Below are 72,089 nucleotides of genomic sequence, written 5' to 3' on the forward strand. Positions count from 1 at the left end.
TGCTCTCAATTTAAGTCTTCCCGCAGAACACCAGCGGGATTGCTCCAACCACTACCTATCCCTACCAAACCTTGGACCCACATAAGTATGGACTTTGTCACCGAACTTCCTCTTAGCAAGAGATGTAATACCATCTGGGTAGTGGTGGATAGATTCTCCAAGATGGTTCACTTCGTCCCTCTCACCGGATTACCATCTTCTTCTACCTTGGCTGACCATTTTATTAAAGAGATTTTTCGAATTCACGGCTGTCCGTCCGAGATTGTGTCCGATAGAGGAGTGCAGTTCGTCTCCAGATTCTGGCAAGCCCTTTGTAAGAACTTGGGTATCCGACTGTCTCTATCATCGTCTTACCATCCCCAATCAAACGGCCAGACCGAAAGGGTCAATCAAGATCTCGAGACCTTCATAAGAATCTTTTCCTCAGCCAATCAAGATAATTGGGTAGATTTACTCCCGTGGGCTGAGTTTGCCCACAATAACATGTACCATAAGTCTTCAACAAAAACTTCTTTTTTCGTGGTTTACGGTCACCATCCGTCTCTCCCAGAGTTTCCTGCCCTCCCTCCCACCCAAGTCCCTGCGGTGGAGAGACTTTGTCAAAACTTTAAAACCATCTGGACTCAGGTGAGATCATCCCTGAGGAAAGCATCAGCCAGATATAAATTCTTCGCAGATAAAAAAAGAGGCGAGCCATTCCACCACTCAAGCTTGGAGACCGTGTATGGATTTCTACAAAAAACATCCGCTTGAAGTTTCCGTCCATGAAGTTTGCTCCACGCTTCATCGGACCATACAAGATCACTCAAGTCATAAATCCAGTATGCTTCAAGCTACTATTACCAAAGAACCTCCGGATCTCCAATGCCTTCCATGTCTCTCTGCTCAAACCTCTTGTTATCAATCATTTTACTGCTCCTCCTTCTGTACCTAAACCAGTACAGATTCATCAAGAAGAGGAGTTCGAGATCTCTCAGATCCTGGATGCTGAAATTTCGCGAGGAACTCTCCGATTCCTCGTTCATTGGAAGGGCTTCGGTCCAGAAGAACGCTCCTGGATTTGCGCTTAGGACCTCAACGCTCCAGCCCTGCTTAAAAAATTCTACCAAAAATTTCCGGGAAAACCCGGTTCCAAGTGTTCTGTGCCCACCTTTAAAAGAGGGGGTACTGTCACTCACCGGAGTGTGAGTGCCTCCACTCTGGTACGTGGTTCTCCATCTTTCCCGCTCACACCTGTGTAGAACCGCGGCCGTCCGCCATCCTGTCGCACTGGGCATGCGCAGGTCCCTTTAACAGCTACACCTGACCACTAATGTGATTGATGGATCAATCACCCCTCCCTACTTAAGGCAACTGCAGCCTTAGGTAGTGGCCTGATCTTGAAGTCTCACTCCCTGTGAACTTCTATAGGTGTGTGCAGTTTCCAAACTGCTTCCAGCTCTACTCCTGTGTGCAGTTTCCAAACTGCTTCCAGCTCTACTCCTGTGTGCAGTTTCCAAACTGCTTCCAGCTTTACTCCTGTGTGCAGTTTCCAAACTGCTTCCAGCTCTACCCCTGTGTGCAGTTTCCAAACTGCTTCCAGCTCTACTCCTGTGTGCAGTTTCCAAACTGCTTCCAGCTCTACTCCTGTGTGCAGTTTCCAAACTGCTTCCAGCTCTACTCCTGTGTGCAGTTTCCAAACTGCTTCCAGCTCTACACCTGTGTGCAGTTTCCAAACTGCTTCCAGCTCTACTCCTGTGTGCAGTTTCAAAACTGCTTCCAGCTCTACTCGTGTGTACAGTTTCCAAACTGCTTCCAGCTCTAATCGTACTTCAGCTTCCACGCTGCTCCCTGCTCAACTCAGCGGCGGTTCCCATACCGCTACAACGCTTCACTTCTCAGCTGATTTCGGATCTACACAACTGGGTATGCTCTACTATTGACTATTGCCTATTGCTCGCATACCAGTTGTATCCATTGTTGTTTGCTGCACAGGGTACAAGTACCCATATAGACTGTGTTACTGCATTGCTTCATTTAGGAAAAGCTTTCACTCAAGCTACGATATCTCCTCACGCTACTACTTAGCGTTATTGTGCATATCTGCTGTGACCAGCTTCTCCTCCCTGCAAGGCATCTACTCCATACAGACTATTCATTGTGCCTTCCATCTCTGCCCCACAAGACATTGCTCTACTCGCGCTGTTTCCATACAGCCACAGTTTGCATTTCAACTTCACTCTCCTGCACCTGGACAAGTACTCATTCCTTCTCACAGCAGTGGTACAACTTGCTGCACGCAGACCACTGACTTCCCTGCTACCTACCCGCACCTGGACAAGTCCTCCTATCACAGCGGTGGTACAACTTGCTATACGCAGACCACTGACTCTCCTATTACCTACCTACACTTGGACCAGACTCCTCACCATAGCGGTGGTACAACTTGCTGAACGCAGACCACCGACTACCCTGCTACCTACCTGCACCAGTACTATTCTTCCCATCACTACAGTGGTACAACTTGCTGTACGCAGACCACTGACTCCTCCTCTACCTACCATCACCTATCCACGTCCACTCCTCGTGTCTACATTATCTTCAGCCTCCAGTTTACTGCTCCGAGTCGCTGACTTTCCTCTAACCATAGCTGCAAGTCGCTGACTTCCTCAGACTATCTCTACTATCCTGCTGTTGTGTCGCTCCAATCATTCACCTGCCTGCTTTGAGGTGCGTGCCATAACCCCGCCTCTCTAGCAGAGTTCCATCTGGTGAAACTCGGGTAAGCAACTCCTAGTGCCCGTGACAGAAATGAATAGAATGTGTAGTCCCTAGAAGAGGGATAAAGTGCTCGCCAAATGTCCGGTCGTTTGCTTAAGCAAGTTTTTGGTGTGCGAAGTTAGGGAAAAGGGGCGCCTAGGAGTTGATCTGTCCATTGAGGGGGACATAACTGTGTTGAAGTCACCCCCCAGGAGGACCAAACCTTTGTGTGAGCGATGTAGTTCTGTAAAGAAGTGTGTAAAAAAGGAGCGTAGATATTAGCAAGGGTGATGTCTAAATGCCCAATCCTTCCCGTTAAGACCAGAAATCGTCCCTCAGGGTCGTCCTTGATCTCTGACTTAACGAAGGGAACAGAGTTGAGGAGTAGAATGGCCACTCCATTTTTCTTTGTATTATGAGATGAGTAGTAAGCCGTGGAGTGTCTTCTGGAGGACAAGGAGGGATGGCCGCTGGCCCTGAAGTGGGTCTCCTGTAGGAAAATAATATCACCTTTTAGTTTATGCATAGTGTGGTGCAACATAGAACGTTTTTGTGTTGTATTCAGCCCTTTTACATTAAGAGAGAGAGTAGTGAAAGACATAGCTGTTTTGTAGGGGGCTAGATTGTTTTGGGGGCAATATACTCAGCAAGTGGAGGGAGAAGGTGGAACACCAAGGAGAAAAGAGGGCAGAGTATGCGCATGGAAAGAAGGGCGCAGGAAGAAAAGAAAAGTAGATAGAAAAAGGTGATGACGTTTTAGGGTGGGAGAGGGTAAGGGGAGTGGACTCAGGCCTCAAAGGCAGAGGAGGAGTGCCTGAATACCAAAATAAACTAAAGATAGGTAGAATGAACCTATCAAATGTTACAAATTAAGGCACTAGCTGCGGGAGTGCAGCAAAGTTTCGTATATCCAAATGTAAATTTAGAACTAGAAATGTGTAATTCCCAATATGTGTGGGTGCGTGGCCAGGGGAGTAGAAGGAGTGTCCCCCATCTGTCTTGCAAATTATCCAAGTACAATAGATTATTGGCGAGACGGCCTACCAGAAATGAATTATACTGCAGTACAGCAAAAGTTATCTTAACAAGAACAAACCTGAGTGAACGAATGCAAAAAATGCAAAAGAAGAGAAAACATAGTGTGCAAGACAATGCAGAACATAACGTTACATGAATTTAGAGATAAGATTAAGCATTAACATCCACTCTAGTGAGGAAGTCAGAGAGTTAAATCAAGGAGATTGTTGGCTAGATGAGGTTTGCAGGTCCTCTCCAGAGGGTCTGTCAGAGCAGGAAAGATTAAGTTTGTGAATCAAGTCTTTCCCTTCATTGTGTGTGCGGATCGTTACTTGATGACCTTTCACTTCAACTATCAGACAGAAAGGGAATCCCCAACGATACTTGTAGCCGTTCTCCCTGAGGGTACGTGTCACATCCTTAAGGTCACGACGTTTAGCAATAGTTGATGGGGCAAGATCCTGGAACACTTAAATGCGGTTACCATCAAAGAGTATGTAGGGAGAGTTCCTGACTGCACTGGAAATAATGTCCTTAGTCTTGAAGGAGAGGAGGCGTAGGATCACGTCACGGGGGGGTTAGAGTCCTTTGGACGTGGTCTTAGAGCTCTGTGGACCCGTTCTATCTGTATTGGTTGATTGGAAAGCATGGGGTCTAAAGTGGAAAAGAACTTGCATACGTAATCTTCAAGGTCCTTGGGTTCGATTTTCTTCAGGGACGTTGCGCACTCGTAGGTTGTTGCGACGATCCCTGTTTTCCATATCTTCCAGTTTGTCTCTGAAGAAATCATTTTCTTTCAGTAGGAAGTCCAAGTCCTGTGAAGCGTCGTTCTGGAATTTGAGTGAGGACTCCATCTTGTTTTCTAGAACTGATGTTCTTTTAGCAATTATGACCATTTCCGGTTTGAGGTCCCCTATTGCTTTTTGCAAATCTACTGAGAAGGCGTTGGTACGGTCAACAATTAGGTTCCTCAGTTCAGCAAAGTCGGCCTTAGTGGATGGATTTGACGTGCCTGATGAATCTCCATCGTTGTGGGGTTCTTGAGGGGAAGAGGGAGAAGAAGAGGATGTGCCCGGTTTGTCTTGATGAGAAAAATGCTGCGTAATTTCGCCAGCCGTGCCCCGGCGACCTCTACCTGCAGATCTATTCATGTTGGAGATTTTATCTCCGGTGGACCGTTCGTCTCAATAATGAGAGTATAACAGACAGGTGGAGGACAAGTCCAATTGGGTTAGGTGGACATTAGCTGTGTTGAGCTGTTAGAATAATAGGAAAGAGAGATCCACCTCAGGATGCCCGGGATCTATCCTTACAATAGGTGGAATACAGTATATTTGTAATTAGTGCTGGCCTCTGCTTTTTTGGGGGGAATCTTCTCTCTGATGGCGTGCAGCTTTGAATGAGCCTAGGGTGAGATTCTATAGTAATGTGCAACTAGTGGAGTTGCTGTTGGAGATTACAACAGGGGACCCCCCAGCTTATACGTGGGGCCACTATTTCTTCAGTTCTGAAGAATCTCACTGTGTCAGAGGGGTCCTTGCCAAAACTGCGCTGGCCACCCGAATCCAGTGATGGAGAGAGGGAATGTCTCAGTGGGACAAACTTGAGTCTTACTTGGTGTGGGCTGCGGGTTCAGGTTACGTCGGATGAATCACAGTATGCAGGGGCAGGTGTACAGCCACTCTGTGCCCTGAGGTGTGGGGAGTGCAGAGGGTATCGTCCCCTTAATTAGTATGTCCGGAGATTACCTCGACGCTGGAGAGACTATGGCTTCCGGGACCTCCAGGCTTCCCAGCAGGCACCGCGACTGGTAACCCGCCGGAAGAGAAGGGGATGATGGCGGCTGCCACTTCCGGTTCGGGGGCAGAGATTATTCAGTCGAGCCCGGCTCAGCGGGGGGACCTCCAGTTGGGCCGGACACTTCCCGACCCGCTCGGGTAAAAAGTGAAAGGGGTGGAAGTGTGGCGAACAGGAGGGCGCTCGGTCGGGGCTTCAGTATAGGCTGCCGGGCAGAGGGATTCGTGCTGTTTCACCCAGGGCCACTAATTGTCCCGGAACTTAATCCCCGCAGATCCACAGAGATACTGGACGGGTTCTGTGAGGTTATCTCTGGGAAAAGGGCGGAATAGAGGGCGCTTTTCCTGTGATTTTTGAGGAGCTCAGGAACCACACGACTTCTCCTGATGGCTGCCAGGCTACGCCCCCAAACATGCACTCTCTTAATACAGTTCTGACACTGGTGCAAATAAAGTAGAAATAATTACCATTAGAACTAAAAATGCACTTTCTTAATACAGTTCTGACACTGGTGCAAAATAAGGTAGAAGTAATTACCACTAGAAATAAAAATGCACTTTCTTAATACAGTTCTGAAACAGGTGCAAATAAATTACTTACCTGTTGATGAAAGAGAAAAAGCAGAGATTAGTCTCATAGTCTGGTATAGAGGTAACTGATAACTCATAACTAATAAGAAGTCCGGTATAACTCCGAATTATGCTATTTAAATTTTTTACACTTGTAAGTATACACTTAGAAATATTCACACCTGCTATGCAGCCATTACTGAAACAAATTACCTACAATGACATAAAACAGAAGGTAAAGATGGGCCTACCGAAACAAGCATATATTCAAAGAAGTGTGGGGTACACTTATACATACGGTAGCAGAGTAACAATTGTAGCTGGTGGAGAAGATACATGATCATGAATACAGCATGTGCTAGTTCCTGGCTCTGGACACTTTTTGATTACAGGCACTGTATTAGATCCTGGCTCCAGGCAGTTGATTACAGGTACAGCGCTAGTTTCTGACTCTGAGCAGTTGGTGATTACAGGCAATGTGTTGGGGCCTGATTCATTACGGATCTTATATAAAGAGGTATCTTTTTTAAGTCTCCTGGACAAAACCATGTTACAATGCAAGGGGTGCAAACTAGTTTTCTGTTTTGCACATAAGTTAAATACTGACTGTTTTTTCATGTAGCACACAAATACTTGATAGCTTATTTGTACACTGAAATTTAAAGTTGATATTTGTGTGGTACATGAAAAAACAATTAATAGATATTAGTAATATCATAAAAAAAAAAACACTGGTTAACTTGGTTTGCGAATCATCCATTATCAAAGTGAGCTGTGCAGCATACCAGAGAGTTTTTATACAACCATACTCTTCTCAAATCTTACACACACCATACTGAAATGAATAGTTAATGTTTTGACTGTAATGCTGACCACAATGCAAGACTCCAAATGGCCTATCAGCCACCATTGCAGTGGGCCAAATTGCTCAAACAAAGTAGAGCTGCAGTTGGGGTAGCCAGAATCACAGGATAATAACAGGATCACAGGGTAACAACAGGGTTACAGGATCACAGGATAACACCAAGCAGTGCAGTCTACAAAAGACTACATGCTTGTTGAAGCAGTCACCTGCCAACTGTATTTAGGAATGCAAACCAATCTAGTTAAGTCTCAATTCAAAATATTTTTCGCCAGTGTAACAATCATTTTGTCTAGAGTCGGATGCAAAGTCCGTTTTAGGCGCATCAAACAAAAGAACAAGAAAACACTATCGCGCATGTGCAGCAAGCACCATATCCGCCTGCATCTTGGACGCAATTTACACTTGCGACAGCTTGTGGCTCACAACGAGAGAAAGGTCAGAACGCGGAATTGTGAAGGCGTGACCATGTAAGTAAATCCTAGGCGCAGTGAGGCACAGACGCAAACACATCAGCAGAAATTTGGTGGCGCAAGCGGTTAGCTAGCTGCAGGAACTGCTCGCAGCTCGGTAGGGTATTATGAGCTGGACGCAACTGGGGTTGCTTGCCACTCGTAATACCCTACCAAGCTGCAGCACACCCCCACTCCTACACTTCTTAGACGAACTTTGCGTCCGACTCTAATTGAGGTCCATAATCTATAAACCTGAAGCCACCATAAAGCTTGAGTCCTTATAGTCGCAGAGGAACATTGACAAATACAATGGAAATAAGGTATCAGTGGGACAATATCTTAATGGAGAATTATTGTGGAAGTAAATAAAATAGTAGTAGGTTAATTACAGAAAGTAATAAATTATAACCAAAAATGTACTGCATATTACTACATAGTCTTGCCCTGCTGAAATATTACCCTTTTGAACTAAGTACACAAATACATTTTACAACAACATGTGTTCAGTAAATCCTTGAACATAATATTTACTAAGTGATATTCTATATTATCCCTTCTTTAATATTTTATACCTTCTCATATATCTATTTAAATATGCAACCTAAAGTAATAAAATACTTGATTTTTGTCATTTAAAATCGAAAATTGAAATAATATATAAATCAAGCCTTGCTGCAAACTCCAGTTTTTCCCAGCACTCCCTCCCTATGCTGGTCTTGTGCGGCACCACTGGGTATTATTCCTGATTATTCCAACTTACTAAGTTCTGTTTTCAGGTTTCTGATATAATTAGAGATGGTCACTGACCCCCGTGTTTTGGTTTTGGATTCGGTTTTGGATCTGGATTACCGTCGTGTTTTGGTTTTGCAAAACCGCCATTGCGTGTTTTGGTTTTGGTTTTGGTTTTGTTTGGTTTTGTTTTGCTATTTTGTTGGAAAATACATGTTTTTGTGCCTAAAATAACCAAATTTAGTGCTCCAACTGTTTTAGAGATAAGTAATCTAATTGTTGAGGTAATAAATCATCCAAAAAAACTGTTTAATTCTTCGTTGGTAGGCCTTCATTTATTCTACACACAAAACAGATTGTCTTCCTCTCCATCTATGCATATTGGCAATGCAGCCATCGTCTTTGGATGTATATTACACCCTACACTTATAGTTAAATATGTAAAGAAATGGAAAAAGACAGTTTGCTTTCTGTCTCTATAGGCCCCCCTCCACTTTTTTAAAAAAACAAAAAATTCAGCCATTATAGACTGTACAATATTAATTGACATGGAGAAAGCCAGTTTGGTTTCTGTCTCTCTAGGCCCCCCTCCACTTGTATAAAATACCAAAAAATCCAGCCGTTATAGACTGTACAATATTAATTGACATGGAGAAAGCCAGTTTGGTTTCTGTCTCTCTAGGCCCCCCTCCACTTGTATAATATACTAATAAATTCAGCCGTTATATACTGTACAATATAAATTGAAATGGACAAAGGCAGTTTGGTATCTGTCTGCATCAGATCCTCTCTCCACTAGGAGTAAAATAGAAAACTATTCAGCCGTTATATAATCTAGAATATAAATAGAAATTGAGAAAGGCAATTTGGTATCTGTCTGCATCATAATCATCAACATCATCATTAGCGCCCTCGTCGCCTACACAAAACTCCCCCTTATCCTCTTCTAATTCCAAAGTGGCATCCTCAATTTGGGTATCACCGGCTACACTCGGGCTATTAAGGCACACATCAGCAGAATGCTCACGATTAGACATCCCACTGTTGGATGGACTCTCCACAGGGATTGTTGTCATTTGTGAATCAGAGCAAATATTCTCCTGTAATGCCTCACTGTTATCTTGCAGCTCGGCTTTGACGCGTAACAGTAGTTGTGCACCAATTGTAGGCTGGGTAACTTTTTGGGATCTGCCACTAATAGCCAAAGGTGAAGGCCTCATTCTCTCTTTGCCACTGCGTGTGTAAAATGGCATGCTTGCAATTTTTTTTTTATCGTCACTTAACTTTTGCTCAGTTACACTTCTTTTTCGCTTCAATACAGTAAATTTTTTTTGGGTTTTTGTTTTTTGCACTAATTTGAAAACACTCTGTTGTTTGACATCGCCTTGGCCAGATGACGTACTGGGAACACTAACATCAGGACTGGTGACAGAACCTGGTTGCTCATTCAGATCATATGTGGACTGCTTTGAATCCATTCTGAGTGCAAACCACTGGGGAGTGCTAAAAATTATTTGGTAGATACTGCTGACAGATATGACTTTTGACAGCCAGAAATATTAATGCACAATAAGGGAGGACACCCCAAAAGCACTGAGGAGTGCTAAAAATTATTTAGTAGATACTGCTGACAGATATGACTTTTGACAGCCAGAAATATTAATGCACAATTAGGGGGGACACCACAAAAGCACTGAGGAGTGCTAAAAAATTTTTGGTAGATACTGCTGACAGATATGACTTTTGACAGCCAGAAATATTTATGCACAATTAGCGCTGGGGAGTGCCAAATATTAAGAAAAAATAATAAACCTCTATCCTCCTCTCTGCACTAGCGATTTTGGTTAGAGCAATTGCAAGAACAATATTGTATTCTCTGTCCCTGCTCTAATCAGCCTATGACTACACCCTGCTCTCTCCCTCTGTCAAATGGCGATGGATTGCTGTGGAGGCGTGTATTTATAAAGTTGAAGTATCGCGAGAACCGAGCCCCGAGATCCGACGACGTCACGATGACGTTCGGCCTCGATTTGGATTCGGAACGGGCGGGAGAGTACCGAGCTGCTCAGTTCGATACTCGGATACCCAAAGTTCGGGTGGGTTCGGTTCTCGAAGAACCGGACCCGCCCATCTCTAGATATAATGCACATAAAACGTTCAAATGCAACTGCTTCATTTAAACTACAATTTATTTTACATCTGTATGCAATTGCAGATACAAGTGGCTTGAAAACAGATGCGCACAGAAGAAAACATGTCATAAATGGAAACATTGAGGTGACATATTTACAAATATGTTAAAATATACGTTTTTGTAGTTCAAAACTTAGTTACTGGGGGGGGGGAGAGCTCTGGTAAATAGATCTTTAATAAGCAATATCCTATCTTGAATTACAACGATAGAGAATACAAACTCCACTGTTTTCTTAAAACATTCGTAAACAATAATTGTAGAAAATATTTGGTCAAACAATAGAAAGATTTGTTGCGCAATAGAGTTTGTTAGAGATATGGGAAATTGTATTGGCATCGTCGTATCACATAGACTTTTAATATAGCTGACATGCTATGACCTAGACCAAAGGTACTGGGTGGGCTTGCTGAGACTTATAGTTCCGCAACAGCTGAAAACCATCAGGTTAACCAAGTAGACAAACATAGCTATTCATTTACAAACACAGGTATCAAGTTATCGTATGTCGTTCTACTCAGATATGGATATGGTATATGTTTTCGTCATGACAATCACAGAAACATATGCCAGAAAAGGTGTGTTATATTTCTCTTTCAGGTTATTTTATGAATGGAATGACCAAGAGACTGGAGAGCCAGCTTCAACTGTAACAGGCGCATATATCTAACTATGTCTTATTTAACACATATTTAATATCTAAATAAAATAAAATAGGTGTCAGCATAATTAACAATACTTTTGAAATATTAATCAATTAATAGTAAGTGTGGCTATACAGTGAGGAAAGTCGAACATTTTCAGAGGGGGAAGGCTGAAATCTTAAAAACAAAGTTGTCAATGGCAAACTAGGTGGCTACATGCACAGGAGATTGCAAAATTCTGCTAATATATTTCCCTCAACAGCAAAAAAACACAGAAAGGAAATGCATACATTAAAATACAACCGGTAGTGCAAATAAGCAATTGCACAAATGCTATTAGTTATGCCATGACGCCAGCGAGTCACTTGTCATAGGAGATATCTCAGCCCCTTTATAAGAAAAAAAGGAGGGGTGACTGTATAAATATTGTCAGTCATCTCTCTCCTAGACGCGTTTCTGTCTGAACGTTTCTGGTCTGCTTGCGTTTATTGGAGAGAAGGAATAGGAAAGAAGAACAGTGTTTCCTACTGCAGAACTCCGCTACTTATTTCTTCTGCACAGTACACGGTCTACAGAACCGCATTACCATCAGAGTGGGCAGATAAAGTGCTATTAAGCAGCAGGATGCGTTCCTATGCGGACGGAAACTCTGAGAAAGAATTAAGTTTTGGGAATGAGAGCACAAGGAGATATGTCGACTCTGTCACCCCCTCTCTGTTCCCTTCTATCTCGCCTAATAGCAGCACCCCAACTGCCAACACTTCGGACCTGCTGTACCGGGACGAGAACCTGGCTAAGATTGAGGTAGCCGTGCTTGCTGTCATATTTGTGGCGGCTGTGCTGGGTAACTGTAGCGTCTTGCTGGGTCTCTACAAATCCAAGAAGAAAATGTCACGAATGCACCTATTTATAAAGCACTTGAGCCTGGCAGATCTGGTGGTGGCTTTTTTCCAGGTACTTCCACAGCTGTGTTGGGATGTCACCTACCGTTTCCATGGTCCGGATTTCTTGTGCCGTATTGTTAAACACCTCCAAGTGTTTGGAATGTTTGTCTCATCTTACATGCTGGTAGTAATGACCGCGGATCGGTACATTGCTATTTGTCACCCTCTGAAGACTCTCCAGCAGCCTACAAAGAGGTCCTACCTAATGATCGGAGGTGCCTGGATCATCAGCCTTATCCTCAGCACTCCTCAGTATGGCATTTTCTCCCTGCATGACCTGGGGGACGGAGTGTACGACTGCTGGGCTGTATTTATTTCGGGAACGGCACAAAGAGCCTATATCACATGGATTACTATCAGTATATTCGTGGTGCCAGTGACCATCCTGTTAACCTGCTATGGGTTTATTTGCTACAACATCTGGAAAAACATTAAGTGCAAGACCAAGAAAGAGGAGACCGATGGCAAAAATACATACGGGTTACTTTCCACATCGGTCAGCAGCGTGAGGACCATCTCAAGAGCCAAGATTAGGACGGTGAAAATGACCTTCGTGATCGTGTCAGCCTACATCATCTGCTGGACACCATTCTTCACAACCCAGATGTGGTCGGTCTATGCAGAGGACGTCAACTGGGTTGGTAAGTGTAATTCTCTTGGTGTCTTCTGGCTACTTTTACTGTACTCTTACTGCCAAACAACTAAATATGTATTGCACATGTTTATAGAAGATCTAATAAACTAGGATCAGGGAACCTCAGACTTTTACTGTTTTGGCTCGTTGATTTGTGTAGTTCTACATCAGCTTGAGACTTATGGTTGCCTTCATTTGTCATTAGCAGAAATTCCCTATCAGTTATCTTGGTGACCTTATTTGTCAATGTATTGAACTTTTACTTGCCCTGACACACTGCATTTTTAATGTCCACAAGATGTAACGTCTCATTTGGACAATCCAAACAACACAGCATGCTGTAAATACATAATAATGTTGTTGTTAGCATGTTTATAGTCCAGCCAATGTATTTAGCAAGCTGGAATAACTGTTAAACTGCTTCAGCAAACTAAACGTTTCTTTTATAAGTCATATGTAGTGCGCTACATAATTTGCATGCATTCTACATACCATATATAAAGTTATTGTTTGTTCATGTTTACCTTAACATGCTAATGCTAAAGCAGTGCAAGAGAAATCCAAATTCCTTAAAGGGGACTGAAAGCCTGGCCGCTTGCAGAATGAATGGCAGTTGGCTAGAGATCACATGTCAGCAGGGCTTACCTGCCTGAAGTAGTAGAGTAGTATATCATTATCATCATCATTAGCTATTTATATAGTGCCACTAATTCCGCAGCGCTATACAGAGAACTCACTCACATCAGTTCCTGCCCCATTGGAGCTCACAGTCTAAGGGGCACATTTATCAATATTCACATAAAGTGAAAAGTAGTTTTCAATCCTTATCCCAATGATAAGGATTGAACTATTTCTCACATTTATGTACAGCCCTGCACAAAAACAGCAGTTCCGAAAAACTGCTGTTTCTGCGATGTAAAAAATCATACTTACCCCCCTCTTTGGAAGCGCTGTCTCCAGGTCTTCTCCTCGTTCTTTTCATTCTTCAATTGCACATGTCCAGTTCCAAGAACTGCACATGCGCACACAGATCCCCTCTCTGTCTCTGCAACAATAGTTGCAGAGAGAGCGCGCTGAGTGACAGGGAGGGATCATGTGATCCCTCCACACATGTGCTGTCCATCTCTGCTCTTCAGGGCAGAGCTGACAGCATTAGATTTCTTCCATTCCGATGATGTACGCCAGCTTCAGCTGTACATTAACATGACAAGTTCCCGAAATATTTTTTTTCGGGACTTGTTAGATTGCGGCCAGAGCAGTCACCATTCTGTTGAATTTTACCCTTAATAAATTTGCGGAGGACAGGAGGCACCTTAATGACCCGTTAAAAGCACTATCGTGCTTTCTTAAATATGCCCCTAAATTCCCTAACATACACACACACAGACAGAAAGAAAGAGAGAGAGAGAGACTAGGGTCAATTAGTATATGAGCCAAGTAGGTGCCCTCACATCCAATCGTGATCCAAGTCATCCGGGTTATCGCAATAAATATGAAGCAGCCAGGGATTTCCATCACTTTAAATGGCCAAATATCAATAAAATATGGTACTTACTCAGTCGCTATTGTCCTGCTTTTACTCACCAAATAAATATTCAATACTGGGCAAATAAAGATCATTTTGCTTCATGCAAAAGCGTAATGGAAATACTATTAAATGATCAGTTATTAGCCATAAAGAAGAAGTGTGTGTGTTTACAATGTAAATCTGTTTTCTTTTTTCTAGAAAATGAAAACACTGCACTTACTGTGTCTTCCTTGCTAGCCAGCCTGAACAGTTGCTGCAACCCTTGGATATACATGTTTTTCAGTGGGCACTTGCTGCAAGATTTCATCTTTAGCTTTCTGTGCTGCAAAAAATTCAAGCGGACCACAAACAAAGAAGATTCTGATAGCAGTACAAGGAGACACACCACATTAACCAGGATCCAGACAAAAAGTCCAACCAACAGTATGGACACCTGGAAAGAGTCCCCAAGATCCACAAAATCCATCCAATTCTTACCCACACAAAGCTGAAATTAGAAAAATGGTGGTTGTCATTATTATGCTGTTTGGCTTCATACTCATGCAGTTGGAATATACAAAAAAAACTGTAAATATCACAATACATTGAGAACAATATGATGAAAAAGGACAAAAACACCTCTTAATAATTTAACATATAGCTATTATTACACTGTAAGACCATTAATGTGTATACTCCTTGTATAAACATTTGTATCTGGCTACTAATAAATGTTAATTGTAATGCACCGTACACAATTATGTTAAAAGTTCATTTTATTAGAACAATTACAATTGTTTACATTGGTGTGGTGTAAATATTACAAAAATACACACTAGATAAAGTACTTTTTTAAATGCTAATATATGACAACTTGGAATCAACACAATTAACATATCTCATAAGTCAATGCTAAAGAAATATAGAGAATAACTATTTACTGCTGACCACTGAATGTTAACCAATAGAGTAGAATTAATGCATTTCACTGGATTTAGCAGTTAAGCCATACATATCCAATGGTGCTTATATACAACCACTGACAGTTTGCTAGTTGATCATAACCTGTGATTCATATTTATTCTTATTTATTTCTTCTTATTCAGTTTACTGACATTTCACATCAGGGCTAGATGCCAATTACTATTCAGCGGTTTTGCCAGAACCCAATAAACTATAAGTGCACAAACAATACTATAATGCTAGCCTTAGTCCATATGTTTTACTACTGCTATTAATGCTTTATAGCAAGGTGTTCATTAAATTGGTAGTGGGCATCTAGCAGTCCGGGAGCCACATCAGGGCCGTAACAAGGGCTGTGCGACAGGGGCGACCGCCCAGGGCGCAGCGCTGAAGGGGGGCGCAATTTAGGAATATTTTAGGTTTATTTGGTTAAAATTGAGGGCTAGGGGGCGGCATTTGTCTTTCTCGCCCCAGGCGTTAGAATTCTAAGTTACTGCTCTGAGCCACATACTGCCATCCGAGGGGTCACTTACTGCCCCACTGAACATGTTAATGTCTTTTGTTTCATCTTCTCTCTAGTGATGTTGATATCACAGTATGAGCACAGTGCAGTTACAAAGTTTATTTACCAGGTTAATTTTTGACTGGATATTGATGTCTTCTCACCAGTTAAATACGAAACCATAGGTTATGCTACTACTACTTGAGCTGTTTGATAAATTCATGCTGCTGCTCTGATCTCATAATGTGCACTGTTGCTGCTTCACAGAGGGTATATGCAGCCCCCGAATAGGAGTAAGTGCTCCTCGAGAGACACCTGAAAGTTATCATGTTACCCTCCACTGCATTAATGAATATTTTGCTCTCAAGACAGTTTTTGATATTTTTAGAGCATGGTATAAAGTACCAGAAATCAGTGACCTGAAACCAAATACAGCGCTATCTACATACATTGTTGTAAATTACATTATGCTATATCTACTCCTTAAGGATAATTAATAAAGAGCAAAGTAAATAGTGGCCCCTAGCCTTATTGTACCACTGACAGATACACTGTGCGTGGTTGTTGCATTTTTAATCTCAACAGGAAGTGTAGTTGACGTTTGAGACATACGTTTACTGTGACAGCTAAATGTCCAGACACTCAATTACATATCTAATATATATAAGCCTAGCGGCGTGTGTTAGTGTGTGTGTGTGTGTGTGTGTGTGTGTGTGGAAAAAAACATTTTCTCAGAAAGGGCTCATCCAATTGACCTGAAATTTGGTATACTGACATTATTTGACAAAAAAATTATAATAGTGAAGTCAGTTAACTTCCATCATCCCCCCTTCCCCCTGTGGGAGGGGTAGTAAAGGCTAAATTTACGAGTTGAGGGCTCAAACTCTTGACCGTGTGGGTATTTATTTACCAGAGCCTGTGTTTGGTCATGGAAAATTGTATGTCGCATTTTCACGAGTACGGAGAAGCAGTGATGTGAAAGTGCAGGTTATGAATACTGCCCTTCAAGGAAGACTGATTGAGCACAGCGATAAGGTGTTTAGCAGAAACGTTGTGTATCGAGAGGTTTTAGAACAGTAAGATGATGGAGATTAAGGATGTGGCGATGAAGATGAAGGATGAGGTGATGGAGAAGAATGATGAGGTGGTGACATGTGGACAAAACCACGTTAAAAAAGGGCGCTTACGTCGGGAAGTAACGCTCTTCCCCTGAGGAGGCCTGGCCTAGCCCCAAATGCATGACAAGAACCTTTTTAACACCTTAAGTAGCTTGACTTGACTAGAATGCATGAGTATCATGCACGGGTTGACTTGTATATATATATATATATATATATATATAATGCATATAGGTATATTTCATTTTAATGTATATGATAATATATTATCAATATATGCAGAATATTTGTAACATCAAATTTCACATGATTTATTCAAACACTGCTTTGAGCTATATGTTTTATAAACATAAGGATTAATGTTTCTGTGTGTGTGTGTGTGTGTGTGTGTGTGTGTGTGTGTGTGTGTGTGTATGTATAACACGCATTACAAGGCTTGTTTGTATTATTCAAAAAATAGTTTATGAATGATGTGAATGTGTTTGATCCTACTAAATACACCCTTTTCTCAGCCAAGATGCAACCAAAACTCTTATGTGCTATCTCAGCATCTCCCATCTCAACTAATACTACCTCCTCCTATATGGCATTCCCTTTGTCTATCCTTCCCTACTTTAATACATCATAAAGGCCGCAGCAGTATTGAACTTTACCTCTAGTTGTTCCACATCTACTCACCATTCTGCAAATCCCTATTCTCGATCCCCATATCTTCCAGAATCCATATCATTACTTACCCGGGGACATCTGGCAAATTTTAGCCCCGGGGGCAAGAATCAACTCAGCAGCCTATTATGAACATTTTAAGGAGAAAAAAATGCAGGTGGCCCAGTGACCCAGCCCAAGGTAGCCTACTATGGAGCGGGCCCATCGGGCAGATGCCCCACTGCTCCGCCCAGCATGCCCCTGTTATTCACCCTCATCTACAAAGTCCTCAACACCCCTCCTTCATATATCCCAAACTTCATCTCAAAATACAATACCTTACACACTCTTAGATCTGCCTCGAACCTTCTGTCTGATTATCACCTATCACTCTCTCATACAAGACTTTTTGTGGGCCGCTACTCACCTTTGAATTTCCCTACCATGCCCAATCTGACTCTTTCACAGCCTTCTAATCTTTACATTTTCTATGAAAACCACACTCTTTACTAGAGCCTACCTTACTCTCATCTTTACTAAACAAGCTGGTACACCCTAGCCTAGCTACTGAACAAACCACCTTTTTACAGCTCTGCCCTCTCACACTAGGCTTTAAGCCTGCACATCCTAGTGGCCCTCCCTATTCTTTGTTTTCATGTCTGCATTTACTTTTTCTATATGTATCTGTTTTATGTATTCTGTTTTCCCCAGTGTCCATCGTGGCACGGCACTTTAGCGCTATATCAATCAATGACAATATTAAAAATAATAATAATATTTTAATTTTTAATACATTTACTTTTGTATATATTATTTTTTTATATTACCAAAACTCATGGACTCATTTAGAATCATACAGTGCAGCACTAACAAACACATAAGATATTTTGGCCTGGTCCACATGTCAAAATTGCCAAAAACAACATTGCAATGCATATAAATATTGAAATGAGCTTAAAAAGCAGTTCAGACTACACTATTTTGCTTTGTTTAACCTGTTACCATGAAAAACACATCAGTGCTAACCATTACTCTCAGGGGCATATATATTATTAACTGCATTTTCAACATGATTCATTTCAGTCCTTATAGGAAAGACAAGGATTGAAACATTGTGACTATTTATTAAAAATCTTCACTAGGAACAGCAGTAACAAAAAACTGCTGTTCCTGCGAAGACCTGTCTCCTATGTCCTCTATGGACACTAATGCAAAGTGGCCACCTTTGCAATAGTGACTGGAAGGTAGAGCAGGTAAGTTGTGGTGAGGGATCCGAAGATGTCTCTACTGCAATGCTCTCCCCATAGTCTTCAATGTGGATTTTTGGAACTTGTTAAATTGTGCAAAATAGACATCTATGGGGATTGCTTTGGAGGATAAAGAAAAAGGCAAAGCAGCAGTTATCTATGATATCTGCTGCGATGTCTTATTAATAAATTTGAAATTTACTTAAAGATGTGGCTGTCCCCTGAAAACTACCATTTTCAGGGGATTTTAATGTAAAAGCAGACTGATAAATAGGCCCAGTAGTGAGGTGCCACTCACACATTCTATGTGTAAAAGACCCAAGCACACAGTTGAGCACAAGTTAAAAGTTTATTTAAAATATAATAAGACATGTTACAAACCTGGGCCTTACATCGGAATATTGTGCCAACCCGGTCTGTCATCAGTGGGACAATTGAACAACCGCAGCACACTCTATATTAAATGCCTCCCTTAGCCAGATCTGTTTTTGCTGTGGTGTCCAGGACTCTGCTTGTTTGCTAACTATTGTTTAAGCACCTCTTCAACTCAGACTGGATGGCACGGACATAGCAGGTGGGAGACCACTGATGTCATGCGCTACCTCCACCCCTTTTACCACCCAAACTCTTCACACTAACAATCACAAGGGGACAATGAACGGGCGGTTGACCCAGGGAGGGGGCCAGAATCAGGTGTCTTTTGATAAGGGACAAAAAGGGATGCCTGGGGAGGTGAGAGGGTTGTCTGAGAATCTTGAGAGAGCAAGGACTGATTGAGAGTAACCATATTCTCTCAGGGCCAGAAAGTATTGCTGTAACACGAGCTTCTTCAGACAGTGTGGAGTGACCTCTAGGACCGATTCTGTCACCACTTTATCGGGAGACATTTGTAGATTCTGGGGAATTAGTGAGCCTGCATTGGCAGGGAGACTAATACTCAGGGTCCCACCAAGCTGGTGGAGAGTTGGCCGAATGGCCGGGATCCTCAAGGTACATGGACCTACCTACAGACCAGAACCCCTGGCCCACTTGGACTATCTTCTGTGGATTATTATTGTTGGGACTTTGTGCCTACTAGGACTCTGTGCTGGGGAGTTAACCTGCTGGGGACTTTGTTGGGGAATTTATTTCTACTGGTGATTGCCTGACACTTGTTAATTTTGGTGGGGGAAAATGTTTCTCCTTGGGGAGCACTGTTGTATTTTACTAAGTGTGTGCACTTTGTTTAAATAAAAGTGGTTATTATCTCTTTCTTGTCTCCTTACCTGTGTGACCTGTGAACCTTGAGTACCAGGTATCTAGTGAGCTTCTGTTCCAACCCTGGTGTCCTCACAATACATTATGACAATTAATAAAGGCAGCTCCAATGCCAATTTCTTCCCTGATTAATAGTGTCACGAACACGCTCCCAGCTGCCGTGACATTGGGGTGTTTGCTGTATGAGGTCACACATGATTTCAGCCCGCAGCCTCTCTCTACCTATCACACAGGTTATAGACATACGGAATCGCCCCCAACACAGCGCTCTCACACCCCCAGACACTTCAGGTTTTGTCACCACCTATTGAGTACGGGCAATAGGACCCCAATATACTGTCCCACACTCGCACACAGGCTTCTAGTTCCACAAACTAGCAAGACCCACACTAGCACACACAGGGTTAAATCTTCACACCTCCTGACTGTTACACAAATGTAAATCAAGCACACACAGCTTGTTAATCAAATGTATCAACAAATCACACACTGGCATTCCAAGGGTTAACTTGGTCGAGCAATCTGTCTCTTCTAATAGGCTAATGGATTCGTTAGAGTATCAAAGACGCAACTTATTAAATTATAGATTTAATATACAAAAATACAGGGCATACAGATAAAAAATAATGAATAACAATTAATACATTGACATAACAAGCACAAACAGTTTAAAATAAAAAGGGTTTAAGCAAACTCAAATGGGCTGGTCTTTACAGGGGCAGTGTTTAATGCTAATAGGGAAACAGGCACAACCCTGGTGTGATTTCTGCTCCTCAGTATGGAGTGACTCCCAGATTTCCCAAAATATAAACTATGACAACATTTTCCTTTGAAGGTCATATTTCTGTATACCTGTATAGGCTTTCACATGCTGCCTACCAGGATCTCCAGCTGTGATCGGCCCCACAAAGTCTATTCAAGTGTCTAAAACTAACAGTAAGAGATCCTTGAAGCTGCTAAAGGTGGCAGGCTTATCTTCTCACACTGGGATGTGCAAAGCCATCAAACACATTTACATCAGACTCTCTGGGGCATATTCAATTGTTGGCATTATAGCCCAAAAACTCGCGGCGCGCGCACTATTACCGTCATTACAGTAATAGTGCGCGTAAATACCGGTATTACAGTACTTTTCTCGCTGGATTTTAGCTGAAATCCGGCTTACTATTACCGTAATACCGGTAATAGTTTTTCCGCGGCTGAAAACGCTGAGAATTGAATATGCCCCTCTGTCTTTAAATTTTACACTTTAAACTTATCAATGGATTCATTTGATATAGCCTATTTATACTGCAGTTATGAATTATCCCTTATAAATAACTGCAAGCTCTCTATGTTCACGGCAAATAGTGAAAGGAGAGTCCACAACAGTACATTTAAAGAGAACATGAAAAGTTAAATGATACAGTGAGGAGTATTCAGAAATATGTAGAGCTTTCACTTTATTTTTGCACCTTTGCACTCCATTCCCAGGGAAAGTACAGCACATAAGGTACTCAGGGCCTCATTTAGAGTTAATGTCAGTTAGAAATTACAATTTTCAATTGGCAAAACCATGTTACGGTGTGTGAGGCAATATCTGTTTTTACAAGACCTGAGTCCTCATGACAGTCTTTAAAGTAAGTATCTGCCGATTTTGAGCACATTGTATGTAAAATCACTCTGCACATGCCTGGGCACTACATTTGCGGATGCAATAGACACTTACTACAGCCTACGATTTCGGGGAGTAAACAGTGTTTGGCCATAGTCAGTTTACAGTGATAGTATGCTTAGCTCAAGCGCACGCAGCCACATCCCAATCAAGCACTGGCCGTCTCAAAGTTACTTGTTTTTCTGCCGTGTCTCTTGCATCTCTATAGGGCTAGTCTAAGTCCTAGTGATGTCAGTATTGTATGCATGCTATAACATGTGTCTGCGAACAGGATAAACTGTAAATATGTCTGTTATGTACAGTAGACATTAAGGACGGCCTAATATATATATATGTTTTCAAGGGGGTGGAAATATAAGAAGAAACCTCTTTTTCTTAAATTTGATTTATAATCATAAATGACTATATTATTGAAAGGTAACATTAAGTGCTTAATATTTTTTTTTTGTGCGTACTTTTGAGATTTTATATTCCACATAGGTATTGCACATATCCTACAGTGTCTGGGCTAGTAAAACTACACCCGTAGTCAACACCACACGAAACTTTAGATCTATTCCTTTTTTACTTTGGGAGAATGGAGAGCCTATTTACATGTGGTTTATAACAAATGCACGATGCACTCAATATGTGTGCCTTTATGACTCAGGCCCACATTGCTAAAATATATGGCCATTATTTGCGTGTTACATGCAAAATCAGACAGTGGTGTGTGCCACAGCAGTAACGCCACAGGGCAGCACCTGCCCTGGTTCCGGACAGAGCTCCTCGACAATTAAAATTCTCTGCTTCCTTCTGTATATATCCACGTGTTGCCAAAATTACAAACCATATGTAACAATGCAAGACTAGCTCCACTTAGAACTCCCATTGCAAATTTGGTCTTAGCGGTCATATTTATAATCAGGTATTTGCACCACAGAAAAAGGAAATCATTTAGAGTCACACGCAAAGTCCGTTTTAGGCGCATCCAACAAAAAAACACTACCACGCATGTGCAGCAAGCTCCAAATCCGCCTGCATCTGGGACGTAGTTAACACTTGCGACAGCTTGCGACTCACTACGAGAGAATGGGAGGAACGCGGAATTGTGAAGGTATGACCAGGTAAATACATCCTAGTCGCAGTGAGGCGCAGACGCAACACACGTCAAAACAGGGCTAAAGCTGTGCGGCAGGAATTAGGTGGCACAAGCAGTTAGCTAGCTGCAGGAACTGCTCGCAGCTCGATAGGGTATTAAGACTGGGACACAACTGGGGATGCTTATCACTCGTAATACCCTACCAAGCTGCGGCACACTCCCACTTATACACTTCTTAAATGGACTTTACGTCCGACTTTAAATGCGGCCCAAAATGGTCAATTAATTTTATTTTTTAAGAAATTAACCCACACCCACCTCCCAGGGGTGTGGGAATAGTCTTAGTGCTAACCAGCAAGGGGCTGTTAAACCTAGAAGGAGAAGCACATTTTCTCATACTTGCCAACTCCCGGAAACAAGTTTCCGGGAGGGGGGCGTGACTGGAGGGGGCAGGAGGGGGCGGGGCGAGGCCAACCGCGTCATTTTGGCCCGTGGGGCGGGGCAAAAATGACACGATTGGCCGCGCCCCGCCCCCTCCCACCCTCCAAAATGGCGTGAATCACATTTGACGCGATTCTCTGTGAAACCTGGGATGCGGGAGAAATGCCAACTCGCCCGGGAGCCCGGGAGACTGACCCGAATTTCGGGAGTCTCCCGGACTTTCCGGGAGAGTTGGCAAGTATGCATTTTCTTTGCATTCCCAATATCCCTTTGGAATCCAGCTCTGTGCTAGCAGCCTAGGGCTGGATTGGCACTATGGCAGAGGGACCCCACGCTATAGGTTTCCCTGCTATAGTGCAACTAGCCCTGGTTGGTATAGCCTAGTGCTGCTGATACTTGTAAATTTGGGAGGACCCTATGCTCTTCATTTGCCAGTACCAGTCTAGGCTGGCAACCACTAGCGCTGGTTATGCTTTTTTGGGGGAACACGTTTTTTAAATGTGTTTTTCATGTTATGCTTCAAGGATATTGTACAAAAATATATGCATTTTGATACAATACCAAGTCAACAAGTATCTTAAGGCACGTGCAGCTCAGAATACATAGTAAACTATGGGACACAAGTTACACTTACATTGTAAGTGTAACTTGTGCACAATTGTACATAAAGACCTAAATGAGGGAGCTCTGATGCCACCTGCCAGCAGCAACTGTTTTATTGTTTTATATCCCATCAGGTTACGTTAACATTGATTTGTTTTTGCTACTATCCATTAAATACAATAAAATCACATGTTGATAGATGATGTATTTCATGTTCGTTTAAACATTTAACATTAGATGCAAGTAGACAGCAAAATAAATAAAACATTTAATTTAGACAATATGTCCAATTTTATTTTCTTTGCTTTGTCCTTAAAACCATCTTACACAGCAAGTAGACACATGATTTTGGTTTACACATAACGGGCCTCATGAAGAGTTGGATGTATGCATGTGTTTTTTTGTGTGTGTGCATAAAACACATTTTTCCTTACTGCAAATGAGTACTAAAGATGCATATGCATAAATTCATAGATTCAGTGACTCGCTCAGATGTCATGTGAAGGTCCCTCTGGTGGCCTCGTCTGCAACCACATGCAGTCCTTCTTGGCCTTGCTAGCTATTAGGTATGGGCAAATGAGACCAGAGGGCCCCCCTTGAATACACCTGTATACAACACAGTTCAGTACATGGATAAGGATGCAAGTGTACTGCATGATGCGGTGCATATAGTGCTGGGTGCCAGGCCATCTCAATTCAAATGCAGAAAAATCAACTTTATTGCAATTTGTCTTCCCCAGCACAATTATCATAATGGTTGCAATGATATATAAATTCTCAAACACCAACATTTCTCACTGCCTTTTCCCTGTGGAGCCAATAGCAGCCTACTTTGGTAAATGTTACTTTTGGGGTACCCATGAAGGTGGGATCCCCCTTGCTTATTCCTTACTCTGAGTCTTCAACTGTTCGGACTCTCCCATCCTCTCACAAGCAACTGGCCCTCGTGACAGTCACCACATACTCACTCCCAAAACATTGTGCACCCCAAGCTCTGGTGAGTACCCTTCTGCTGACTCCTGATAATTAGTCTGAACAATAAACTCATGCCCTTGTGGCTTCCACCACATTACTTTTGCTAAGCAACTAGGACCACCCTCCTACTGCCCAGGTCTTGGCTTCCAAAATAGTTACTCCACTCCCAAATGTGGAGAAACCAGTCTCATGGGGTCACTTCTCTGTTGACGCAACTGCATGTGTCCCCAGCGCCATCCAATATTTATGATGCACTAGCCTCTCTACTCTAAAACATCTCACCAGCTGTCACCAGGGTGCTAAAGGCGTTACACTTACTACTCCTAACTCTTGACGTAGAATGGGGAGAGGGAAGAGGCATATAAGCATAAGCCAAGCGCAGTAATGGCATGGTAACATAATGGCAATTAGAGGTGTACGAATTTGCAGATACGCCAGCCATGATGTCATCTGAAAGTTTACATGTGCATGTTTATCTGCATGTTTAGATGTATGGTAGTATTAAAAGAAGAATAAAATAAATAATATTACCTGGTTCATTGATACATTCTATGAACAAATCTCATTAATACAATAAAGTTCATTGGGTCCCCATGTGGGCTCTACATGCAAATCAGAGCAGCTTTCTCACTTCCTAACCAATCAGGATAAGTACTGATCATCTGACATGATTTTTTATCTTTTACCATTGTTTTAACACAGAAGAAGAAAGTTGATGGAAAGAAGAAGAAATAAGAACATGCCTTCTGATATAGCAGTATAATAAAGGGGAGAACAAGGGATTGGAAAAGTTTTCATTTAAATTAAAGGACTTTACTACAGTGTAAGCGTTTTTTTTTGTTAATATTTTACTATGTGGCACTACAGGTCCCAGCAGGCCCTTGATGTCAATGCATACTGGAGTTTGTAGTTCTACAAGAGTCAATATGCTCTGGCAACCATGGGTATGCAGGCACTTGTAGTTCTTCCTGAGCAGTTTAAGGTTGCCAGTGCTTGCTGGGACCACTAATTCCCCATACTAAAATACTACTGTATTGTTATACACTAGTTCACCAACACCCACCATTCAGGTGTGTAGAAGGGATCGCCAGATACATGGGGCTGGTTTGTCATATCTGGGGTCCAATTTCCCTATGGAATTCAGGCCAGTGCGGAACAGGCTGGGGCTGTCTCCCACTATGACTGGGGGACCACACTCTTTGGTCATCACACTGGGAAATTTTTGTATTGTTTTTTCTTCATTTCGTTTCTATTTTTTCTATTATTTAAAATATTCATTAAAATGCCAGTCTTCATTATCAAGTTGATATTATGGTAAGTTGCATTGATCTTATGATACGTGCAACTCTACATAACTAAATAGCTGCACCATTTTTGTGGTATATATTTTTGATGTACTTTTTGGACAAAAATGCATCAAATTCTAAATGAGAGCCCAAATGCTTGAATTGTGTATAGTAAGCTAAGTATAGAAAGGTAAGTATTCTCTGTTCTTTGTATATATAATAGGTCTGATCTAAAGTAGGCTTCAATTTTGTGTCCCGAACATAGACATAAAATTACAGCCACAAAATAAATGGGCAAACCAAAATACCGTGTAAATATGCAGCTGACGTCATCAGTATCAACTTGATCATGACACTTTATTAAAAATGTAATCATTAATAACATAATGAAATAATTTGTGTTCTGTTGACTGGGCTGGCAACCACTAAAATATTGGGACAATGAGAAAAAGTAAGTAGCAAAAATAGCAACCAGAAACAGACTATGCCAGGCTGGACATGGGCTTGTCAGACTGCATTAGGGAGAGCAGCAGTGTGGGGCTTCCCCTCTCATATTGTGACACCAGCCAAGCCAGCATAGGGCTGAATCCCGGGTGGAACAGGGATAATAAAAAGGGATACCACAATTCACTCTATTTAGAAGGTTCTGGTACTAGCATAGAGCTACAAGATCTTGCAATCGTCTTGGCGAGTAAAAATAAAGGATAGGAGATGATGGATTCATATTATGTAACCTAACTATGCTCATTAATAATATGAAGCTTACCACTAACAGCTTTGGCTTCTGGCTTATTCAATAGACGATCATAGCTTCAAATAGAGACCTATATATAGGTAGGGGACCTGTCAGTACTTGATAGCGCTGATATTTCGGCAGGGTATTGAGAATTATTTGCCATCGACCAGCGCTACTCATACCATTTAATTTGTTACTTGATGATTAACACTAGCAGAACCAGACCGATATCCCCACATTAATCTCGTTCAGCTAAACGCTATTGGAACAGAGCTATTATATCATCTAGTTACATCTATGCTATTTGCCGCACATTATTGGGAAATTGTAATATAGTAGACAATATATAATATTACTGGCAGCACGGAGTAGAAACATATTACTCTGGACTCTTGCGAATTATCATATCAAACTATCAACTTTAACATAGTATGGAATTCAAATCCAAGATGTGGATTAGGGCTAATATATAATACAAATAAGGGGTGTTTATTTAGAAGTGAGATAACATATACAGCTTCTCTATAAATAGGAGAACTGACTCACTATCTAATCATCTAATCCCCATTAATATGTGATATTACAATAATAAATAGAGACTTTTGGGTGCATCCAGTTATTTTACATACACTTTTTTAATTATCACCTATATATTTGTTCGTCATATTCCGCTGAGATTTTATATTATTTGATGTCTTAATTTTATAAAAATAAAGGTTAAGTTTAACAACCTGTAGCAACTCACAATTACATCTTAATTAATCATTTATTGTGGAGTGAGTAGTGCGTCATTTCAAAATAACCCTCTCCCTTTTTTTTCTTTTTTCTTTAATCAATCGTCTTGGCGACACAGATGCTGTAATGCTTTCAAATAGAGCCACTACTTTGGATCTCTTCTCCAATCAGAGCTGACCAGTGCCAAAGGTAAGCGAATGGTGTGGGTTCCAGGGCCGGGACATCCACTGAAGTATTGGCGCCATTTGAGAGAGAAAAGTAATATTCACTTAAAAATAGCTAATATTATGGAAATAATGGATTTAATTAGTAAATTCATTAAAGAAAATGTGTGCATTTATATTAATATGTTACAAATTGCCTTGTACACTATGCATTAATAGCAATTGCTCAACTGGGATCTGAGTCAAGCTGAATACTGTGCTATGATCTCCAAGCCTGGCCCCCTTCATATAGCCTTTCACCTCGACAGCACTGGTGAGGTAGTGAAGCTGTATGTATGCTTATTAAATAAAAAAAAAGAATACAGTGAAACTGACTCTGTAGCAACAAGTATTAAGAAGAGTGAGCCATCATTATCTCAAGCAGCATGAACATCATACCTTTTTTTGTGTCCTCTATTTTTGTGAATATAATGTTGTAACTTTAACAACAATTAGCAAATTAGTGCTGGTTGTACATAGGTATGTTGTTGCGAAGAAAACCAGATTTGTGAATTAAATTAGCTGCACACTGACTTCATAAGTGTACCTCTGCGACAAACTGTGCATGTTAATTATTTTTATATGTTGTTAAATAATGTACGAATCCTGCAAGTAGTCTTGTTTTTCCAGAATCCAGAATTGTAATATAAGTAGAGATGCTTGGTTTTCTGAAAACCGAACCCACCCGAACTTAGGGGATCCGAGTAGGCTTGCGACCCGGCTCTGTACTTTCGCGCGTCCTCGGATCTGAATTGAGGCAAAACGTCATTGTTGCGTTGTCGAATCTCACGTGTTTTGGATTCCATAAGTACAGGAGATCGCAATTGGCCCCTTTTTCCACAGCTGTTTTGTACATTTCAATTCAATACAGCCAAAGGCAGGATTTTCCTTTTTCTTTCCATCTCTAAATATAAGTAGCTTACAATGTACACAGATTAATTTGTTTGCAGCACTCGAAGGACAGACCATGAATTCTGCTTGTTGTATTTCTGTTGAAATAGAGGGAGCAAAGGTGAGCAAATGTGTATCATGGGGATCTATTGATCACTATATTCACATGCAGAGACGGTAAAGCCTTCCCAGAGTAAAAACACTGTGAGGACACTGGGGTAAAGCTTAGCCGATGACCCTGGTCTCCTCGTACTTAGATGTGGGTTAAATAAATCATAAGTCAAATGGTGGGTAAAGAAAACACCATTATATATATATATATATATATATATATATATATTTATATATATATCACACAGCACAGCACACCTGGACAGTCCTCATGTTGCAGAGACCTATTTATGAAACAGCCAGGATGGTGCAGAGACCTAGAAGATACAGAGACCATGACGGTGTCTGGGCCTTGGTAGTGTAGAAGACAGGATGGCAACAAGTGAGGTATTGCAGTGGTTATGTAATCAAAGTGGTAAAACAACGACAAGGCAGTACTATGGCAAAGCAATATTTTGGCAGAGCAATGTTATGCGAGAGCATTACAATGGCAAAAACAATGCAGGACAGTAAATGGTGCAGTTAAGAGCAATAAATACAAATGCAATGGGAAAAGAGTGTGGATTAGTGGCAGGAGAGCAGTGAAGAGACAGGGGCAGGTGTGATGTGTTAATAAAGTAGAGGTGAGAAAGTTTGTGGAAAGCAGACATAGTTAGTGAAAGGGTAGGGGTCAGAGAGAGAGAGCAACTGGATGGTGAGAGTGAGGCAGGGAAATAAAAAAAGAAAAATAATGTTTTGCCAAGTTACAACGTCAAGGACAGTGATATAAGAAGTGCAGGGTCAGGTAGCAGCAGGCGAAGCTTGTAACTGGCAGGCATTAGAGGTTGTTCCCTGTTTGTTTAACTGTGTATTGCCTAACAGTTAGTGTAGAAATACCCCAACCCATCTCCCCTTAGAGTTAATGGTTTGGAATATAGTTTGGAAGAATACAGACTAGCTACATGTGTGCTAATTGTTCAGCTGATCATTATTGGTCTTAGTCAGGATAAATGAGAACCAGGCCAGAATGATGTCATAGACTATGCTTCACTGATTAGACACCTAACTCAGGTTATAATAATGGATAGCAAATTCCTGTTATGTACTTTTAAAAAACACAGTTTGATATGAAGCACAAGTTATAATGAGGTAAGGTGAGGCTCAGCTTAGGAGAGGATGAAAATAATAGCATATATGTGACAATACCGCACTGTGAATTACACACTACCATATCTCACCAGCAACTTTTTATCTCATTCACTTCGATGTACAATCCGATGTACAAGCATAGTGTGCAAAGGCTTTTATGTACACTCAGGAATGATCCTAGACCAGTCTGACAGGAGAAGTGACTCTAGTGAGCACTGTCCTGAAGAGAGAACCCCCCATCTCCTTGTGTCTGCATTTTTTTAAACTCCTTTGGTGGTGTGTGTTCAGATGGGCATTCCTTGCCCACATACGCATTTCAACTTTGCAATGGCTACACAGGAACCTATCCCAGACCTCATCTCACATGCAGGCACCCAGCGGTGTTTGCTTCCAGCACATCTGCTAAAGCAGGATGCCACTCAATGGGATACCTGTTGCCGGCTTATAAATGCAATGGCCAGGAGGCATATTGCACAATAGCAATACACAAACCAAACACGTTTACATAATAACAGCAGTGTTTTCAGCCTCAACTGGCAACACTTAAGAATTGTATACTGGACACAAAATATATACATACAGGGTTAATACAGCTAAACTCAAAGAACCTAGAACATAGTTTTAATGAGAAGGAGTGTTTAGCAGCCTCAACCCCTAGTGGTAAATACTTCTATCAGACAAAGGTACAGTTGGATTGGAAGTGATTGCCACCACAGGTTTTGATTCTCTACTATTACTACAATATTTCATTTATTTTCAACTTATGAATGCTCTTTCTTTGTATTGAGGTACAGAATAAGAAGAAAATTAGTGCGCTATAATAACAAAATGAAAAGTAATGCTGTAGATAATTTACCAAATAATAAATTACTGAAAGCCACATCAATAGACTATTTGAACCATGTACTCCATTCACAACATGGTCTATGCACAATATATATTAAAAGTTCTGCTGCTAATGTCTTGGTGTCAGATACCACAGGACGCCTTGACGGGTCAGAGATATTTTGGCGGCACGAGGGGGACCACACAATATTATGCATGTGGCATCGGTGCATATACTCCAATCAGCAACAACATTAATACCACTTGCCTAATATTGCGCAATGCCAATGTCTTTAAATTTAAATAAGAGGTTTAAAATTGTTAAACATTACATCCAAAAAGGATACCACTGGACGCTGACTGGTAGTATAACATTTTTTATTTCAATCAATATAATATATGTAATAGAAAAGGTTTACTAAAGTAAATAAACATAACCACTACATATACACATAGGAGAGGCTCATTGCTGCTACTTGAAGGAAATTGTTGTGTGTCAATTCATGAAAAGAGGCCTAGGGGTAAATGTATGAAGCTCCAATTTTTTCAACTCGCCGGAAATCGGCGACTTTGCAGGTAAAATTTAAAGCGGCGATGGCTTGTAAAGGCAAGCGGAGCTTCATACATTTACCCCCTAGTGTTTATAAAGGTTCTTGGACTTATTGGAAAAATGTCCCTAATTTTCCCTAAATGTGCACTATAGGAGATTTGAGACTACAAAGCTAAAACTGAACTGGGTCTGATTATTAGTACATGGAGTGATCTTAGCTACTGATTATTGTATTTATTGGAATTAAGGTTTCTTTTTTCTATAAATATATTTATACAGTCATGGCCAAAAGTTTTGAGGATGACACAAGTATTGGTTTTCACAAAGTTTGCTGCTTCATTGTTTTTAGACCTTTTTGTCAGACGCTGCTATGGTATACTGAAGTAAAATTACAAGCATTTCGTAAGTGTCAAATGTCTTTATTGACAATTACATTAAGTTTATGCAAAAAGTCAATATTTGCAGTGTTGACACTTGTTTTTGAAGATTTCTGCAATTCGTCCTGGCATGCTGCTAATTAACTTCTGGGCCACATACTGACTGATTGTCACCCATTCATGCCTAATCAATGCTTGGAGTTTATCAGAATTTGTGGGTTTTTGTTTGTCCACCTGCCTCTTGAGGATTGACAACAAGTTCTCAATGGGATTAAGGTCTGGGGAGTTATCTGGCCATGGACCCAAAGTTTCCATGTTTTGATCCCCGAGCCACTTAGTTATCAATTTTGCCTAATGGTAATTGTGCTCCATCATGCTGGAAAAGGCATTGTTTGTCACCAAACTGTTCTTGGATGGTTGGGAAAAGTTGCTCTTGGAGGATGTCTTGGAACCATTCTTTATTCATGGCTGTGTTCTTAGGCAAAATTGTGAGTAATCCCACTCCTTTGGCTGAGAAGCAACCCCACGCATGAATGGTCTCAAGAAGCTTTACTGTTGGCATGACATAGGACTGATGGTAGCACTCACCTTTCCTTCTCCAGACAAGCATTTTTCCAGATGCCCCAAACAATCTGAAAGGGGATTCATCAAAGAAAATGACTTTATCCCAGTCCTCAGCCGTCCAATCCCTGTACCTTTTGCAGAATATCAGTCTGTCCCTGATGTTAATTCCGTAAAGATGTGGCTTCTTTGCTGGCCTTCTTGATACCAGGCTACCCTCCAAAAGTCTTTGCCTCACTGTGCATGCATATGCACTCACACCTGCCTGCTGCCATTCCTGAGCAAGCTCTGCACTGGTGGTGCCCCGATCCCACAGCTTAATCAACTTTAGGAGATAATCCTGGCGCTTGCTGGATGTTCTTGGGCACCCTGAAGCCTCCCTCACAACTATTGAACCTCTCTCCTTGAAGTTCTTGATGATCCGATAAATAGTTGAATTAGGTGCAATCTGACTAGCAGCAATATCGTTACCTGTAGAGCATTTTATGTGCAAAGCAATGATGACAGTATGAGTGTCTTTGCAGTTAATCATGGTTAACAGAGGAAGAACAATGATTTCAAGCACCACTCTCCTTTTAAAGCTTCCAGTCTATTATTATCATTATTATTATTAATTTTTATTTATAGGGCGCCACAAAGTATCCGTAGCGCCGTACAAGGACAAACAATGGCACAGTACAAGGTGAAACAGCACAGTACAAGTAACAGTAAGCACTATAACTCTGGGGGCTCAGGCACAGCATGAAAGAGAGGGAGAGAGGGGAAAGTGAGTACAGGCAGGTAACTATGGCCCAAGAGGGTGGGCACGGATGACAGTTTGAGAGTCACTGAGGGGAGCGGAGAGAAGCGAGAGGAGACAGAGGGCAGAGGGACTGAGAGGAGGTGAGCTGAGTAGCTGGATAGCGCAGTTAAAAGTGATGGAAACAGAAGGTAGGAGAGCCCTGCTCAAAGGAGCGAACAATCTAAAGGGAGGGGAAGACAGACAGACACATGGATGAGACGGAGAGACGGGAGGAAGGGGGAGAAGGGAAGAAGGGATGAGAAAGAGAGGTAGCCGACCGGTGGGAGTTTAGGCATGAGACTGGAAGGCTTTAAGGAAAAGGTGGGTTTTTAATGTTCGTTTGAAAGAGGACAGATTAGGGGAAGTTCTGATGGAGCGGGGGAGCTTGTTCCAATGGAGTTGAGCGGCGCGGGAGAAGTCTTGGATACGTGCGTGAGAGGAGGTAATCAGAGGGGAAGAGAGGCGACGATCGTTGGACGATCGCAGTGAGCGGGAGGGAGTGTGAATAGAGATAAGGTTAGAGATGTAGGGAGCAGTGGAGTTGGCGAGGGCCTTGTAAGTCAGAGTGAGGAGCTTGAAAAGGATTCTGTAGGGGAAGGGGAGCCAGTGAAGGGCTTGGTAGAGTGGGGATACAGAGGTGGAACGGCGAGAGAGGAAAATAAGCCTAGCAGCGGCGTTAAGTACAGATCTAAGGGGAGCGAGATGAGAGAGGGGGAGGCCGATAAGGAGAAGGTTGCAGTAGTCCAAGCGGGAGATAATCAGAGAGTGGACGAGAGATTTGGTGGCATCCTGGGAGAGGAAGGGCCGAATGCGGGCAATGTTGCGAAGCTGGAAACGGCAGGATTTGGCGAGAGAGTGAATGTGAGGAGCAAAGGAGAGAGAGGAGTCGAGGATGACACCTAGGCAGCGGAGTTGGGGAACAGGGGAGATAGATGAGTTGTCAACAGTGATGGAGAGTTCAGAGGGGAAGGAGGTACGAGAGGGAGGAAAGACAATGAGTTCAGTTTTAGCAAGATTTTATTATTCTAACTCAATCAGCATGACAGAGTGATTTCCAGTCTTTGTCCTGATCAACACTCTCACCTGTGTTAACAATAATCACTGACCTGATGTCAGCTGGCCCTTTTGTGGCAGGGCTAAAATGCAGTGGAAATGTTTTGGGGATAAAGTTCATTGTCATGGCAAAGATGGACTTTGAAATTAATTGCAATTCATGTGGTAACTCTTCATGACATTCTGGAGTATATGCAAATAGCCATCATAAAAACTGAGGCAGCAGACTTGAAAATGAATATTTGTGTCATTCTCAAAACTTTTGGCCATGACTGTATATGTTATTGCATATCTTTTTAGCTATTTTGTTTTAAGTGAATTTTTTTAAAGGAATTCCTATATGGTGATATCTTTACTTTGCAGAAGGTTTCCTGCGCTTCTTATTTCTCTCTTTCTTACCTTAAAATGATTATTGAACTTACAATAGGCGGTCTACAACAGTGAGACATTAGGTATGATATGATAGATCGCTTATAACGCTACATTTCCTATTACCCTACAACTTACAGAATAGATGCGAAAATTTCACAAGGCACAAAGCTAAACTAGAAGTCTATGCAAAGTAAGGAATATATCTTTGAAATACCCTCATAATGAGCCTGTATGTATGTTAACACACAGGAGTATCAACACATCAATGTTAACAAGAGAAAAACTATATATATATATATATATATATATATATATATATATATTTATATATATGTATATATATATATATATATATATATATATATATATATATATATATATAGTGTTAATGTGAAATGATTAGTTAAAGTCGTTTCAAATTAATAAACATCAATATAATTGGCTTTATGTGAAAATATGCGAATAGCACGCTATGGTGTGGAAAGGCTTATTACGCAACAGCGCTGGCGAACACTTCTAAATGCATTAACACTCACGCATACATTTGTAAATAGTTTATCTTAATAAAGTTCCGGCTCATAGTCTTTTATATTCAAATGTAATAGATGTAGTAAGGTTCAGAATATAGGAAATGTGTCATGTTTCGTGTCATACTAATCCACTTTTTACCATCAGACATCCGCTACAATCAGCTAAGCAATGGCACCCTGCATATGCTAGTTATGGATGATAAAGGATTAATGCTCAAAATGATATTGTGTTTGGAATGCTAATAGGCTGGTTTGAACCAGTATTTCAGCGGTCTCCTGAGACAAGACACGTAGGAAACAGTTGGAGAGTTGCCCCCCACCCTTGGAGAGCATCGTTTGAACTGACCTATGACCTGCATTGTACTGGACTGTATTAAATCCTGAACCAATGGAAAATGCTATGACATCCCCACTGTTTTGTTTGTATACATGTATACAATATCCATGCTGTGGGTGCAGGCATTGCCGCTTTAAAATCGCAGTTTCCATTCGGACCATTACAAATGACGTCATTTGTTACCATCAAGGTTATGCAAGGTTGTTTTTTCGAGGTGGAGAGAATTCAAGCTGCTGCAAATAGCACTTGTTAGTCTCAATGTAAGTCGCAATTTGGCCATTACCGGGGTTGTAATCATCACTATTTTTTCATCGGGCTGTACAGTGTCGGATTTATTTCAACCGGAAAAATGACTACCACCGAAACCAGGCACTGTGACCATCAGTGTTCCCTCTAAGCTGAGCAATCTGGAAGTGATAGAGTTAAACCTGTATCTTAGTAGGAAACATCCTGCAGATTGTGAATGCAAACCTTTCGGGTGGAGCCCTCATTAGAGTGACATTTTAACTCTTTCCTTTCCAGATTGCTCAGCTTAGAGGGAACACTGGTGACCATCATTCAGTCTACTTTGATCACAGGCTTCAGGACTGAATGACTGTTTACTGGATCCAGTGCGCTGCATATATATATCAACTGTACTTTATTTTATTTTATTGTTATTTGTTACATCTTGCTATTAAATCTTGGAACCACATTAGTTTGCAGCGGACAATATTTATTGATAAAGAAACATAATGATTTGGGGGCTTGTGAGCAGAGAACACGCTACCGGAAGATTCACAAAACCTACAGATTTCGGTTTCTCAACAAAGGGTGGAAGACGCGTCATAATTGGGTAAGAGCGCATATAGTTCTGTGCCTTTTTATCATTCAGTGCTGCAAAAAAGAATATCTGCTTTGTGTAATCCAAACAGCACTGGTTAAAACAGGGGTGGGCAAACCTGTCCTCAATAGCCATATCCAGTTCATGTTTTTAGGATTTCTGTCTGTAGAAACAGGTGGGATAATTACTGACCCAGCCAAATAGATTAACTCAGCTGTACATGATTAAAGAAATCCTAAAAACATGAACTGGATATGGCCCTTGAGGACAGGTTTGCCCACCCCTGGGTTAAAACCTAGGGACAAAAAAGAAAGAAAAACCTGTTTCTTTTTATTGTCATTTTGTGATTTAAATGTGATTTGTTGACATAGCACATATATATATATATATATATATATATATATATATATATATATATATATATCAGAGAAAAAACAAATACCACAACAATAGGCGCTTGAACAAATTATCAGTGAAAGGTTATAGAAGTAGTTTCAGTACAAAAGTCTTAAATACACTTCCCCTGTACAGGCGGCTGCCGGTCCTCAATAAACCAAACGGTGAGGTGTGGAATAAATCTAAAATAAAGAGAGAGAGGACAGGGCGCACAATAGTGTAGTATTTTAGTAATAAGCAGACCAAGAAAGGTCTGATAGTAAAAATCCCTTGCACCAAGAGATAAACTAGTGGTTGCTAAATGTGAGGATATATATTAGAAATCACACCAGCCACTCTTATGTGAATATGCGTACTTATGTGAATATGTGTGAATATGTGTACCGCCTGCTCCCTGCGCTCGTCAATGACCGCCGCCTCTCCTCCACTCTGATCACCTCTTTCCATTCCAGAATCCAGGACTTTTCCCGTGCAGCCCGCCTTCACTGGAATGACCTCCCTCGCTCCATCTGCCTCTCTCCTACTCTGTGCTCCTTCAAACGTGCACTCAAAACTCACCTCTTTCTCAAAGCCTACCAACCATCCACTTAACCCCCATCTCCTCCACTCTTTCTCCCCTCTCTCCCATTGCCTCAACTGGCTCCTCTTGTGCCTGGTCTGTCTTACCCTCCCTTAGGATGTAAGCTCGCATGAGCAGGGCCCTCTTCCCTCCTGTCTCCTCACCTGTTCTTCTGCTCCGTGTTTTTTGCATCAGCCTGCCTGGAGTTTCTGAAGTATTGGTACTTTTTGTTTATTGTTCTGTACTGTTATACCCTGTATAGTCTACTGTTTGTACTGTGTACAGCGCTGCGGAAGCCTTGTGGCGCCTAACAAATAAATGATAATAATAATAATAATAATAATAATACCAGAGATATAGTCTTTAAGGCTTATCTGGTTATATAACCAAAGGAGACAGGTCACACGCCCTCCACGTTCAATAGATAGCAGGTGCTTCAGGAAGGAAGCAAAATCACAGATGTAATATCAGAATAATAAAATTTAATATTTGTACATAAGCCACTCACATGTTAGGTTGCGAATACACCTTTGTTTTCTGTACAGAACAATACTTTCCCCAACTGGTTGTAATAACTTCTCAGAGGTTTTAACAATTCATTTCACTATAAAATACAACAGGACTATCTATCAATATAACCGTTTAAACATGTGGGTAGTAAACAAACGTCTGAGATGGGCAATGAAGTACTGGTTAAGGAAGGGCCAATAGGCTTGGCAAGGTATATTATGAGTGTGAAATATGGTGCGTACGCAACAATGTACTGTGATAAGTGGGTCAAGATGACCAATGAGTGTGTGAAACCCTTTCCCATGGTTGGTAGTTTCGATTCATTTTTTTTTACTACTGTTAGAGATAAAATTTATTTGGTTAAGTCACTAAAACTGAGAATTAAACAGAGCGACTGTTTAAAACTGTGGCAACAGGAAGAGAACATGTGGCAGGATAGCGCATGCATAGTGGAAGGGAGCAGGCCCGGCGCTCCCATTAGGCAAGGTTCTGGTGGGCGCCACAGAATTAAAAAGCATTTATTAGTGTAGTTTAAAACTGTGCAGAGACCGCTGAGCATACCTTCCACAGGGAGGGGGAGGGGCTATGGATCACCACCGCCGCCCTCCCGTTCAACAGCTGATGCAGCGCTCTGTCTCCTCCCCTCCACTCACTGACTGTCGGGCGTGACATCATCATCACGGCCCGACAGTGTCAGTGAGGGACAGGACCCGGCAGAGAGGACCAGCTTTATGGAGCCAAGGTAAGGAAAGACGGATTTTTTTACATTGTGCCTAGGGCGCCGATTACCCTAGCACCAGCCCTGGAAGGGAGCTGTGCAAGGCAAAGAGAAGGGAGCGCAAGCCGTCGTCATATGTGTACAAGGAGAAAAGTACAGCCGATACCAAAAATGATAAAAATAACTTAAGTCATTTATACCCTAAATTGAGTAATTTGAAAGGTAATGTTTCTGAAGACAATGATGAACCCACTGTTATTTCAGCCATTGCCCATGCAGTTAACATGCAAGAGGTGCCATGCAGACGAGGAAAGGAAGCGTTCCCACCAGCAGGGGCAGCAGCTGAAATTGGTGAGAGTAGTGTAGAAACCAACATATGGGTACATTAATTGTACTGAAACAGACATTCCAGCAATTAGTCCAGAATGTAGAGATTTGGTAGGCTTACATCCTGTCCGTACAATAGCAGTTCCCAAAGGGAAAACGGACAAAGATGTAGTTCTCATAAAACATGAAGTAATGCATTGTCCATGGACTAGATCTGTGCTGCATTCAATTATGTCTGATTTCCCAGACCCAAGGAAATATTTGTGCAAATGTCAGAAATTTGTCAAAGATTTGGGCAATGCTTATGAGAAACTAATAAAGCTTGTTGAGTGGTGTTGAGGACCTGCATACCTCCCAATACTGATATACAAAAGTTTATTAAGGATTGTATGTTGGAGGAAGATAAGTCCTTAACAGATGATGATAACCAGGAAAATATTAAACGTATAACTGCACAATTGGGCATATACTTTCCAGTAGTACTGAACTGGAGCAAAATTTTCACTATTAAACAAAAGAATAGTGAAAATGAATCAGATTATTTTGCCGGAGCCCTGACAGCAATGATCCACTACACTGGTTGCACGTGAGGAACAAAACATATTAGACACCCCACAAAAGTTAATGCTGCACTCTACCGTTCTAGAACAAAGTCCATCTCAGGTAGACGAAATGTTATCACAAATATCGGGTTCCTTATAGACCATAGATGGAGAGGACACTGGATTGATGGCAAATGTAGCCCATGTAATGGTTCATCTGAAAAGTGTTAGGCAAGCTACAAAAATCCCACAGTACCCATTAAAATCGGAGGTGGAATTAGGGGTGTATCCTGTAATTTATAGCCTGCTACAACAAGGGATCTTAATTGATACATCCAGCACAGTCAGTAGTCCAATTTTCCCAGTGAAGAAGAATGGGGAGGGGGGAGTACAGATTAGTCCAAGACCTAAGGGGAATTAATAAAGTAGTTGAGAGCCAATTCCCTGTAGTGCCCAATCCAGCTGTCATCCTTATACATCCTACCCCCATCTGCCAGTCAGTTTACTGTGATTAATCTTTGTTCTGCCTTCTTTTCTGTCCCTCTTCATCCTGAATGTCAATATCTCTTTGCATTCTCCTATAGGGGGGTGCAATACACATTAAGTAGATTCTCAGGGGTTCATTGACAGCCCCAGTATCTTCTCCTAGGCCTTACATGACTGCTTGCAATTCTTCCAACCAAGCAATGGGTCTGTTCTAATTCAATATGTAGATGATTTTCTGCTGTGCTCTAACTCGTTTATATCCTCTATGCATGATACTAAACTGTTGCAGCAACATCTCTCACAGACAGGACACAAGGTTTCGAAGGATAAATTGCAGCCATGTGAGACCAAGGTTAGATACTTGGGACACAGTCTCACCCAGGGGCTAAGACACCTAACAACGGACAGAATTCAAGCAATACAAAACATGACCCTGCCGCAGAATCAACAGCAGATCCATACCTTCTTAAGGATGTGTGAGTATTGTAGCTCATGGATTCCAGGTTTTTCTATTTTGATATTACTACTGCAGGAGTTAGTCTCATCCTCCAATCCTGAACTTGTTACACACAAAGAGGAGTCAGAGCAGGCATTATTTAACCTTAAAGAGAGTCTGATTAAAGCACCTGCTTTGGGAATACCGGATTATGAAAAGCCTTTTGAGTTATATTGTTGATTGTGCAGCAGGGGTCTTGACACAGAAACATGGTGACACTAGCAGACCGGTAGCTTACTACAGTGCACAAATGGACACTGGGGCAAGATCACTTCTTACATGTTTAGGAAGTGTAGCAGCAACTGCTCTTCTGGTAAATAAGAGCAAAGATGTAGTATTAAGACACTATTCAACTGTCTATACACCACATGCAGTATGTGCTCTGTTAAATTCTGCTCAAACTAGACATGTCTCCTCAACAAAGTTCACAAAGTGAGAACTAACTCTAATGGCACCTATCAATATCACGATCAAACGGTGCAATACTTTTAATTCAGCTACATACCTACTATATGTGCCTTGAGATGCACAAAGGGTGGAAGTAGAGGAGACTCTAGCTGAAGGTGAATTTTGCAGGTATACTGATACACATGATTGTATGAAATATTTGAAACAGACTTATACTGCGAGACCTGAGTAAAGTGACACCCCCTTAGAAAACGTCGATTTTTACGTTTTACACGGATGGGAGTTGTCATAGACAGGCAGACACAGTAGAACTATGTACCAGTGCTGCTGTCGTAGTTGATGAGGATGTTATACAAGCTGAACCCCTTCACCCAACTCACTCAGCCAAAGTGGCCGAACTCGTGGGACTGAGAAGCGCATGTGAGTTGGCAAAGGGTAAATCAGCTAATATATACACTGACTCTATGTACGCTTTCGGGGTAGTGCATGATTTCGAGGCCCTTTGGCATCTTAGAAACTTTATGACAGTGGCAGGTACACCAGTATTACACTCACAGCACATAAAAGAACTCTTGACAGCGATACAATTACTTAAGGTGGTGGCCGTTATCAAGTGCAAAGCCCACACATACAAAAAAGGCCTGGTATCAGTGGGCAATAGCAGGGCAGACAAAGCTGCCAAGTGGGCAACAGGGTTATCTGTAAACATGTCAACTGAGAAGATGATGGTTTTCCAAACTACAAACACACAAAAATTAATTGAAATGCAAGATTTTGTTTCCTACAGGAAAAGGCGAAGGGATGTGGTCAAGAGTCCTCTGGAGAGATGGACAAGGTAGGCCTGTGGCTCCCAGAGCATATTTCTCAGGCCAAATTGAGTCAGCACATGGTCTGACTCACCTGGGTAAAGAAGGTATGTGTAAGCTGGTTAGAGCATACTGGTGTGCACCAGGCTTTTCTTATCAAGCCAGTAAGAAGGGAATGTCTTGTCTTACCTGTTTGAGGAAAAATGTCGGGAAGACAATACCAAAGGAGCCATCCCATATCTTTCCTACAGACAGACCTTTCCAGGTAATACAAATTGACTTCATCCAATTACCACCTTGCAGGAATCTCAAATATGTATTAGTATGTACTGATGTATTTTCTAACTGGGTAGAGGCATTTCCAGCTGCCACTAATACTGCTGTTTTTACTGCTAAAAAATTGTTCAGGAATTTGTATGCAGATATGGTATACCTAAAATTATAGAGAGTGATAGGGGTACTCATTTTACTGGTGATATTTTTAAAAACATGTGTAAACTTATGGGAATTGATAGCAAACTTCATACTCCTTACCGAACACAAGCCAGTGGTAAAGTGGAAAGGGTAAATGATACCATTAAGAACAAACTGAGTAAGGTAATGTGTGAAACTGGATTGGTGTGGCCAGAAGCTTTGCCACTAGTCCTCCATAGCATCAGAACCACTCCCAGACCTCCACTTAATCTGTCCTCCTTTGAGATACTTTTTGGCAGACAACTTCATTTGATCATAGGTCCACAGAATGATTTACAATGAAGTGACTGTTCAATATCTCATAAAAATGAGCAAATAAGTAAGACAATAGCAACAGATACTCAAAATGCTGTCACCTGGTATGCCAGAAACAAACTGTCACAGCGCTGAATCTGGGGAATATGTCATGATCCGCAGCTTCTTATGCTCAGTTTGTTTAACAGACTGTTGGGAAGGGCCGTACCAAGTGCTGATGACCAGCACCCCATCTCTGAAAGTAGCAGAAAGAGACACTTGGGTCCATTCTACTCACTGCAGGAAAGTCAACAATCCGGAGAAGGTACAAGACAAAGCTGAGACTGACATCACAGATCTGTCACTCGTAAACCTGTTTCCGGAGACCTAAAGACTGCAGCTACTGACACATGACCCAAGGACGTTATACAGTCTATCATCCCAGCATGGAGTGGTGGTTCTTCTACTCTTCTTTATTCAGGATTTTTCAAATTTTTATTATTTTTAGGAGAATCTACTCTTGTGATTGTGGACAGATGATGGAGAATGGGTCCGGTGGTGATACTGATGAAATGGAGTTGGAGGAGAAGTTGTTAGAACAATCAATACAGCTTGTTGCCAAACTCAGTTCAGGGGTAATGAAAAGGTCTGCTAACTCTGGAACTAGGAGACAGTGTGAGGGGCTATTGTCTGAGGAATATTGTATCTGTAAGTACTGTGACTCGCTAATTGAAGAGAGGTGCATCCAGCGATGTCAGTCCTGTAGTAATTTTGATTTGGGCGGGCATCCCCTAGATGATTATTACTCCCTAGTGGGTAAGGTCTTAAACCAAATTGAGTGCTGGGTGTGCTTTCATGTGCCTGAGGGGCAACATCATTTAGGATTAGTACCATTCCCACTAAACATCTCTGAGGTCCTCAAATTACAGGGAGGGAGGCCCATAGTCGGGAGATAGAATATCACTAGGTCCCCTAGTCTGAAGCTTCGCCAATACTCTACAGGTCGGATATAGCTGTCTGAATTTTTCACATGTAAAGAGAATGGAGAATTGGGAAGCTGACCTACCTGATCAGACAATAGCTTGCCACACCAGTATTGATGGGAGACTCTCTAGAATACCAATTACCAGAAATGCTGACGGACATCATAGATGGGGGCATGTCAACAAACATAAGAGAATCATCATTGAGAAAGTTCCTTTAGGTTATTGTCAGAATGTTATACATGCCAAAACTTGTCTTGAACTAATGGAGACACTAGACATGGGGAGTTTTGTCAAAACTTTATGCAATATTACCAATGATCGTACTGTCTGTTATGTCCTCCCAGATGATGTGTATTATATTTGTGAAAGACGGGCTTACTCTTGGTTAACTCCGAGTTCCAAGGGTTTATGTTTTCTAGGTAAATTGGATCCTGAGGTTATGACCATTACACATGATGAAATGATTGATGTCCATAGAAAAACATCACCCCCATATGTTCACACACAGTATGAACATCTTTGCAAGAGAAATATGATTCCAGGTGAAGAACCTGTAGCTACAAAGTTAATTAGTGAAACTACAGGATTTCAAATTATAGTTGCATTAAACCCCACCAGGATTGCTCGGGGAACCCTAAATTTTAAGCACATACAAGACCTGGCTAAATTAATAGACAATATCACTTAGATGTATGACAACACTTTCAGGATTTAGTTCAACATAGGTTGGTGTTAAATTATCTCACATCTATTACTGGTGGATACTGTGTGATGTTAGCCACCCAATTTGGTGTCAAATATTGCACATACATTACCAATAATAGAGCTGACTCCAAATAGGTAATTGACTGGAAGATAGACGAAATCTTACAATTAAAATGAGAATTTGAGAAGAACCATAATTCTTTGCTTTATGGAATAGGAGAATAGGTAGGTTTATATGGCTGAGCCATGCAAAATGGTTCTCAGGTCTGGTGGAATGGGTACAAGAAATAACTAGTATAAGTAAGCTCCTTATTTTTATGTTTGGTGTCATTATAATGATTGGCTTGTGTGTCAGATGTGTTCCTACCGTGTTGAGGTGTGGAAAGCGTTCTCCTGAGGTAAATACCGAAAATGAGACTGTAAGGTTGATGAGAAGTACAGGTACCACGGTTAACGAAGAACTGCATAACAATCCTGAGATAGAGAGTATAATTAGGTGATAGATTTGTGAACTATCAAAGGGTGACTTCTAAAAGTCAAATAATTGGATGAAGTTGTTTCAAATTAATAAACATCGATTTAACTGGCTTTATGCGAAAATATGCGAATAGCACGCTATAGTGGAAGGGCTTGTTAGGCAAAAACACTTGCGAACACTTGCATTTACACTCACACATATATTTGTAAATAGTTTACCTTAATAAATTTCCGGCTCATAGTCTTCTATATTCAAATGTAATAGATTTAATAGTTTAATGTAATAATATAAAAAACACTTTATTGACATCTAAGGTTCAGGATATTAGAAATGTATCATGTCTAGTGTCATACTAATCCACTTTTTACCATCAGACATCCGCTACAATCAGCTAAGCGATCACACACTGTCAGAGTAAAACAAAGTGTTAAGAAGACACTCCATAGAAAGTTCTGGGAATATCGTAAACCATCAAGATAGACCAGCGGGCACTGCCAAATGGTCTACGAAGAAGTCGATAATGCAGAGAAACAGCCCCTCGAACAACCAAAGTCTGTAGCAATACGTCATTGAGTTCATTAGACCAAGTGAGTTATGCTAATTGCACAGCTATTGTGAATACATAGTGTTGAGCTTGATAAATAGCAAACCAATGCGTCGTTGGCATCCCATATTTAAACATACATTGAGTAATCATCATGGGTTTATACTCCGATAGATTCATTAAAGATTGAAAATTATGAATGCCCAGATTACCATACAAAGGAAAAGGATAAGAGGCTTTACCACTATGAAAGGAATGGTTACCCAAAAATGGCAAAAAAAAGGATTGGGAACTATTTCAATCAAATTTTTTCCATACTGCTTTCCAAGTTATCCAGGTAGACATCAATAAAGGATACTCTAATATATCCTGAGAAAAATCAGTTTTATGTAAGTGGAAAAAGAAATGAAATCAACATTAGACAAAAAAACGAATGAACCAATTGTGGCGGTAAGCCACATCCTGGCGTGAGGAAGCAGCAGAGCACGTGCATTAGTTTCAATGCACTGTTATATTTGTAGAGGTTGTAGGGACATCCTCCAACTCCAGGGGGAGCTCTCGCATGATCATATTTTCATTCATACATGTTCCTGGTTGTAATATGACCTATGCTAGTTCACAGCTAGTAATTAATCAGCAGCCTCCTGAGGCTGATTATCAGCCCTGTCCTCCTCCTTTCTGATTGGCCCATCATATTATTTAAGGCATTGAGGACTGGACGTCACTGCCGGTTATAGTTGCTGCTCCAGTGCTGTAGCCTGCTCTCTCTCTGTATCTGCTTATCTTTCATCCTGTTTACCGTTGCCGACCCTTGCTTGAATATTTGACTACGCTTGTCTGCCTGTGCCCCCTTGATTTATTGCCTGGATTTTGACGCTGCCATTTTGCCTGTGACATCTGACCTCGGCTAGTCTACTGGATACTCTGTTTGATGCCGTCCCTCGACTCTTGCTTGGACTTCACTCTGCTGGTTACTCCTATACTCTATCGCTGGGTTTTCCCCAGTCAGTGCACAACTCACGACCCTCTGTTGTCTGCGGCCAAGTCTGTCCCCACCACTAGGGGCTCCAGCGAACACCAGACTTCAGAGCAGACTCCGAGTGTTGATGTACTGGCTGGAGGGGTTCCTAACATAGAGTTGTAGACTGAAGCCAGTCCCGAATAGTACCCAAAATGTTACCCTGAATATATAGTTTTAAGTTTGAGAAATTTACACCCCCTTCAGATGGGCTTTGTTGGAGCTTAGCAAGGCTAATTCGTGTTTATTATGCCAAACAAATGTCCAAAATTCACCATTGAGGCGTGTCAGAACTGTAGGAAGAATCTGAAAGAAATAGAGTAATTTTGGAAAGTCAACCATCTTTAACAACCTAATACAACCCAAATATGACAAGGGAAATTTCGACCAGCTATGAATTTTGTCCAAAACCCATTTCATAAGTGGTTTCGTATTAATGGAATATAATTGATGAAAATTTTTAGGAGGTTGTACTCCTAAACATGTTATAGCAGAACATGCCCAGGAAAACTTAATGTTTTTAAGACAATGAAGTACTAAAGAAGAATTAAAAATCATACCAATCGATTTATCTCGATTAATATTAAAACCAGATACAGAGCAAAAGTCTGTAATGGTGTCCAGAACATAATTAATGTAACTTATTGGGTTTGATATAGAAAGCATTAAGTCATTGGTAAATGCAGTAATCTTAATTTCAGATGTGCCAGACTGGATGCCCTTAAAACTTGGCATAGCATCTAAAAATCGAAGTAACAGGTCAACAGCCAAATTAAATAATAATGGACATAATGGGCAGCCCTGATGGGTTCCCCTTGTCATAGTAATGGGAGCACTCTTCCGACCATTGACACCCAGTGTCGGCCATGTGTAAACCCTAATTGACGAGATGTAAGAAGCTGGGGTAAAATTAATTGTAATCTATTAGCTATGATCTTTGACAGAATCTTAAAATCCTGATTAAGTAAAGTAATAGGTCTATAAGAAGTAACTAAATCAGGGTTTTTTTAGGCTTCAATGTAAGAATAGTGTGGGCTTCATTAAAAGTATGGTAACAAGGTTTATCATGATGAAGCTTTCGAAACAATGTACCTAAAAAAGAGGTATTCTGCAGACCTAACATTTTAAAAAGTTCTGCGGTGTAACCGTCAGGGACCAGAGATTCATTATCATTTAAAGATTGAATAAGTCCACTAATCTCCTCTTTGTAGGAGATTTGTTTTGTTATAAGCGTCGGGAGTTTAGCAGCTTCCATCAACATAGAATGAAAAGCCGAATCAATCAGAGTAGCTGTATAGAGTTGTACATAATAGGAATGTACACTATTGTTACTATCATCTATTAATAATACTATTGATATTAATAGAATATATCCTAGAAAGTAGATGGTCAGCCACTAGATAAAAACAAGCCTTGAAAAAGTTCGGTAAACAGATGAATAGTACGTATATGTACTGTCCATAGGATTGTACAGTCTTCATGGATCAGTCAGGGTGTGTCTATGTTTCAAGTACTGAATATGTTCCCATTGTGAACTGGTCAAATAAGACGGAATATAAGATTTATCCAAATACGGGTCAGCAACAGAATTAAAATCTCCCAAAATAATAAGATTTGGAGTATCACGCTGTAACAAAAAAGCTGATAAAGATACATAAAAATAATAATAAATTAAGTGAATAATATTGATTATTTAATTACATTTTTATGTAATAAAATAATCAATGTTATTCACTTCACTTATCAATGGTTTTAATGTTGTGGCTGATCGGCATGTACATATATTTGAAAGATTATTTCACAGTCCTCTGCAGGAGGGGGGAGGTAATGGGGCAACTGCACGGTGGAAGACTCGGGAGGCATTGACACCAGCAAAAGGCTTGTTTATAAGTTTATGAAATTAATGTATTAAATTAAATAGATTCAATATTAACTGAGCTGCTATTCCCAAAAAAATGTCAAAGACACCGTACTAAATATAAAAAAATCCAATTATGTTTAATAGGTATACCATCTTTCTTTCTACAGTGAAATTTACAAAGATAACCTACTATAGGTTATTTGTAAAGGATTAGGGCACATTGTCCATGATTAAAAATAATATGTTTGATAATGAATTAGTGAAGATTAAAACAGCATTCGTGCTGTGATCAAAGACAATGTTCTTAATATTAAATTAGTCAGTAAGAAAATAGGCCCGATCCCATTTACAACCGAATATTGCTAGCCAGGTTTGGTAAATTATTTCTATGCATAATTTAGGAAAAATAAATTTAAAGTAATATTTCTTAAACATTTATTAATATGTACAAACTAATAGAAATTAAATACATTTGAGTTCCTTTGATCTAAGGGTTGCATGTATGTCTATGACCACCAAAATTTCAATGTAGTGTTACTTTACCAATACAGCATCCTTGCCGCCTTGCTGCTCCACCTCTCTGATGTATAGGAGTAGGTGCACATCTCTCTTGACTATTTTTTTCATGAAGTTGCAGTCGCACCAATTTCAAACTAGATGCTTGTATTTAAAGAGCACAATGAGCATTTCTCAGTGCCAAAGTGTAGGCTTCCACTTTACTTCAGTGTTCTGGTTTCCAGTTGTGTCTTCCTGTGTTACAGACTGTAGCTTGTTTTGACACTCTTCTGACTTCTAATTGTGCTTTACGCTTCCTTATCCATACAGCCTGCTATACCAGCCCGTCACACAGAGAAGCAGATCAGGACTCTCTGCAGCTAAGCCAAAACTTCCTTTCAGAGGTCGCTGGTGAACGGAATGATTGATAGACTTCGTTCCTCTATTCTGCAAGCTCTAACCTCGACAGTAGGAATCCACCACTTCTTGACTCCAGTGCCTGCAGATTACTAGAAGGATAAATGATGACATACAAAAGGCTGTTAGTATATTGTAATAGATCTTCTTAAGCGGGAGTTCACTGGGGCTCACTCTAATAGGTGATAAGAAATTGTTTTCAAAGCTGACTTATTCATTCTAAACTTCTAAGTATCATTGAATCTTTAGGGACTATTTTGTATACTATTCTCTTATCATTAAATGTGATGTATGTTTCAATGGTTTCCACTTATTGTTATGATTTCGTTGTGTATGCTACATGAGTGGCTTTCAATAAAAAATTATTTTTATAAAAAAAAGATTTTCTTAAATTCCCTTAAAATATGTATTATATAAATTTACAGTGTTAAGGTTTCACAGACTTGTGTCTGCAAAACAGTTAAAATTACATAATTATGTTGACAATCCATGAAGAAAAAAAAATAGAAATCCAATTAAATAATGTTATAAATGGAAATGACATATTAGACCTCACCTTTCAAAATACTTTTCATGATTTCTTTACAATGATAAATTGGCAGCTATTTTGTAGCTTAATGGCTGCTTATGAATGAATGAATGGTCATATAAAACTGTTATTAATCTATTTCTAGAGGAAGATAAACCAGTGCAGTGAAGAGAATTTCCATTAAAAATAAATTGTAGCACCTTTGGCTGCAGCTATCAGACGAAACCTGGACATTTCCCCATACGAATTGGCCCCCGTCACTTTAAAATTTAGTTATTCGCTGATGACGTACTATTAACACTCTCAAACCCCCTTATTTCGCTCCCAAATCTTCTTGAGGAACTCAAGGAATATAGTTTCTTATCAGACTATAAAATAAATAACCCTAAATCGGAAGCCCTTTCGCTTCAAGTCCCTAGAGTCACAAAAGCTATAACCTTGTTCGACTTCCAATGGCGCCCTAAGGCAGTGCTCTATTTGGGGGTCCAGATCACAAAAGAATATAAACAGCTGTTCCATGCTAATTATACTACCCTTTTAGACTCAGTAAAAAGGGACCTGATAAAGTGGGACTCGCTCTTTGTATCCTGGTTCGGTAGAATTAACGCGATAAAGATGAATGTTTTGCCCAGAGTCTTATACCTTTTCCAGACATTACCCATACCAATCCCAGGCACCTATCTAGCGAATTTACAAGCTCTTTGTGGAAAATTTATCTGGCAAGGGAAAAAGTTGAGACTTAAAAGGTCCTGTTTGACTAAATCTACTCAGTCAGGGGGATACAGATTACCGTTATTTGAGCGGTATTATCATGCAGTTAACCTTAGCCATATAATTTCCTGGCAGTCTGCTCAGGAGATTAAGAGATGGGTCGACCTGGAGAACGCTCATACACCGAATCATAATTTGAACTCGCTACCCTGGCTCCCCAGAAATCAAAGGCCGGCCTCAGTGTACTCGCACCCCACCATACAGTTTACACTCAACTTAAGGGATAAGCTTCATAGAAAGTGGGAGCTCACTTCTCCACTTACCCCGCTGTGGCACCATCCAGATTTCCCGGTAGGAAACAGTCAGTGATTCTCACGCCCTTGGCAAGAGGCGGGCATCACTCAGTTTACCCATATCCTAGGAGAGTTTGTGCCGCAGACTTTTCCAGATATCAGAGAGAAAAAGGGCCTTCCTTCATCATTGCAATTTGCTTACATACAAATCAGAGGCTTCACACAATCACTCTGTAGATCCTCTAAATTATGTAAACCTACACCTTTCAAGAGGAGTTGTATGAATTGTACAGGTGCTCAAAGATTGATATAATTGGTTTATCACTCTTTCTTGGCTCCAAAATCTGATATTACTGAATCCTTTGAGGAGGCTTGGCTTCAGGACACTGGTAGGGTCTTGGATCAGGAGGGATGGTCCCGGCTCAGGATGAGAATCTCTAAAATCTCCATCAATACCTCAATTCGAGAGAACACATTTAAAGTATACACTAGATGGTATCTTGTGCCTGCAAGACTACACATAATATATCCTGGTACCTCAGATCTATGTTGGAGAGGTTGTGGAGAGGTGGGCTCATTCTACCACATTTGATGGACGTGTCCTAGTATCTGTAATCTATGGTTGCAGGTTGCTGACCTAATAACAAGAATTTTAGACATTGAGGTGTTGCCCGAACCAATGGTCATGCTGCTATGTTTCCGGGTCAAAGCCCTAAATAAACAGGAAGACAGACTTGTCCAACATATTTGTGCCGCTACTCGCCTGCAGATAGCGAAAGAGTGGAAATCCCCTCACCCACCAAGCCTTCAAAGTATAGTCTCTCGGTTGTGGTACATGACCACTATGGAATATATTACCAGTCTTCTTCACGACAAAATTCTAAATTTTCACAAGGTTTGGGACTATTGGTACTCCTACCATCAAGCAACAACGCCCGCCACCTGAAAACCTTTTTCGCAGATATATTCATAAGATCTACCCCTTCCCCTTCCTCCTTGATTTTTCTATCTTTTTTTTTTTTTTTTAATATAGGAAAAAAATTAAGAAAAAGAAACAGCAATGATATGGAGTTCCACAGCAGTAGAGTCCTTTATTGTTCATAGGAGTATCGGATCAACCTTTTAGTTTAACTTACATTTTTACATTTTTCTTTTCTTTTAGGTTAACTCACTGTTATAACACAACAAAAAAATGTCTGTAATAATTTGTCTCATGATTAGTACAAACTTGCTACATTTTTATCGATATGTCTTCAGTTCTCTACCTCAACTTTTTTATAATCTACTGTTTAGATCTCATGTTTCTGCAAAAATAAAGAGATCTAAAAAAAAAAAAGTTGTAGCATGTTTTTGGTAAAAGTAGTCACAAACATTAAACACATAATTTAACAGTGGACACTTCAATATGGTTACAAAATTTAAAATGGCAGACTTTGAATTTGTTTCCTAGTCTTAGAGATAACATTTAGCAATAGATAGGAGTGTTTAACATGGGTTCCTACTGTTTTTTGGCTTGTGTAGTGCTCTCTATTTTTCTAACTAGCCTACAGGTAGTGGAGAGAAATGGAAAAATCTGGATAAATGAAGGGTACCAAGCCTATTGAAAGCAAGGGTTTCCAAGAATGTGTGGCTCATTTATTAATTAAGCAAATACAGTGTTGAACAGAAACATGAAGGGCCCATCTGGGGAATGCAATTGTAGGGGCCCATAAAGTGATGTGGCCAGCCACTTGAGGAGGTGTGGCCAGCCACCAAAGAGGTGAGGCCAGCCACTAGAAGTTGTGCGGTCAGCAGGGCTGCCAAGAGGAATTCAGGGCCCTGGTGTCACAGATCTCAAACAGAAGTACAGCTAGGAGTCACAAATTTGGTGAAAACACTGTGTTTATTTGCAGACAGGTATTAACAACAGGTAATAAGGAGCAGTGATAAATACCAGGTTCCAACTGATGTAGAAAGTAGCATGAATGTCCAGAAACAATCAGGTAAGGACAACAGGAAATTACATCAGGATCGGACCACAGGAAAGGACATCACAGGATGGGACAACAATAACCAGCCCTGTGTGCTGGGAGTGAGAGGTATATAAAGGGGAAACCACACCCAGGTGCATGGGATAATTGGTGAACAAGTTAACCCCTAAGGCAAACAAGAAAGGCATAATAGCAGCACCTCTGGTAATCAGAGGTACTGCTGCAATACAATAATAGGATACAAAGGGCAGGAGCTGCCATGCAAAGCAGCATGTAATGCATAAGCTGAGGGCAGATCGTGACAGTACCCCCTCCCTTAAGGACGGATTCCAGACGCCTAATTACCAGAAATGTCTGAGTTCATCGGAATCATAGTCTACAATTGGGGGCCCGGCAGAAAAGTCCTCGTCCATGGGCAAAAGGGCAAAGGAGGCCATGCCAGTTGCCAGTTCAAGAACTGCAGAACCTCCTCTCCTCTTACGTCCTCCTCTCTTACGGGACTTTCTCGGAATTGGGGCCTGAGCCAACTGAGTGGAGCACAAAGGTATCTCTTGGCCAGGTGAGATGGGTGGTACTGGTGATATTGCAGAGGCCCCGCAAGATGGTATAGCAGGGACAGTTACGAACTTGTTGAAAACTGCCTCAATAAAGGATTGAAAGTCCGATGAAATGGGGTGATCCTTCTCAATAAATGGGTTTGCCCAATCTAATGCCTCTCCCCTAAAATGGGATATTAGAAATAACACCTGTCTCTTAGGGCTACTAACAAGGCTTGGTGTGGAGGGGATCTTTGAAGCAAATAACCTCAGAAGGGCATTAAGTTGGGATGGATGCCCCTCAAAGAAAGGTGACGGTTCAGACTTGGCATCCTCGGTAACAGATGGCTCGGACTTGGCAGACGACTTGGCAGCAGGCCCGACAGGAGACCCGGACTGGGCGGCAGGCTTGGCAGCAGGCCCGGACTGGGCGGCAGACTTGGCAGCGGGCCCGGACTGGGCGGCAGACTTGGCAGCGGGCCCGGACTGGGCGGCAGGCTTGGGAGCAAGCCCGGACTGGGCGGCAGGCTTGCCAGCTCTTTGAGAAGCCTGAGGGCAGACAGCTCTTTGAGAAGCCTGAGGGCAGACAGCTCTTTGAGAAGCCTGAGGGCAGACAGCTCTTTGAGAAGCCTGAGGGCAGACAGCACATTGAGAAGCCTGAGGGCAGACAGCACATTGAGAAGCCTGAGGGCAGACAGCACATTGAGAAGCCTGAGGGCAGACAGCACTTTGAGAAGCCTGAGGGCAGACAGCACCAAGTGGTAACTCGGGCTGAACCGCATGGACTGGCAACTCGGGCTGGACCGCATAGACTGGCAACTCGGGCTGGACCGCATAGACTGGCAACTCGGGCTGGACCGCATAGACTGGCAACTCGGGCTGGACCGCATAGACTGGCAACTAAGGCTGGACCGCATAGACTGGCAACTCGGGCTGGACCGCATAGACTGGCAACTCGGGCTGGACCGCATGGACTGGCAACTCGGGCTGGACCGCATGGACTGGCAACTCGGGCTGGACCGCATGGACTGGCAACTCGGGCTGGACCGCATAGACTGGCAACTCGGGCTGGACCGCATAGACTGGCAACTCGGGCTGGACCGCATGGACTGGCAACTCGGGCTGGACCGCATGGACTGGCAACTCGGGCTGGACCGCATGGACTGGCAACTCGGGCTGGACCGCATGGACTGGCAACTCTTCTGGAGCAGACTGGAGGGACAGGACCCCCTCTGGAAAAGTCTTTAAGGGCAGCGCCCCCTCTGGAGCAGACGGGAAGGGCAGCGCCCCCTCTGGAGCAGACGGGAAGGGCAGCGCCCCCTCTGGAGCAGACGGGAAGGGCAGCGCCCCCTCTGGAGCAGACTGGAAGGGCAGCGCCCCCTCTGGAGCAGACTGGAAGGGCAGCACCCCCTCTGGAGCAGACTGGAAGGGCAGCGCCCCCTCTGGAGCAGACTGGAAGGGCAGCGCCCCCTCTGGAGCAGACTGGAGCTCAGGAACAGAGACAGCGGCTGAAGACTCTGAACTGGACACAGTGGCTGGAGGCTCGGAACTGGACACAGTGGCAGGAGGCTCGGAACTGGACACAGTGGCAGGAGGCTCGGAACTGGACACAGTGGCAGGAGGCTCGGAACTGGACACAGTGGCAGGAGGCTCGGAACTGGACACAGTGGCAGGAGGCTCGGAACTGGACACAGTGGCAGGAGGCTCGGAACTGGACACAGTGGCAGGAGGCTCGGAACTGGACACAGTGGCAGGAGGCTCGGAACTGGACACAGTGGCAGGAGGCTCGGAACTGGACACAGTGGCAGGAGGCTCGGAACTGGACACAGTGGCAGGAGGCTCGGAACTGGACACAGTGGCAGGAGGCTCAGGACCGGACACGGTGGCAACAGGCTCCAAGCTGGAGGCAGATGATGTGACCTCAGAGCTGGAGGCAGATGATGTGACCTCAGAGCTGGAGGCAGATGATGTGACCTCAGAGCTGGAGGCAGATGATGTGACCTCAGAGCTGGAGGCAGATGATGTGACCTCAGAGCTGGAGGCAGATGATGTGACCTCAGAGCTGGAGGCAGATGATGTGACCTCAGAGCTGGAGGCAGATGATGTGACCTCAGAGCTGGAGGCAGATGATGTGACCTCAGAGCTGGAGGCAGATGATGTGACCTCGGCACAGGAGACAGAGGCTGGCACCTCGGCACAGGAGACAGAGGCTGGCACCTCGGCACAGGAGACAGAGGCTGGCACCTCGGCACAGGAGACAGAGGCTGGCACCTCGGCACAGGAGACAGAGGCTGGCACCTCGGCACAGGAGACAGAGGCTGGCACCTCGGCACAGGAGACAGAGGCTGGCACCTCGGCACAGGAGACAGAGGCTGGCACCTCGGCACAGGAGACAGAGGCTGGCACCTCGGCACAGGAGACAGAGGGAGTGGGTGCCTCAGGACAGGCGGCTAGAGCTGGCAGATTGGGTCTCTTCGCAGAGAACAGGAATGCTGGAGCATAAACAGATTTGGAGTGCCGAGAGGAAACAACAGGAGATGATTCAGGAAGCTGATGTGGTCTACGGACAGGACAGTCCTGCAAGAAATGTGCCTTGCTGGCACAGTAGAGACACAGTTTGTTGGTTACTCTGCGCTGTCGCTCCACTTTGGTCAGATGGGGGCGTGGCCCACTTGTGAACCGGGCATTAGTTAAACTGCAGTTGTAAGTTAAATTCAAATTTCACATGGTATTATTGCAAGGTGTTGGCGGCACGGATTCAGCAGCAGACAGAGTTGGCTGGGTCAAATCAACAGTATTAGATTTCAGTGAAACAGTCTCTGATAGTCTCCTGAGTGGGTCCAAAAGCAAAGTGGAAAATTTGGCCAGCTGGGAGCGTAACAATATAATGTCCATTTGTAAGGTTTGTAGCAGTGGTAATTCCATGATTGGTAAAACAGACATGTTGCAAAAGACAAATGAAAACTTGATTGCAGCAAAAAAAGTCCCAGAATAAAACAAAACTTTCACCTTACTCCAAAGCTGTTTTTTGGGCTGGTTATACTGTCACAGATCTCAAACAGCAGTACAGCTAGGAGTCACGAATTTGGTGAAAACACTCTGTGTTTATTTTAAATACCAGGTTCCAACTGATGCAGAAAGTAGCATGAATGTCCAGAAACAACCAGGTAAACGGTAATGCAGGGTAGCAGAGGGTAGGTATTAACAACAATTAACAAGGAGCAGTGAAAAATACCAGATTCCAGCTGATGCAGAAAGTAGCATGAATGTCCAGAAACAATCAGGTAAGGACAACAGGAAATTACATCAGGATCGGACAACAGGAAAGGACATCACAGGATGGGACAACAATAACCAGCCCTGTGTGCTGGGAGTGACAGGTATATAAAGGGGAAACCACACCCAGGTGCATGGGATAATTGGTGAACAAGTTAACCCCTAAGGCAAACAAGAAAGGCATAATAGCAGCACCTCTGGTAATCAGAGGTACTGCTGCAATACAATACAATAATAGGATACAAAGGGCAGGAGCTGCCATGCAAAGCAGCATGTAATGCATAAGCTGAGGGCAGATCGTGACACCTGGTACAACAAATTCATGGGGCCCCCCTTACAGTCGAGTATGCAAAAAAAATTTGCAACGCCTTACGGCGGCGCAAATGTTTTCGGAGGTGTGGCCATGCATTTGGGGGCATGGCAAATACGCCATTGGGGCGTGGCTAACACATCAAAATCACTAGGCTCTGAATTCGCTGTATCATCACATATCTCCAAGCAGTCCTGACTTTCAGGACATCTAGCACCACAGTGTAGTATAGAAAGAATGCAGTGTGTACACAAAGAGTTCAGTCTTGGCCTGCACCTTACATTGGGCAGAACACTCACCAAAAATTGGCATTGTCCCTACTAGAATCACAACATTTCACATACTGTCTTGCTCTCTCCTACCTGTTCTTCTCACTTTCACCACCTGTGGCTGCAGGTTTCTTTAGTTGCGGCTTGTCTGGATCCTGGAATGCTGGGGGCCCTATTTGGAAAAAAATGGCTACATTTAGATAATTCCAAACAACCCTGGCATTAAATCAATACCACCCACGATTAATAATTAGGCCTTACTCCAGCTCCAACGTTACAATAATGTGCCTCTTCATCATCGCCATGCCTTATGGTCACACTGCGCCCTCCATGATGCTTTTGCCCCCTTCACCTGGCGCCCCTTCATCACACTATACTATGCTGCTCCCCCCCCCTTTTTCAATCCCACTTTGCCATGCCTCCCCCCTTTTTAATCCCACTGTGCCATGCTGCCCCCGTTTTTTAACCCCACTGTGCCATGCTGCCCCCATTTTTAAACCCCACTGTGCCATGCTGCCCCCCTGTTTTTTAACCCCATTGTGCCATGCTGCCCCCATTTTTAAACCCCACTGTGCCATGCTGCCCCCGTTTTTTAACCCCTCTGTGCCATGCCCCACTCTTGTTTTTTAACCCCTCTGTGCCATGCCCCCCCTGTTTTTTATCTCCTCTGTGTCATGCTGCACCCCCCATTTTTTTACTCCTCTGTGCCATGCCCCCCCTCATCTTTTAACCCCTTTGTGCCATGCCCACCCCCGTTCTTTAACCCCTCTGTGCCATGCCCCCCCTTGTTTTTAAACCCTCTGTGCCACTCCCCCCCCCCTGTTTTCCTTCCTTTACTTACCTTTTCCTTTTCTTCTCTCTTCTTTCTTGGTCTTCTCTGTTCCTCTCTGCTCTGGCGCCGCGAGCACGTGAGTATGTTTATTTATTTTTTTAACTACCCTGCTCCCCCCACCAACGACCAAGCCCCCCCCCCTCCCCCCTCCGCAAAAAATAAATAAATAAGGACAACAAAAAAATATAATTTTGAAAAAAAAATAAAAAAAATCGTCAGCGTGAGGGCCCGAGACAGGCCCCCTGGCATGCCTGGGCCCGGGTAATTAGTACCCACTCCCCCCCTCTCGGCGGCCCTGGCGGTCAGCTCAGAAAATTAAGTTGATTTTTTATCTTGTTACTTGTTAATTATACAGACGCTACTATAGCTCCTCAGCAGTGCACCATTTCTTCCATTTTACCTGCTTTTTTCAAATCTCCTTGACAACAGAAGCTCAAGTTGATGTAGCAGCACAGTGCTAGAAAGCTGCCGTGGTGTTCATTTAACAAGCAGTCACCAAAAGAAAAAAAATAAACTTTATTTGTTTAAATAAATTTAAATAAAAATACAAAAACATATTATAGTTATATATTATCTATATTTTAAATGCTTTGTACCTATACTATAATAACACTAATATATAAAAGTACTGCACATGCATTTACCTCTTCTTTTATTTTCTTTGTCTCTCTTATGTGTTCTCTCTTCTGATATTTACAATGCAGCTGTAGAAGTGGTGTAGGGAGACCAGCCTAGACTCTGGTATGAGAGAATGGTGGCAGGTCCTGTACATAAGTAGGAATGTCTGGCAGCTGGAAGGAGCAATGTGTTGGTATGGCCAGAGCAGTATGGGGTTACTGATAATAGGGAGGCTCAGTGTGGCGGATGGTGAGTCTGGAATCAGGGAAGAAGGAATATAGCAGATGGGGTGTCTAGAAGCAGGGAGGGGTGTGTGGCAAATATGGGGGGTCATATGGCAAATGGGGTGTCTGGCAGCAGGGAGTGGGGAGTGTGGCAGATGGGGTGTCTGGAAGCAGGGAGTGGAAGTGTTGCAGATGTGTGGGGCCTGTCAGCATTGAGAAGGAGTGAGGCAGATGAGATGTTTGGCAGCAGGGAAAGGGAGTGTGCAGATGTGGAGCATGGTAGCAGGGAGGGGGGAACATAAAGATCTAAAGATGAGCCCCTCACTGAACAGCAGTCTGGGGGTTGGAATATACATGTAAGGGGAAGCACACATCAGTCCAGGGGAACACCACAAATTGTTGGCAGATGGCGTATCTGGAAGCAGGGAGGGGGAGTGTAGCAGATGTGGGGGGGGGTTTGTCATGAGGAAGATGGAGTGGGGCACATGAGATATTAGGTAGCAGAGATTAGGGGAATATAAAGATATAAGGGGGAGCACCACAAATGTACAGCAGTCTGGGGGTTGGCATATAGATATAAGGGGGAAGCACACACCAGTCCAGGGAAACATCACAAATTTGGCACTAGATATAACGACGATGGCTCCACACTACTTCGCACATACGCACATATCTTACACAAGACACTGCAAAAACTATAATTCAGGCTCTCATCAACTTCCACATTGACTATTGCAATTCCCTCCATACTGGTCTTCCCATAAACAGACTCAAACCCCTATGATCTATTTTGCACACATAGGCCAGACTGATTTTCTTTGCAGATCGTTCTTGCTGAGCCACTCTGTCAGACTCTACATTGTTTGCCCGTCTTTTACAAAATTCGATATAAAAACTCTCCAGTAACATACAAGGCCATCAACAAAACTGCACCAACATACATCTTCTGACTTGTCTCAAAATATCTCTCAACTCGACAACTCCGTTCTGCACAAAATCTGCAGCTCTCATCCACGTTCATTACATCATCCCAGTACCGTTTACAGGACTTTTTGCGGGCTGCACCCACTCTGTGAAATTCCTTCTTTTGCACAATAAAACTTTCCTCTGGTCTACAAACTTTCAAGCGTTCTCTGAAAACCCACCTCTTCAGCCAAGCTTATAATATTCCTCAACTGCCCTCTTAACCTCACTAGCTTACCCTATTACCAATCCTTACACAAATCACACAAGACAACAATCCTCTCATCCCAGACCAAAATTGCAGTGTGACTGGATCCTATAACATACAAATCACTATTTACAATTGCAATTTGGCTGAACCAATATGCAAAAATCAATTAATAGTTAATATTCCATCCACTTAGTGATTGCAGGAGAAACTAAGTTAACTATGATTGATTGGATCAAGATATGGCTTAATTAATTCAATTTAACTTGCAGCCTCAGAAGGACAAGGTCATTGCCTCCAGTAAGTAACTGCTCCCATCATTCTAGTAAAGATACTTTTTGCGATTGATAAGTGCTTCAGTTATAGTAATATCATTAACACATCAAACAAGAAAGTTATGCTTAAATAACCCATTTCATTCTTCTCTCATACACTCACATATTTCTCATACACAGAGGTTCACACTCCCTCTCTCACACCCACACACATATCCCAAAAACATTGAAACACACACTCCCTCTCTCATACTCAAACACATATCTCATACACATTGACACTCCTTCTCTCATCCACACACATATTTCTCATACACACAGACATACACTCCCTTTCTCATACACACACATATTTCTCATACACACTGACACACACACTCCTTCTCTCATACACACATATTTCTCATACAGACAGACACTCCCTCTTTCATACACACACATATTTCTCATACACAAAGACACACTCTCTCTCATACACACATGCTCACACTCCTTCTCTCATACACACACATATTTCTCATACACACAGAAACACACTCCCATTGTCGAACTGGGACATGAAGACTGGGACTGGGAGAATGCAATGATAAGGGCCCACAAAAGGGGGTATGGCCAGCTATAACGCCTGCGGGGAACAGATAACTTACCTTAACGATGGTCACCTCCTGCCTGCTTCCGAGACACCCCAGCCACTCTCCTCTCTAAAAAGACCAGCAACTGAACCTCTGTCACCTCACTCCACTTCCCTCTACAGTAGAAACAGACGTGACCACCAGGGAAGGGCTGTCCGAGACCACGACAATGAGCAGAGACACTCTCAGTCAATCTCGCTTGCCGCCACCTCGTTTTACTCTTGCCAAGGGTGCGGGACTACGAGTACTTGAGACCAGGATCAGTCCCGCCTCAAGTACCCCACTCACCACTCGGTGAGGGCCTAACCAGAAGAAGAAATAGAGCGTTATAAACACCGACACTCCAACTTCCGATCCCTGCTCTCCTGCTCCTCTCCATCACCTGTGGACGACAGACACAACACAGCCTCCCTCTACTCTACCAGTGAGGCTAGTATGTACACCCACACAACTGCACTAACTAAAAACAGGCGGCCCGACCCTAAACAAACTAACTAATGGTCAGGAACGCAGCTTGACTATAAACTGGGTGTAGTGTACTCCCTAAACGTCCTCCCTCTACTTTATGGGGAACACCAGCCGTCTACTTTATGGGGAACACCAGTCGGTGTTCACGGTCTACTCCGGAGGGCTGTTCCTAATCCCTCACCCAGGTCGTACCAAGAAGACTATCTTCACACTATGGGGTCACTCACGGAGTCCTAAGAACCAGTCGCACATGGTACGAAAGAGGCTCTCTGGAGCAGCACACCACCGGAGTGTCAACTGCTGCATGGAACCGCCAGTTGTCACTACCAGAACTCAAAACAGTTGCCTTCACTCAAGCAGAACACCGCCCCACTCTGGAACTGCCAGAGAACCTGCCGGAGCTTAGGACTGGGACACCCAAATAGAACCATGGGACTTCCCCTGGAACTCAAATGGGCTGTGCTACACTGCCAGTGAGGTACCCAATCACTGCCTTTGGAAACCAGCGTAACCCCAGGGACCTATGGGATGGGAAGACTACTGTGCGTTCTTTCCTAGCTATGTGTATGCTCTTAACTACACCTTGTCCCCACAGACATAGTTTAAACAAGGCAAGCAGTAAGTAACAAGAGCCTACCTTTAATGGGGGCCTGACATCTTGCACCTGTAAAGAACACACACAGCACAACCAAAATACAATGCACAATACAGTATTCGCCACACAGGCGGAATAAGACCCTGCTTTTGTATATGGAAGGTTGTCACGTAATACACACACCTGCTATCTAACCAGACGGCTTAGTATAGCACTAACAGGAGCCTTCTGCTCTACTGTTGCCTAGGACTACCACCTAGCTTACTCACCACACACTGGGACTGCACCCTACTCACTCAGGGCTCTCACGCCACTGCAAACAGGGCCTGGTGCCCTTCTTACCATGGGCTCTCTGCCCCGCTAACTACAGGGACTTGTGCCTTGGCTATGGGCCTTCTGCCACTCTGCCTTGGGCTCTGATCCCACTACCTAGGGCCTTGTGCCCTTCTACCTATGGGCTTATTGCTCCTACCTAGGGCCTTGTGCCCTGTCACAATATGGGCACTAGCCCCCTCACTTGGCCTTGTTGCCTACCTAACTATTGGCAGTAGCCTACTAACTAGGGCCTTGTGCCCTTTATACACTATGGGCTCTAAGCCCTTTAGCTACCTCATAGGGCCTTGTGCCCAATTTCCCTGGGCCTTACGCCTCTAACTATTGCCACGGGCCTAGAGCCCAACTATTCCCATGGGCCTTGTGCCCGACCTAATAGCTGAGGGTATACTTACCTGCTCTGCGCAGCATGCTCAGCTTGACTCACAGTCTTCTTTTCTGGGTCTTCCAGACCCTCCAGCCGGCGCCGCCTCTTCCGAGCAGCGTTTCCCGCAGCTCTCTGGGCGGGGGCGCTCTTAGCCCTTACAAGGGCTCCCCGCCGGCGTCTCCGGCGCTGTCTTCTGGCGGCAGGGTAGCTCTTAGCCCTTACAATGGCTCCCTGCCTCTTCCGCCGGTTTCTTTTGTGCTGTCTTCTGGTGGCAGGGTAGCTCTCTGCCCTGAAAAGGGCACCATGCCACCTCCGCAGATGTCTTCTTGCTTCTTTTCTCTGGACGTCCCACCAGCCGGGCGGCACCATCTTGCCAGAAGTTCGCCGGTGGCTTAAATAACCGGCAGGGCGACGTCATCATTGGGTGCCGGCGCAAACGCTGATTGGCTCCTAGTGGCACCAATAATTGAAACGGCTGGTCATGAGCCAGGATTGGCTCACTCCTCCGGCTGCGGATTGGCCAGCAGGAGAAGGTGTGCCCTGATTGTCTCATCTTCCCTCTGCGGCCGAAACCTGTGGAAAAAGAGATATACTTACCAGCGCTGGAACGCAGGAAGGGTAAGTAACTGTTTACTTCTTTCTTAGCCCTCTTCATGGGCAAAGCAGCCAGGTCCATCTTCGCCCTCTTCACAGGCACAGCATCCGGATCCACGGGGCACATCTCTACACAGCCACTAGAGTGGGCGTGGTCAACCCAAGGAGGACATGTGTAACTCCATAGTGTAGTATATAAAGATTGCAGTGTATATAGTGTGCGAACAGTCTGGGCCCCACCATTATCAGAACAGTTGGCAACCTTCCAGTTCCCTACCTGCTGCTGGTCATGTCTGAAGTTCAGCAGCTGCTTGTCTGGATCCTGCAATGTTTGGTAAAGTGATAGGTACATGAAACAATGAAAATCCTAGCAATCAGTGAACACTTTAAATCATTTGCACCCATATTTATGAATCAAGCTGGGTACACATCTTTGTAATTATCATGCAGATCACACAATTCACATCCGTTTGTTCAGATATTAGAGTTTGTACGCTCCCACGATCATGTCCTTCCAAAATACATCACATCTGCTGATTTGGCTTTATCTACTGGTCCATCTTTGTTTCAATTTCTCATTTGTACATTTTAATTTTTAAATTTAAATTTTTCTATGTCAGCATATACATGAGCTTTCCCATACATAATACTCCTGGATGTAGCAAAAGGTCTTCCAGTGAAAGTAATGGTTAGTACTCAGTAGAAGCACACTATGCAGTACAAGAAACAACACTATTTTAAGACAGATATACATGAACCAAAAACAAATAATTACTTTATTATTGATTTCTGCTATGTGTGTAATATTTTGTAAACTACACCTTGTTAACCTGTTTTCCAGCTGCTGAGGAGCTACAAATCCCAGCATATGGTGGTATGGCATGCTGTTACTTGAAACAAGTTGTAGCTACCCAACAACTGGAGAGCTACAGGCTGCATAAGCAATGTCATGACTGCTTTTATTCATCAACATTTTGGTTCCTTGGTTGAGCTCCCATATTTCCCTGGTACCCTGGTGGGTCAGTCCGACACTGCACACTCACTCTCTCATACACACACATATTTCTCATAGACACTGATACCCACACTCTATTATTCATACACACACACACTGACACACATATTCCACTACACTTTCCTATAACTGCTGTGCTGCCTCCATGTTCCTCCATGGCTCTGGTGTAGGTAGGGGGCATGTCCAAGTTTTATTTGGCTGAGTGACTGTGTGATATCACTCAGCCAATCAGAGTACAGTAGAGTCTGCAGTGGAATTCCTGTCTGATGACGAAACTTCTTTGCATTAGAGCTGCATATTGTCAGGCGCCATCCCGCACTCCTTCCTGGTGCCGGGACGGACACCTTCTCTGCCCCGTCCCGTTGCCTAGCAACGGGACGTCACTTCCGCCCAGCAGACAGGATGTTCGGGCGCTTTCTGACCAGCTGACCGCCGACCTCCACTCCCACCAATGAATTAGGATCTCTCCCTATTTAAGGGTGCCAGAGTATCTAGTCCTCTAGTCCCTCTCTAGGCTCCCTTGTGTTCCATATATTATATATATATTACTATTGTCTCTCCGGATTCTGACCCTTGCCTGCCTGACCTTGTCTCTCTGATTACCCCTGGTTCCTGTATTGACCTCTCGGCTTGACCCCTGGCTTCCTGACTCCTCTCCTGCTTATCCCCTTGGTACCTCCTTTGCCCGCTCGGTTTTGACCTCGGATTGACGACTACGCTTCATCTACCTTCGCTGGTGGCTACCTGGGAGGGCCGCGACCGACACGTCTCAGCGGCTAAGTCCAAAGCTCCTTGCTGGGTTCCCTGGTGAAGACCTGGGGCGTGGTTAGACTCCGCGCCTCCTGGCATAGCAGCGCTAATACCAGCAGGTAAGGCCTTCCGATACTTTGTTTGTGACACATATATAGACGGGAGGGAGCTTAATGCATATATAGATGGGAGGGAGCTTAATGTTATCTCTAAGAGCATGTATCCGCACACAGACAGCGAGGGCCCATTGCGGATTTCCCCAGCACCCTGGTGGGCAAGTTCGACCCTGAGCTAAGAGATCAATTGACAGCAAATTTAAACCTGTAGATTGAGAAGCAAGTTTGATCAGCAGAGAGAACTCTATAGAATAGGATAACATAGGTAGCAGTGCATACACTGCTCATCCCAGTTACCTATTAAATGATTTTATATAGGGGTTATATTTGTCTCCACTACATGTAGAAATACATTTATATGTATGTTGTTTAATTGTCAATGAACATGTTAGGGATTACATGTAGCTCCTTTAAGTACCATGTCAAAAATGAACATGTTAGCACTTCATCACTTGCCATCCTGAAGCATTTTGTGCATTTGTAAAGTTGACCTTTACACACTACCTAACACATTACGACACATGCACAGTGTTATTTGAAGGGGTTATTTATTACAGCTACAGTGACTTCTGTCACCTCCTATAAAACAGCCAACAAATTTTTGTCAGCAAATTGCTACTGCTTCTACTACTTGACTTCAGTTAGCTCTTAATAAACAACACGGCCAAAGAATACAAAATGGATGTAAATGAAAGCACTACCGAATAAATACCATATGTGACTGAGGAATTGGTCCTATAAAACAGTGTGATTACACCATATTACTGGGATGCCAGGTAAGCAACTTGTGGTTGTGCTTAAATTCTATAAGGTCATCTATGGTCACTGGAAGCTCATGGATGACTATACAATAACAGCAAATAAAATGCACAAATGTGTAATATATCACAGAATTAGAAGTCAAAATATGTGGAAATTAAATGAAAACTGATTTCACAAACTTGCTGATTAAACTAAGAGCTTTGCCAAAATGTCATACCGCATTTTGATTTCTATTTGTATTACAGACTTGGCAAATAACTTTGTTAAACAATATATTATAATATTATCCCCATGAGATAATTCCTTTGCTCAAATGTCATTTATAATTATTTTTTAAAAAAAGAACATTAGTTCTTAGGTAAAAACAAAGCGTACTATACATTGTACTAGTACTGTATTTGATTTATTTTGAGTATTAACGATTTCATTGCATAAACCATGATAAAGGAGCTCAAAAGTAAGTATTTTGATATGAATAAAGTCAGAAATCCAGAAAATGTTGAATCTGTCCCTATACTGGCATCCTGACCAATTGATGCCCGTGTCATGCTTATGCAATAGTACCCCTCTATGCCCTTCTATTGATTTTACTTTGTCAAAAATGTATGTCCATGTTGACAAAGACATATATAGCCATCCAGTTCATCATCCAGAGAGTGCAATATTGGGTATCCTTGAGTCTGCACAGTTTGGGTTATCCTGAGGGCCTGATTGAGGGTGCTGGCGGACCTAGGCTAATACACCGATAGCGCCCCCCTCAAATCATTCAATTCAGGAGTATTATCCAGCAAGCAAATTTAGACAGATTCTCTTACCTGTTCTTGCGGTTCTTCCTTGCTTGTTCTGACAGCTTTGTTGTTGTCTAGCTGTCTTCTGGAAAGTTGGGGTTCTGTTTTGAAAATGTGAAAACATTACAAACCCTCAATGATTAAGCTCTTTAGAGAACATCCTCATGAACGCCACACAATACAGAGATCGTCTCCCCACCAGACATTTACTCAACCCCCAGTGGCCAATTCATGTCCCCCCCAGCCATTTAATTACACCACAGCTGCCAATTTATGACCCTCCTGGCAAATTCATCATACACTTCCCAAGGTATTTCACCACCTATAGCCCAACATACCTTCCACTTGCCAATTTATAACATTAGTGAAATGGATGTGGGCATATATGGCTCTTAACCCCCAGTGGTCAATTCATGACATTCTTCCCCCCAGCCATTAGATCACTGTGCCCCTTATCACACATCCACCTCAATACACTGTCCACCCCCTTGCAGCACACACTGTCTCCTCCTTGCAGCACACACTGTCCTCTCCACTTGCAGAACACACTGTCCTCTCCCCTTGCAGCTCACACTGTCTCCACCTTGCAGAACACCCGTCCTTGCAGCACACACTGTCTTCCGCCTTGCAGCGCACACTGTTTTCCCTCTTGCAGCACACACTGTCTTCCCCCTTGCAGCACACAGTTTTCCCACTTGCAGCACACACTGCCCCCTTGCAGCACACACTACCTTCCCCCTAGCAGCACACACTGTCTTCCCCCATGCAGCAAACTCTGTCTTCCCCCTTGCAGAACACACACTGTCTTCCCCATCACCCTCTGTCTTCCTCCGTGCAGCACACACACACACTGTCTTCCCCATTGCAGCACGCACTGACCCCCCTTGCAGCACACACTGCCCTCCCCTTGCAGTACACACTGTCCCCCACTTGCAGCACACACTGTCTTCCCCCTTGCAGCACACATTGTCTTTCCCCTTGCAGCACACATTGTCTTCCCCCTATCAGCACACACTGTCTTCCCCCTTGCAGCACACACAGTCCCCCCACTTGCAGTGCACACTGTCTTCCCCAACACCCTCTGTCTTCCTCCCTGCAGCACACACAGTACTCCCTCGTGCAGCCCACACAGCCCCCCCACTTGCAGCACACACTGTCTTCCTCCTTGCAGCACACACTGTCTTTAGCCTTGCAGCTCACTCTGTGTTCCCTTTATTACATTATGCCACTGCATAAACAGTAACACAAATCTTTACCTACCCGGCTTCCCTGTTCTTCTCTTCCGTCGACAGTCAGTTCCTCTCACTGCAGCTCCTTACTGACACCGTTGGGACGTGATGATGACATCATGCCCGACAGTCAGTGAGGAGAGGAGTGGGGGAAGATGGGAGGGGAGGAGAGGGAAGCGGAGGGGAGAGAAGGTTTGGGAGCGGGAGCGTGGAGTCGGCACAAGGGGCAGCTCCAGCTTCGGGTTCGCAGAATCAATAATGGAATAATTGAATGTTGCCAGGCTGCGCCCCCGCAAGTCCCAGTGCCCTAGGCTGCAGCCTGATCACCCTAATGATTGATTAGGCCCTGGTTATCCTGCTCAACTTTTGCTGTTGGCAAAGCTCTCTCTCATGTTAAGTAAAGCCAACATTTTATAGAACCTTAAATCAGATATATGCTTTAATAAGTTGCGTATAATATTAAAAGCTTCTATAAAGTTTTCATTATATTCATTCATATTTTATTATAGCCCTCCTTTTTAGTATTTTGATGTCTATCAATACCTTTATGCAAAAATATGAGTGTGGTTGGGTGATTCAAGTTCTGGATTGGGAGTGTTTATGGATCAGGAAAAGGTCTATCTATCCTGATTTTGCGCTTTTAAATGTGGAGTTTTTGGCATTCTGCTCAAACCTTTTATTTTTACACATTCTCAGGTGCTGGAGATCAGGGGCTGTCTGGACTGGGGAGCAAGGGAGCATCTGCCCCCCAGCCAGTCTCATAGAGCAATACCATGGGGTAGGTCCTCTATAATGTTCCTAATAGGCTGCTGAGTTGAGTCTTTCCCACTGTGCTAAAATTTGCCAGCCCTCCCCTGCTGGAGACCATATGCTAACCATTACTTTCAATGGGTAGAGATGGGAAAAGTTGTGTTTATATTGAGTGCAAATCTGTATCTGGTATGCTGAAGTGAAAGGTCTGGCGATACAGATTTTGATTCATGTTCGAACACAACCTACATGCAACTTGTGTTTAAAAAATTAACACAGAACATTAGCATAGTTCCAACCGTATTCAAATTCAAGCATATCTCAAGATACATTTCAATTTGAATCTAGGGGTAAATTTATCAAGCTGCAAGTTTGAAAAAGTGGAGTTGTTGCCTATAGCAAACAATCAGATACTAGCTGTCATTGTGTAGAATGTACAGCATCAGGGCCGCCATCAGAAATCATGGGGCCCAGTACGGGCCACCCTCCCCCTCCCCCGCCGTCTAAACATTATTTGATGTATATTGCCGTTTGTTAACAGACAGAAAATAGAGCAGGATTCGAGCATGCATCTGAACCACATTTGCACAGGAATGCCCTAGGCATGCCCCTACTGTACATTGTCTATGTTTGTCCAACCCTTCTTTCCCCTTCCCCATTTCGCCGTGCAAGTTGTAGCCATGAAACACAATTGCATTCATTGCGCAAGGTCCATTTCTGAGCATGCACAGGGCTATTTAATAATTATTACCATTAGTATTATAAACATTTCTGTACATAATGCCAGAATACTCCACAGCTCTTTACAATTGAGAGCAGACATAGTAATGAAACAAGACAAGACATTATCGTTTAATGTGGTAAGAGGGCCCTTACTATTTATAGGAAAATTTTAATTTGATACATGAAGTTAAATGCTACAAATTTTATTTTAGTCCAGCCAGATTACCATGGGAATAAATGTTTAGTGGGGTTACATGATACGGTAACACAGCAATAGGGGTCAGGAAGTCAGAAGGTTGTTTGCGTATCGGAAGAATAAATGTAAATTTTGTGTGACTTGGGTCAGTGGTGGTAATTGGGTAGAATAGCCTCGGAAGGTTAACAAGATGGTTTGGGAATTTGTGTACAGTGAAGGAGAAAAAGATTCCCAAATAAAAGCGCTCAAAGGATTTGTGATCTCTTGTTAGCATGTTCAATTATGTTATGTGAAATTCACATTAAAACATAACCTTTATTTTGAATCTATTAAAATAAAATACATTTACTATCATTATTACTATGCCATAACCTGCTATTGTGAATCATGAGACGAGAAGAATAAAAACCATGAATAAAATAAGGCTCCCCTGTGTGTCAGGCACACTAAGAAAAAAATGATAGGGGGGAATTCAATTGGACGTGTAACTGGTAAAAGTAATGCGGCCTGCGCATTATTACTGTTATTACGGTAATAATGCGCTTAATTACCGTTATTATAATAGTTTCAACGCCAGCAGCCGGGATAAAATTACCGTAGTAATGGTAATACATTTAACGTAGTGTTAATTCGGGGGGAATTGAATTCCTCCCATAGTGTGGATTAGAGATGCTCAGGCTCGGTCTTCTGAAAATCGAGCTCAGGGAAGCCGGCTCTGTACTTTTGCGCGTCCTCGGATCTGAATCGAGGCAGAACATCATCGCTTCATTGTCGGATCTCGCAGCTTTTGGATTCCATAAGTACCTCCCTCCCCAGGAGATCCAGCGCCTTTGCTAACACAGAAACAGGGTTAGCAGTGTTCTTGTCACTCTCCAGTCTCCAGTGACATTGCTCAGTGCCATTGCTCACACAGAAATATGGGTAGCAGTGTTCTTGTCACTCTCCAGTCTCCAGTGACATTGCTCAGTGACATTGCTCATACAGAAACAGGAGGGGTAGCAGTGTTCTTGCTATTTGACAAAAATTGACTGAAAATTACTGGAAATTAATGTTATTGATGTTACTAATAATGTAGGAACAAAAAAAGAGCCTAATTATGTGATTTTAGAAAAAAAAAAACATATGAGAGCTAAAACCAAGACACAAAGTTAATCCAGATCTAAAACTAAAACACGGGGGTCAGTAGTGGATACTGTTATTTGCAAATAGTGCAAAAATTGCATCTAACAAATGAGATTACTACCCAAATATCATCTAATGAGCCTAAATGTAGGGTGTTTAGCTGCAAAGGAACTACTATATTTATTAGAGATGTGCGCTGAACCCCATGTTTTGGGTTTGCATGTGGTTTTGATTCTAAACCGTGTTGGTGTTTTGAGTTTGTAATTAGTTTTGGCGAAAAATCCTGAAAGATTTTGGTTTTGGATCTGGATTCAATGAAAAATTGTGAGAAATTGGTAAAATAATGTAATTTTGAGCTGTTTTTGCTCCTATATTACTATTTATAGCATTCAAATTCGGCGCCACAGTGGAGGCAGAGAGCCCTTATTATCCCTAAGAGCGACTCTGCCTTCTGAAGACCTGACGGGATCAAGCACTGAAGACCGCGGCAGTACTTTTAACCATCCTGACAATAAAGCTGCATAAAAAGAAGAAGTTGTTCGCTTGTGCTTCAGCAGTAGCGAGCTCTTGCCACAAGTGGTGTCAGGAGTGGGATACTACTATCAGGTCTCTCTACCTGAGTGGGATACTCAAGGGAAACCAATGAACACAATGAACCACATGGAACTAAACTGGTGCGATGCGTGATACTTGGTCCTGGAATGTTGGTCTCCTGTTTGAGAAAAAGGATAGGTGCAAGAAATATGAAGAGACAAGCCATGAGTGAACACTCTAGCCCCCCCTCCCCCCTTCCCAACCAGTCCAGATCAATAGCAACACACGGACACACATTAATGCATTTCTCATATCTGGACACAATAATACATTTCTTATACATAAGGACACACACTAATGTGGATTATTATAACATTGTCAGGAAAATCTCTAGAACAAGATAAAGAAAGTCTACTGAAGAGAAAGAAAACAATGGAACTGTAAAAACAGTGAGCTCTGCAAGCAAACTTCATAAAAGTCTTAAAATTAATATGCATTAATCGTTTAATTTTTACATTAGACCAATTCCAAGGGAAACAAATAGAATCCCCTTTCTTAAGACTTAATAAAACTATAAGTAATAGTATTTTGGAGAAATGGAAAGTTGAACAAAAGGAGTGATCCTAAGATAGTAATATGATGGACTTTGTAGTGACATTTTTACACCTCACACTGTGCATATTTCCAGTCTGACATACAAATAATCAGACAAATAGATACATATGCAGAAAGAGAAAGTGCAGACATGCAGAGACTCTCATAGAAAAAAAACACAAAAAGTGATAAGCAGTGTTTTGTTTTAATGTAACTTAACACTAATCCTTGCAATAAAAATTAACTGTTTAGTCAATACAAATTTACTGACACAACATTTTGTGTGTGAAAAAAAAACCTGAAAGTAGACAACCCCCAGCATAAAATCAAGGTTGCGGTGCATACTACAGGAGTTACCGACAGTCCTTAATTTCCAAGCATTTTAAAAATTTGTCCCTGGAAATTTATTGTCCCGGCAAATATCCCTGTTTATATTTTAAATTAAGTCAGTGGTATGATCCCTATATAATGAGTGCACGGACGCACACACACAATACATTTCTCATGCACACTAATACAATTCTCATACACACTGACTCACACCCCTTCTCTCATACACACATTTGTCATACACACTGACTTGCACTATGATACACACAAACTGACTTACATCATCATCATCATAATCAATTTATATAGCACCACCAATTCCGTAGCGCTTTACAGCGAATATTTTTTCATTCACATCAGTCCTACCCTGATATTTGCTGATATTGTTGGTCAGGTTTAAAACAACAATTTAATTAAAGGCAGATATTGTCTTTAATCAAATTACCATTATAAATCTAGCCGGCAATATTGTCGAATATCAGTGATTTTCCACACTTTGATACATTTGCACTCTTCTTTGCTTTCAGTCAATTTGAATATACTAGAGCTGTTCAGTGACCCCCATGTTCTGGTTTTGGTTTTGGATCTGGATTAATTTCGTGTTTTGGTTTTGGCAAAACTGCCCTTGCGTGTTTTGGTTTTGGTTTTGCTAAAATCACATGATTTTTCTCTTTTTTCCTCCCTAAATTATTATTAACCTCCAATATCACTAATTTCAAGTCATTTGCAGTCAATTTTGACCATCTCACAGGTCACAATATTATTTCATACACTTTCAGACAAAGACTGCAGCGACCTGGCTGGATGGTAAGCAACAGAGCAATGGCACAAACACACGGCAGGT

The 72,089-nt window shown here is 42.5% G+C and overlaps 1 protein-coding gene across 1 annotated transcript; it reads left to right on the forward strand.

Annotated features, from left to right (window-relative positions):
- Positions 1–11,437: 11,437 nt before the first annotated feature.
- On the forward strand, positions 11,438–19,814 carry AVPR1A (arginine vasopressin receptor 1A). The gene is made up of 2 exons (XM_075209341.1): positions 11,438–12,588; positions 14,308–19,814. The coding sequence occupies exons 1-2, from the start codon at positions 11,628–11,630 to the stop codon at positions 14,598–14,600; spliced, it is 1,254 nt and encodes a 417-aa protein (XP_075065442.1). The 5' UTR covers positions 11,438–11,627; the 3' UTR covers positions 14,601–19,814.
- The last annotated feature ends 52,275 nt before the right edge of the window (positions 19,815–72,089 follow it).

This window comes from Mixophyes fleayi, chromosome 4 (assembly GCF_038048845.1).
Source record: "Mixophyes fleayi isolate aMixFle1 chromosome 4, aMixFle1.hap1, whole genome shotgun sequence".
Classification (NCBI taxonomy): Eukaryota; Metazoa; Chordata; class Amphibia; order Anura; family Limnodynastidae; genus Mixophyes; species Mixophyes fleayi.

Coding starts and splice junctions, on each gene's coding strand:
- AVPR1A (XM_075209341.1), top strand. CDS start 11,628: ATGCGTTCCTATGCGGACGGAAACTCTGAGAAAGAATTAAGTTTTGGG. Junction 12,589..14,307: donor AGAGGACGTCAACTGGGTTG/GTAAGTGTAATT, acceptor TCTTTTTTCTAG/AAAATGAAAACACTGCACTT.